Source organism: Salmo trutta, chromosome 23 (genome assembly GCF_901001165.1).
Source record: "Salmo trutta chromosome 23, fSalTru1.1, whole genome shotgun sequence".
Taxonomy (NCBI): Eukaryota; Metazoa; Chordata; class Actinopteri; order Salmoniformes; family Salmonidae; genus Salmo; species Salmo trutta.
This window is the reverse complement of record NC_042979.1, coordinates 13,297,175-13,369,263: the sequence shown is the minus strand read 5'-3', so window position 1 is coordinate 13,369,263 and position 72,089 is coordinate 13,297,175. Positions and strand designations below refer to the sequence as shown.

The 72,089-nt window shown below is 43.0% G+C and overlaps 3 protein-coding genes across 4 annotated transcripts; 2 read left to right on the top strand and 1 right to left on the bottom strand.

The window, feature by feature from the left end:
* The first annotated feature begins 7,011 nt into the window (after positions 1 to 7,011).
* LOC115159386 (cytochrome b-c1 complex subunit 9) lies at positions 7,012 to 9,445 on the top strand. Its single transcript, XM_029709046.1, has 2 exons — positions 7,012 to 7,192; positions 7,986 to 9,445. The coding sequence occupies exons 1-2, from the start codon at positions 7,052 to 7,054 to the stop codon at positions 8,031 to 8,033; spliced, it is 189 nt and encodes a 62-aa protein (XP_029564906.1). The 5' UTR covers positions 7,012 to 7,051; the 3' UTR covers positions 8,034 to 9,445.
* A 2,705-nt stretch (positions 9,446 to 12,150) lies between these two features.
* On the bottom strand, positions 12,151 to 20,964 carry LOC115159385 (scavenger receptor class F member 2). The gene is made up of 11 exons (XM_029709045.1): positions 20,608 to 20,964; positions 20,115 to 20,173; positions 19,870 to 19,971; positions 18,789 to 19,308; positions 18,159 to 18,377; positions 17,912 to 18,040; positions 17,673 to 17,776; positions 17,383 to 17,482; positions 17,163 to 17,266; positions 16,476 to 16,625; positions 12,151 to 15,784 (listed from the first exon to the last, which is right to left on the bottom strand). Exons 1-11 carry the CDS (start codon positions 20,709 to 20,711, stop codon positions 14,682 to 14,684), a joined length of 2,694 nt encoding a protein of 897 aa, XP_029564905.1. The 5' UTR covers positions 20,712 to 20,964; the 3' UTR covers positions 12,151 to 14,681.
* A 4,147-nt stretch (positions 20,965 to 25,111) lies between these two features.
* On the top strand, positions 25,112 to 59,710 carry LOC115159384 (proline dehydrogenase 1, mitochondrial). 2 transcript variants are annotated; one of them, XM_029709042.1, is made up of 15 exons: positions 25,112 to 25,565; positions 29,243 to 29,451; positions 37,424 to 37,458; positions 37,547 to 37,588; positions 38,311 to 38,460; positions 38,671 to 38,735; positions 38,859 to 38,975; positions 39,190 to 39,269; positions 39,391 to 39,472; positions 39,720 to 39,812; positions 40,462 to 40,608; positions 57,919 to 58,094; positions 58,358 to 58,456; positions 58,688 to 58,776; positions 59,204 to 59,710. In XM_029709042.1, exons 1-15 carry the CDS (start codon positions 25,215 to 25,217, stop codon positions 59,392 to 59,394), a joined length of 1,926 nt encoding a protein of 641 aa, XP_029564902.1. In that variant the 5' UTR covers positions 25,112 to 25,214; the 3' UTR covers positions 59,395 to 59,710. The 2 variants fall into 2 exon arrangements, with proteins under 2 accessions (XP_029564902.1, XP_029564903.1); XM_029709043.1 differs by lacking the exon at positions 37,547 to 37,588 and having other exon boundaries at positions 25,113 to 25,565.
* Positions 59,711 to 72,089: the final 12,379 nt, after the last annotated feature.

The following is a 72,089-nucleotide window of genomic DNA, read 5'->3' as shown; positions in this document are numbered from 1 at the left end:
GTTACGTGCACTAAGTTGACTGTGCCTTTAAACAGCTTGGAAATTTCCAGAAAATTATGTCATGGCTTTAGAAGCTTCTGATAGGCTAATTGACATCATTTGAGTCAATTGGAGGTGTACCTGTGGATGTATTTCAAGGCCTACCTTCAAACTCAGTGCCTCTTCGCTTGACATCATGGGAAAATCAAAAGAAGTCAGCCAAGACCTCAGAAAAACAATTGTAGACCTCCACAAGTCTGGTTTCATGATTGGGCTTGCAATAGTATAACATTGAACGTGATAAAGACTCATTAAAGCAGTATGAGAAGAAACCGGAGGGCATTCTTCCCTCACTACAGAACTATCTGGCGTTACAGTATTAGGCATTACATGGAAAGGTTGTGGACATTGTTCTGAAATATGAATTTTCTCATTGTTGTGGCAATTTAAAAGCTCCAGTAGATAGACGGAAGTAGTTGTGGTCCCATGTGTTTGTTTACTAATTCAGTCCTATTTGGAGATAACAGCAATGAATGCATTCACAATAACATGATATGTTGTACTTTGTATGAATTATCAGAAAAACATTATTGCATTAATGTTATGTAAGAAGGTGTATATCAGATTCATTGAGTATGATGGTGAACACCTTGAAATAATGCTTCCATGTAAATTGTCAAAAGAAGATCAAATCTGTAGTGATTAAGTGGTGTAACCTGCAAATGTCGTATGGTTCTCAGATTGTTTGGTGTATTTCATGAGCTGACATCCTGAACGCTGACCATGCATATCATTTGAATCTTCTGTGTAATTGTTGATGATCAATTTCATTGTGATATTTGTTATGAATAAAGTATCAATCAAATGTATTTATAAAGCCCTTCTTACATCAGCTGATGTCACAAAGTGCTGTACAGAAACCCAGCCTGAAACCCCAAACAGCAAGCAATGCAGGTGTAGAAGCACGGTGGCTAGGAAAAACTCCCTAGAAAGGCCAGAACCTAGGAAGAAACCGAGAGAGGAACCAGGCTATGAGGGGTGGCCAGTCCTCTTCTGGCTGTGTCGGGTGAAGATTATAACAGAAAATGGCCAAGATGTTCACATGTTCATAGATGAACAGTAGGGGCAGATAATAATAATCACAGTGGTTGTATAGGGTGCAACAGGTCAGCACCTCAGGAGTAAATGTCAGTTGGCTTTTCATAGCCGATCATTCAGAGTATCTCTACCTCACCTATTGTCTCTAGAAAGTTGAAAACAAGCAGGTCTGGGACAAGGTAGCACGTCCGGTGAACAGGTCAGGGTTCCATAGCCGCAGGCAGAACAGTTGAAACTGAAGCAGCAGCACGACCAGGTGGACTGGGGACAGCAAGGAGTCATCAGGCCAGGTATTCCTGAGGCATGGTCCTAGGCTCAGGTCTCAGAGAGAGAGAGAGAGAAAGAGAAAAAGAGAGAAAGAAAGAAAGAGAGAGAATTAGAGAGAGCATACTTAAATTCACCACAGGACACCGGATAAGACTGGAGAAATACTCCAGATATTACAGACTGACCCTAGCCCCCCCCCCCCCCCCCCCCCCCCCCCCCCCCCCCCGACACATAAACTATTGCAACATAAATACTGGATGCTGAGACAGGATGGGTCGTGAGACATATGCATTTTTGGACCAAATTTACTTGCATCTCTCTTTTTGAATAAACATACAGTATGTTATATATTTTCCAAAGTGCCCACCAGAAGGAAGATTATAAGATATTTGTCTATTACATTATAAGGTATTTTAGTATGACAATGCATCCTATGTGCAATACAAAAAAATACGGTGACTTTTCTTAAACATTACATTTCAAAATTGCATCCTTGAACATAACACCAGTAAATAAACAAGATAATGATAATGATAATAATGATTTTTACCAGTAGGCTGTATATTTTTTACCAGTAGGCTATTATTATGTTCTTGACATTCATTTAATTAAGCTCTAACCATTTCTCAATGTGTTCCACCTTATAATATTCTTTATCTGATATAAAGTTTTAATGCTCTTTAGTTTAGATTTTTTCTCCCATGTAGTTTAAATTCTTTGTATTTTATAATTTTAACATTATGCACTATGCAAAGCTGCAAAAATATTGATTTTGTTTCATACACATAGCGTTTTAGCGAAAACCGGAAGTCAATGTGGATAGGATCCAGCTAGTGTTGCTGCCATGACTCTGAATAGTTTGATTTAGATATCGGGTCGCGTTTGAGCAGATCACTTTTGTCAAGTCATTGACCATTGTTGGTCACCGCCGTTCAAAGTGTGTTGTATTATGATTCTAAAAGGTCGATGCATGAACTTTACAAAAATCATGTGATCAAAAGTAATTACGTTTTTGATGAAGCCACCTTCAAGTCACTGCAATGCAGTTGCTTCTCACCAACTGAACCATCCAGCCAGGGGCGCAACTTTGGTTTTAGAAGTGGGGCAGATATTGTTATTATAAAAATGTACAAACATCCTACCCGACCGCTCGGAGGCGTCTGCATGGTCCTATAGCACACCGTTGTCTTCTTTTGTATCACATTCCAATGATAAAACTGGGGGGGACAAAAATGCAATTTCAGAATGTCCCCCCCATCCCCAGTGAAAGTTGCACCCCTGCATGCAGCCATCACCTGCATTGTGGGGAGGCACTATTTGTCAACTAACCATTAGCGTGTTTTTGTTTGACCCACACAAACACAGCCAAATACAGGACTGAAATAGGAACAACTTTGCATGATTCTAACACTACAGGGGATACAAATGAAAAGTGATATTTAACCAATTAATTGTACACATGTTTTGTTTCTAGTGTATGACATGAGGGTATAGAAAAGTTTATTTAGACATTTTAAACAGACAAACTTGTATATATAATAGCAGCTGCGTTGACACTGCCACATTGATCTGAGCCTTGAGGTTGGAAAACCGCGACAGTGTCCGACTTTTGCCTGTCGCAGATGGACCTCCCCTGACTTCACTAGGTGACTTTCATCTACACTTGGCTTCGTTAGACTTTTGAATACACACATTATCATTTCTTCCTGTAGTATATCACATGATGTTCTTCCTCGGTCTAAATTGGCTGAAAACAGGCGTTTGAGTGGTAAGACTAAAGCAATTGACTGTAGACAAAAGACGAGGAGTGTTGTTGGGTGAGGTGCGTCAGCAACAGCCGAAAGTCAGACACTAATGTGGTTTTCCAACAGCAAGTCTCAGATCAACATGGCAGTGTTGCTGTTGTTTATAAAAAAGGTTTTCTAATGACGAAATAAACATGTCCAACACCCATATCACACACCCACATCATATGTGTGTACATTATAGAATCAATTAGTGAGACTCAAATATTTGTATATATTTATATATATTTGTATATATTTACTCTACCAGAGATGAAGAGGCAAAGCGAGAAGATTCACTTACGCCCAAAATAAGCCCAATCCTCTATGGCTCTATGGGTCTATGGGTCAAACAAAAACACCCAAATGATTTGTTGACAATAGAGACTCCTGCAATTCAGGTGATGGCTACATGATGAAGTTGGTGAAGATCAACTGCTGAATCTTGCAGACGACCAGTGACGACCCGTCATTCAGGGCAGGTGGGGCAATAAAGTCGACAATCTACTGGCAAATCCTTTTTAATCCTTGTCATATGAAGAGAAATAATGAAGAGAAATTATAGGTAAAACGTATCGGTACTCATCGGCCATTGGGCATAAACATTACACAACAAGTCGGAAATCGCAAATTCAACAATGAGTGGTTTGGAAGGAATCAGTGTGGCTAACTGCAAGCATTGGAAAGCAATCATTAGCCTGCTGTTCAGTGGAGTGGCTGTGTGGTCCCATGTCTAAGATTAAGGGTCTCTTTTACTAGTTTAAAACATTCAACATTGGTCATGCTGTCAATGAAGCATGATTTGTGCCGAGCTCCAAACAACAGTTAACTTGGAACTGCAAAATCTGACTTTAGTGAGTTCAAGATAACTGGTAACTCGGGAAAAACGAGCTACGACTGGGAAAATACGTTTTGAACTTTCATCCAACTCGGAATTGTAAATTCGGAACTCGGGCATCTTTCTAGAGCTAAGACCTGAAGATCACTGATGTCATCATGATTCAACCTTTTTTTCAGAGTCCCCAGTTGTCTTGAAAGCACAATAAATCCAGAAAATGCAAGACTTTGATGACAAAGTTTGATGACACAATTTGCCACCTTCCTGTTCAAGTGAGCACAGCACAAGGTAAGTCCAAAAATGTATTGTATGCTGCTGCATAAATGATGTAATATGCCAGGGAGATGTGTATACTGTAGCTAAGAAAGTAATAAAGAAAGTAATAAATGTGCCAAGGAGATGTGTATACTGTAGCTAAGAAAGTAATACTGAGTGTATGTTGCGTTAAGCTGTTAGTAAGCTGTTAGTAGCCCATGTGTCTCACCCTAATAATTTGGACTATTTTCACCTCTTAATTTCACCTACTGTTCTGACTTGGTAGTGCACATGTAGCCTATAACCTGTTTTGAGAAATGTAATCATCAAATATTGTAAGAGCTTTCATTGTCTGCTTATATGCCCGGTTTACTTATTCTACGGTTCTGACTTGGTCTACAGGGAGAACACTGTAAGAACAGCCCATATTCTGAATTCTGTTGCTGTACATTTCAAAAGTGCTGAACAAATAGTTATATTGACTATGTCCATCCTAGCTCGCTCATTAATGTTTTAATTGTATTTACGGATTGCCTCTCATCTGCTTGTCATCCCCTTATGCCATAGTTTGTACATCTCAATTGTCAGTAGAAACCACATTTGTTTAAGCAAGTCAGCCATATCAGCTATGTTTTTTTAAAAGGCAGTAAATGAGGCTGAATAAACTGTTTTGCTGCCAGACAAGGCTCCGCTGATAAGGTGTAGCAGTCGTAAGGTGTTGGGACTGCAGTTGGGAAAGCTTTATGTAGACCCCAACAGTTTGTGGGCACCGTTTGTCACCGTTATAGTGCAATTCATGTATTGTTTAGTTTTGTGTTGTGTAGTGGCTTTGCTGGCATGCATCCCATATTTTTTGGTTTTGCCCCACCAAGATTTACATGCTAAAATCGCCTCTGCAGACGACTACAGTCAAAACTTCATTACCTTTGATCACATGAGTTTTGTAATGTTCATGCAGTCGACAAGTTGGCAAGAATTTTGCCCCAGAATGCAACACACTTTAAAAGGCGGTGACCATGATGGTAAGCGACTTGATAAAAGTGATCCGCTGCAATGCGCCCAATACCTCTGCTGCTCTCCAAAAGCTGTTGACTGCACCTACAGGCCTTTTCCTCAAACCGGAAAACCTAGCTATAGAGAATGATAGAGGCCTCTAGTGGCCAAAAGGCAATTTTAGCATGGGCAGCGCCATTGAGGGCTTCCACCATGCTTCTGCCATTTTAAAATAGTGGGTATTCCTATGGGTTGTAGCCTCAATGGCGCTGCCCATGCTGTCACAGACGCTATAAAGTACCACAACACGAGTCCTAATACCCATAAAACCTAGCAGTCAAACAGGGAAATGGTTCCAGTCATTTTTCGACCATTCATTTTATAATGGATTTTAGAAACACTTCAAATAAGGGCTGTGTTTTGTGTAGGCTTACCCTGGTGTGACATTTTGATAACCGTGTAAAACTCTCGAAGGTTACTTCTGTCAATATATTCACCTGTATTTACCCTCAAAAAATGAAACACTAATTAGCTGCTAATGTGGCTATCATAAAGAACTACAAATACGATGGTGATCTGGACAGACTGCCGAATCGAGTCAAAGGTAACCAACATTTCTTTAAATGTACAATTCTGTGAATTGTCTTGTGCAAGTTTTAAATGGACACAATACCTGTTAGCAAAGGTGTCAGCTAGAGAGAGATTTACATGGTTATCAACACGTCACGCAAGGCAGTGGTGGGAAAAGTACCCAATTGTCATACTTTAGTAAAAGTAAAGATACCTCAATAGAAAATCACTCAAGTAAAAGTCACCCAGTAAAATACTATTTGAGTAAAAGTATTTGGTTTTAGATATACTGAAGTATCAAAAGTAAATGTAATTGCTAAAATATACTTAAGTATCAAAAGTAAAAGTATAAATAATTTCACATTCCTTATATTAAGCAAACCAGACGGCACAATTTTCTTGTTTTTTTTATGTCTAGAATTCCCTATGGGGAAAAATGAATGGTGGAAAAACGTTTGGAATTATTTCCCTGTTTGACCGCTAGGTTTTATGGGTATCATGACACCTCCACCGTGGGGCTCTATAATGGCACAGATATAAAAATGAGTCCTCTTTCTTTCTCTATTGACCTAGACTACATGCAGAGACGCCCAACTCAGTGGAAAATTTGCCTCCCTCCAGCAGGCAGAGTTTTTTTCGCCCACCAAGCAAGTTTTTGTATGGAGGTCAATGACTGTTGAATTTGGTCAACAACAAAAAATGCATCACTTATTTGCTGCATGAGGTTTATTTGAGCTAATAGAAGTTCAGTAATGCTTAAGTTGTTAGGAGTGTACTGATATAAGTAGCACACGTGACATCCTGGCAACTTGAGAAAAAACACTTCATATTGGAGATGGCTCTGCATATTTATAGTATGAGGCTAGTAGCATAGCATCTCTCTCGATTGATGTCACCCTCATCGAATATTTAAAAATAGATTACAATGATGAGATGTATCCACCAATCCAAAGAAAGGATAAGCAACCTGCCGTGCTGCTATGTGGACAACGACTCCCATTGTTAGGCCGGAGATATCTTGTCACTATATCCATAATCTTTGCTACAGGTTGGAGTCCTCTCTAACATGTTTGATATCTTTCCATCTTGAGGTACACCACAGTTTGTTGTACTTATATATGTATTATATCGTCAGTATTTTGTTTTAGAATTTCCTTTGGCGCACAAGGATATGACTCACATGTTTACAACTACATTTCCCATCATACACTTCGGTTTACGTTATTCTGAGTTAATTTCCTCCTTTCTCTAATCACCATCAGCCAACATGTCGCTTGCGAAAGGCGTCTACAATTTGCTATTCAGAAGAACATCTACTTTTGCCATTACCATCATGGTCGGAGCAGTGTTCTTTGAACGAATGTTTGACCAAGGAGGAGATGCCATATTCGAGCAATTTAATCGGGGGGTAAGTCTATTGACAGATCTTCTCGTAACTTCATTTAGCCCGACCTTGCTTAGGACAACTGCCAGTGGTTAACGTAAAGCCCAAATCAAACGAAAAGTGTTTTACGCGCTGGAATGACGCCGCGTTCAAAACAACTGGGAAAAAAACTGGGAAAAAATTGCTCGAATATACTGGGAAAAAACTATTTGAATGGTCTTCCAAGTCGGAGTTTCATAAAGCGTCCCGAGTTCCCGAGCTGGAATTCCAGTCAGCTCCCTTTTTTCCCGAGTACCCAGTAGTTTTGGACTCACAGAAGTCGGAGCTTTCCGAGTTTCCAGTTCCCAGTTGTTTTGAACAGGCACCAGAATGCACTGTAGTGAAAGAGCGCAGACGGGCCGGGGCGTCAAATTAGAAAGTACATTTCTCGTGTCTGAGCGGATACATTGCCAGAAAATACGTTTTGTACATTGTTAGTTCTGGAATTGTGACAAGTAGGGTTAAAAAAGTGTATATTTCGTGTTGATTATAATACTGCCAGTGCCAATAATATTATTATAGATTCTCATGACTATTAAGTTGGCATATGCTAAGCAGTGTATGTGAATTGAAGCGCTCAAAAATCGTGCGCAAATTTTGACGCCGTTGACGGTATCTCTCAGAGTGATTTCGGCTTTAGCTGGCTTGTCAGTAGTTACTGCTTAGCTAGCTATGCCTATGTCCTTTAACTTGGTTGTTCAGCTAAATTCTCCATAGTTAGGATACAGCATAAGTCGTTATACGTGTGATCCAACTTTCAATGTTTTTTTTTTCGTAGAAACTCTGGAAACACATTAAACACCAATACCAAAACGAGGAAGAATAGAGAAGTGGTCATATGTTGCGGCAGAAAGGAAGCCAAAGCTGCACTTCAGTTTCCATTCCTGAGTCGGTCTTCGTGAACCATCACCTTCATTGACCTGTCACTGCGGGCTGATTGCTCTCTATCAGAAACTCCATGGCATGGGAGTTTAAAAAAGACTGGTCAAAACATCATGGAAGTGTTTCAACTTGACCTTTGGATACTGTCATGATCTCCTCTCCCTCACCATTTGTAAATGTACTGATACTTTAAAACTGTTAATAAATACAACGTAAACATGTTTTGATTTGTAGAATCAGATAAGTAGCTAGCTAGCCACCAACTGTACTTGACATTTGTCTCTTGTTAGAAATTGCACACTGTTACCCCACCACATCTACTATTTTAGTATTAGCATTGCGTTGTAGAAGATAACAAGATGTCTAGTTAATCACTTTAGTACAGTGCTGTAGAGTTCCGTCGTGGAGATTGTTTTGCATTGCACATCAATAACCTGGGACTGTGGGGCAGTAATATTTGGCCCATTTTTATTTATTAGGATTCAATAACTGGCAATGAGACCTGATTGTGTTGCCATTAGGTATGTGTATGACAATGGACTTATTGAATAGTGTTATTTATGGATGCTGTGAGAAGCACACAAACTTCATAAATAACACCTATCCACAAGTCAAAGAAAGCTCAAGTCCAATACAGGTCAAAGGTCAACAGCACTGGGTTTATCCTTCAGTCAGTCCTAGAAGAAACACAGGCCTATTCTTAATTAGATGTGCTCAACTTCTGTGTCCTCTCGAGCCTTCTTTTGAACAGGTCAAGGCGAGGCTGTGAGAAGACGGAAAGTGGACACATCCACTTGTATGAAATGACTCCAATTGCGCGTCGTCAGGCAAATGACTGTTACAGGGTGGAATCCCCAAATAAATGTATAAAGTGGTCAAAACAAATGTATCTAGTTGTGCAATACATTTAATAAAGGGTTAAGTAGCACATTGTTTTTAAATGTTTGCATGCTCTTCTCCTTCGGGAAAATAATAGCTGATTCAAAGGGGGTAGGATACACTTGTGTATTCAGGTAGAATATACCTGTGCTTCCTTGCCGGAAGGAGGCTATTGATTAAGGGAGGACCATGGGAGATTCTCGCATGGGATAAAGACCATCCTCTTGCCTCGGTCCTCTGTGACCTGGAAATCGATAAGTTGTCGAGTAATGTGTCATTTCGTTAGTAGGTAAATGAAGAGTGTTCTAACTTTTTTGTTTGGATCACTTTACACATTTTATTTGGGATTCACCCCTGTAAACATAATTTGCCTAATGTGGAGGTTCTCCTGTAAATGTAATTTGCCTGATGCTCTTCTGTCCCTCACCATTTGTAAATGCTGATACTTTAAAGCTGTTAATAAATTCAACATAAACATGTTTTGATTTGTAGAATCACATAAGTAGCTAGATGACCATCAACTGTAGTTGACATTAGTCTCAATTGGAGGAGCCATTTCATACAAGCGGATGTGTCCACTTTCTGTCTTCTCGCCGTCTCGCCTTGATTACCTTTGACCTGTTCAAACGGAGGCTAGAGAGGACACAGGAGTTGAGCAAATCTGTGGAGAAGGACAGTCTCATTTCAAGCAAGTGCATTTCCATCCGCTATCACTCCTCAATTTAACTTTGACCTTTTCAAAAGGAGATGAGAGGAGGCAGGAGGTGAGCTAATTTAATAAAAGGCCCATCTTCTGAATTGAAACACTCAGCCACTTCTGGGTGAGAGAGGACGGAGGACAGACTTTTGCCAAAATGGGAGAACCCCAAAGATTATTTATCAGAAGATGGTTGTCAGTAATCGTTCGCTCACAAGGTACTGCTGTCCTTGGTTTCCCTCACCGGGAGAATTGATCTATGGTCACAGGTGTGACAGCTAGGTCCTGCTCTGTTGGGTAACACACAGACTCAGTCCCCAACAACTGGATGTTCAGTTTTTCAGGGGAAATGGAAAGAGCCTGTGAAGCAACTTTTTGGATGTTGACAAGGTGACACTCAATCTTCACATTTATGGGATTGGTTGAACAATGCAGAAGAGATCCTCCAAACAGTTTTGTTTTCTTCTCGTCAAGACCAGTATGTAATGGGATCTATACTGAAAAGAAAAATACAAACGAAACAGTTTCAATGATTTTCATACGAGGAAATCAGTCAATGTAAATAAATTCATTTGGGCCTAATCTATGGATTTCACATGATTGGGCAGGGGTGCAGCCATGAAATGGCCTGGGAGGGCATAGGCCCACCCACTTGGGAGCCAGGCCCAGCCAATCAGAATGAGTTTTCCCCCACAAAAGGGCTTTATTATAGACAGAAATACTCCTGTTTCATCAGCTATCCTGGTGGCTGGTCTCAGACGATTCCGCAGGTGAAGAAGCCGGATGTGGAGGTTCTTGGCTGGCATGGTTACATGTGGTCTGCGGTTGTAAGGCCGGTTGGACGTACTGCCAAATTCTTTAAAATGACGGAGACGCCTTACGATCGAGAAATGAGCATTCAATTCTCTGGCAACAGCTCTGGTGAACATGGCACATCTGTGGCATTGTGTTGTGTGACCCAACTGCATATTTTAGTGACCTTTTATAGTCCCCAGCACAAGGTGCACCTGTGTAATGATCATGCTGTTTAATCAGCTTCTTGATATGCCACACCTGTCATGTGGATGGATTATCGGGGCAGCAGGTAGCCTAGTGGTTAGAGCGTTGGACCTGTAACCGAAGGTTTGCTGGATCGAATCCCGGACATGGTACAAATCTGTCGTTCTGAACAAGGAAGTCACCCCACTGTTCCCCAGTAAGCTGTCATTGTAAATAAGAATTTGTTTTTAACTGACTTGCCTAGTTAAATTGAAAAATCTTGGCAATGGATGTAAATAAATTTGTGCTCAAAATTTGAGAAGCCTTTGGTGCGTATGCAAGATTTTTGGTATATTTTATTTCAGCTCATGAAACATGGGACCAACATTCTACATGTTGCGCTTTATATTTTTGTTCAGTGTAGTTTCAGGCATTTCTTTCACCCAGCTATAGTAGGTAACTCAAGGAGGACAGTGTCCAGCAGATGGAGCAATTCCCTTTTTTTGTAGAGTCCATTCAGCATCCATCTATTTTTATCCATGTGCTGTTTATGTAATACTTTATATCCCACATCTAAGGTCGGTACAACCCAATGATTTATATATGCAATAGTGCCGCCATCTTGGCACTCCCCCTCCATTGTAAAAAATATTTTGGAAGCTATAGAAATGCATTTATTAATTTCTACATTTATTTTACCAGGCAAGTCAGTTAAGAACAAATTCTTATTTACAATGATGGCCTTACTGGGGAAGAGTGGGTTAACTGCCTTGTTCAGGGGCAGAACAACAGACAACAGACCTTGTCAGCTCAGGGATTTGATCCAGCAACCTTTTGGTTACTGGCCCAACGTGATAACCACTAGGGTACCTGCCGCCCCAGTTAGAAACCTTAATGCATACTTTAAAATTATATTTAGTCAGCTAAACATAAAAATGAAAGTATTATTTATTTTGAGATGACTAATGTTGATGTCACCACTACAATAAAGAAATACTTGTACATGTAATTTTGTCCTTGAAACATTGCATTGAAATACTGTAGAATTCCATTCATTCCAATGGAGGACTGCTTCTACTGGGGAGTGCAAAAATGGCCAACCGGTGGCTTCAAAGCCTCTCAATTGCCAATGCATAGCATCAGCAATCCAGGGTTTATATAAACCATTGGTACAACCCAGATGTTTTGACAGATTTTTCTATAGTATAAACATGTAGTCAGAGCACCTGCATGGACACTAAAATGAATGCTATACAGCCAGATTGCGGATTGTGGTGAAGTATAATCTCTGGGGGTAGAGAGAGATCATGAGCAGTTTTATTGCGGATGTTGTGATTGTGTCCAGAGAATAACAGATGAGTTCAAGAAGACTAGAATGTGGTCCTGACAGACAATGAACTCGTATGTTAGCAGAACAAGTATGTTAGCATGGAAAGATGGAGCCAGTTTTGGTATTGCTTGCAGAGATGAGATAACGTGTGCTTTGGCCTACATGTTGACGATGATAGCAGCTTTTTCCAATTTATTGTGGCCCACATTGATTGACACCCTTATTTGAGTGGCTCCAATATGACCATGTGACTGATTAAAAAGTTATTACACAACATACAAAGGAAATTCCCTCTTTGATGAGTCACATCATAACACTGGTCCTGGCTATGATCCTGTTTGTTCATTCTGGGTCGCCTGCGCTGGTTTCCAATTATGATATTTCATGATGTCTGTACTTTCCATTCCTGTTTCGGAGAACAGAGAAAATGAAAAGATCATGGGGTAGCATTGCCTACACAGAAGGTTCCCACCATCCCATTCATACCACAGCGACTAGACACTCACAATCATGGAGTCATTCCCATAGAAAAGTCCTACCATTTGCTTGTGGTGTGATATACAGTACTTTTGGAGCCATGTATTTGACTTGAGCCAGTTTTTAGTTGCAAAATGAGTCCGTTAGTAATTGCATATTGTGCTTATTAGTAGTAATAATTTGTTATTGGTTAGGATGTTGGAGCCAGAGAGTGTTATTGGTTAGGATGTTGGAGCCGGAGAGTGTTATTGGTTAGGATGTTGGAGCCGGAGAGTGTTATTGGTTAGGATGTTGGAGCCGGAGAGTGTTATTGCAGGGACAAAGGGAAGTACAGAAAGTGTCTATGTCCACATATTTTATTGTTGTATATTCATATTTCTAAGAAAGTAGGTAAAGAGCCACAGCTGACTCTCAGTTCCTGGTAAGGTCAGGTGAGATTCTGTGGAACTGGAACTGGATTCTGTGGAACTGGAGAAAGTTGAAGAGTGAAGAAACCTCTGGGAGAGGGGCTAGAGGGGCCCATCCCAACAATACTCTAACTGTAGTCTTATCACACACACACACATTCACATCCCTGCCCATGAAGGTTCTGGAACACCAATAGGAGGAACATACTTAGTTATTGCCCAGCAACACTGATTGTTTATCCTCGACAGACAAGGAGGTGACTCCTAATCGGAAGGCATAAATATATGCTTGTGTAAATTGTGTGCTATGCAGCTGCAGCATTCAGTTTGGATGGAATAAATCTAGTCTGAGCTTCCTTTGGTGTCCGACTGGATTTGTACCAGAACTTATAATCTAACACATGTATGGCCCATATCCAAAGTAATTTTTTTATACAACATTTCAGAAAATACAATTCTCAAGGAATGATCCTCTACCATCTTGGCATTCCAAAATATATTAAGACAACAAATTCAAACCATATTTAGGTAACAACTTATGTTTTTCTGAGACCAAGGTTTCCAATTAGGTAATACTGATGTTTAGGTGTTATCACTCTAGGTTTTCTGCTTTGCTTAGCACAAAATATTTGTTTTTTTCCCCTCAAGTCGTAAATGCTTTTCCATCGATGTAATGGCTACAAGATGTTAATGCTTTCATAGGGTGTCTCTATGCTAACCACTGTCTCCCAAGAGGATTCTGGGACAGGATTGAGTTGGCGGTTGCTTCTCAAGGCCTGGCATTCAGTTACAGACCAAGCTCCAGGGAGACGTTTAAACAGGCAGTCAAAACGTAATTCTAGTCCCCTTCCCACCACTAGACCGATTCCCTTTTCCACAGTAAAACTTCTAGAATTAAATAATGATGTATAGACGCCTATGCATGCAGCAATGCACACAGTCATGCCTTGAAAGCATGTTTGTTCACTAAACCATTGGAGCCTCTAAATGCGTTCATTATGATCTAACATTCACAACAAGGCAGCTGGTCTGCGAGGACATGTTCCTGTATTATTTCAAGTGATCTGCCAATCTTACTATGTTACTTACTTACAATGTTACTTATTTACATGTAATAACTTATTTTCAGGACCTTGCTGATCTAAATGTGTCTTTGCTTTGTCTGTGACTCCTGATAGCATAGGGAGAGATGTTCCTGTCTAAGCAGGTCACATCATGGATTCAGGATGACCGGTGCCAACAGTCTGGATTCAATTAAACACCATATGATCTTCTGTAGTCTTTACAGCTTAACAAACTGCACACACACACACAACTGTAGCACATGTGTCAGACAGCCACACGGCCCTCTACACAGACCCCAGACTGTTCCACCATCAATACACCACACCTCTTGTTTGTCTGAGGTCCTGTCGTGGCTCCAAAGTTCTGGGCAGTGGGATCAACTTTCCAACTTAAAACATTGATTAGATATGGGAGATGCAAAATACAGATTTTGGGGTGTTTGGTCTATTCGATATGAACAAATTAGAAAATGAATAAAATAACGAGGGTAAATAATTATTCTGATGACTTAGCACTTTTACTAATATATTGATTTTACAATAACTAAAGTGAAGGAATATAAAAAGTTAAAATATAAAGAATACTGCATTGTATAATAACGTTTCTCAAGATCAAAAACATCCACCCAAGGGAAAAGATTCCATTGTCATTCGATTTGGTGCTAAACACAATGAAACATGTGTCCAATAAATTATTTCAAGCATCACAACATGTGCGTCATTGTTTTTCCAGAATTGAGAAACATCCAGACTGGCTGTGCTAATTTGCAGCCTTTGGTGGCATCACTGCAACCTTTGGAGCAGTAGTCTGTATTTTTGACTCTACATTACCTTCCTTGCTCTTTTTCCGAGGAGGCTTTTTCATTGGGGTCTTATTTTTGGTCTCTCCCTTATCTGAGCTGCTTTCAGAGTTGTTAGAGTCTTGTTTCTCTTGGTATTTGGCTTCTTTAGATGGACTATCTGGCAGAGGCTTCTGTGAGCTGTTGGATGTGGGAAGCAAATCCTTTCCAGCTCCAGGCTGGGTGCCCGAGGTCTTTTGGGGCGGGGTGGGCTTCTTTCTCTGGACCTGGAGGTGAGACAGGCTCTCCTCACAGCTGCCGGCCTCGCTCCTGTTCAGACTCTGAGTCTTCTCCTTCAGCTGAGCAGTTAAGAGGGAGGCTACCTCAGAGTGTATGTTCGGTTGGTTAACCTCCCTGTTTAGGGATAAGCTGGGCCTCTTCTCTGGGGACTCTTTCGGGATTGCAGCTTTCCGGTCAACACGGAAATTGCCCATTTTCCTCAGGACACTCTGCACTGCCCCATTGATGTGCTCTATCTGCAACAGACCTGGTCTGCTTTTATTAGGCTTCTTCTCACCTAGGGAGCTGGCCCCATCTGTACCTGCAGACTCTGGGGCGTTGGGAGCTCGCTGCTTGCTGGCTTTCTTTCTGGAACAAATGCTATCCTCAGCCACAGTCTCTTCCTGACTTATCTGATTCTGATTTGGCCCTGGAGATGCATGGATCCAGGAGAGCTTGGGCTTGGTGGAGGGGTCTGGTGGCTGTGGTTTAATCCTCTCAGCAGCTATAGGCTTTCCATTATATTTGACGTTGTTTGACCCTCCATTGTTCTCTGGCTCCTTGCTGGACTGCTGTGGTGGCTGAGGGGCAGACACCCTGAGGCAGAGGGTGCTGGTGGCTGACTCTGTGCCACTGCAGGATCCCTCACTCTCTGATGACTTCTGGAGTGGCAGCTCACTGGTGTTAACTGAAGCCTGCTCAGTCATATCCCTGTCCTCTGGCAATGTGTCTACCTCAGAGACATCATCATCAGCTAGTACTGTAGTCTCTGTTGTGTTGATTCTGTCCCCTTTCGTTTTGTTCTCTTCTCAGAGGGCGAGAGAAAGGGCGAGAGAAAGGGCGAGAGAGGTTCAAACGTCAATTTTTATTAAATGAAATAAAAGATAATCAGAATCCGACTCCCCTTCAGCTCTAAAGATGTTAAGGAAATAAATACAAATACTTTGGGAATGTTTTAAGTACTGGATTACCTACTAGTAACATGTTCCTGTTCATGCTTACTTTAGAAGCAAGGGCTTTAATTGGATGATATGGCAGCAGATTAGGCAGTGTATTTAGGGCAGAGCAGTATAATTATGATCTATCAAGAACTGTAGTTTACACAATCACCCTTTGGATCTTACACCGGATATGACTATGCAGCAGTTGTTTTGACAAAAATCTAGTCATTGCAGAAAATTGGTGAATCATACAAAAACAAAACGTTGTGTGCAGCCAAGGACTCAACATCACCTCATCATGTTCTGTCATTCCAAAATGATCTCTTGCTTTTGGAATGACATTCCCATCATTATTGGAGCTCAATGTGAAAAATGTAACCTTCCTTCACATATTTTGTACAATCATTTGCCTTACCAAATTCCCATCACCTGCAGAAATGAAGGTTCTAGGATAGACAGGTGGGACTGTCACAGACAGAACAGACAGAGGGGTTTTTAATGCAGCACTCACTATCATACAGGAGTGACAGGGAAGATTTACTCTGGGACACTCACCGTCAGGCACAGCATAGACATGTCCATCCTCTGTGGTCTCTACGGAAGAGAAGGACGCTCTGGATGACCCGGAGGCGGTGGGTTGCTCCACTGCAGAGGGGGGCTCAATGAAACTACAGTTGAAAGTATTCTCAGGGTCATGGTGGGACACTGTGGAGAGCAGAAACAGAGCAAACACTTAGCCTCTTAACCGTTAGAACCTACATTCACTAAAGCTTTGAATTTATTTGTTAACAAAAATAATCCTTCACTACATTTTGTCCCTTCAAAGAAATTGTGTTACACATGGGACCTTATATTTCCCCCTGACTTCCTGTGTCATACATCAGTCCACCCAGACCAAACGTTCCCCCTTCTAGCCCCGCTGCCCCTGTTCCAGTAGAGAGAAATTGCAGGTTAGGATAATTTTTGCCACTTCCTGTCGGTGGTCCAGAGGGGCCCTCGATGGAATGTAGAGAAATGGGGAGGGTGAAGAGGGGGGAAGCAGGACGCTGTTGAAGTATGGTTTTAAATAGACGCTGAGTTCACTGTGACAGCCATTCAGAGAGCAGGCAATGCAAAAAAACAAGGAGAAGGGATGCTACTTTGATTTTGGAGCGAACTATCTTTGGGTATTGGACTGGTTTATCATCAATCATGAGAACCCAGTGAAAACAGACATTCATAGTTTGTGCAGGTAGGACCTACCAACAACTTTGGGTAGCTTCTGCCGTCTCAGTGGGATACGAGGAAGTTTAGAGCTGATTCGTGTGAACCCTCCACATAGTCTTCTTTTGGACCTTTTCTCAGGGCTAAATGCAATCAACAGAGAAACCAAAGAAGATGTGAAGTATAAGTTTACCTCCAGCTAATGTGACAATATATTTATGATGTACTGTGCCCCAATACAAACAACAATCATTCTTACTCATTCTGTCTGCAGACACAGCAGCAACCCAGCAAGGAGAGGAGCAGGAGACAGGTGACCAGCACCCCTGCTGCCATCACACCCATCCTCTGGTTAGGCTCTGTTCAAAGAGCAGAGGTCATACATCTGTCCCACTTGCCACAGAATAGACTCCTTTTAAAAATAAATATCTGCCATGTGTGTTTTTATGGTGGATACATATGTTACCAATAAGCTCTCTGGAAAAATAATACATGACACTTTTTTCCCCTCATCACATTAGATACGTCTGTTTTAGGAAAGGCTCTTACGTAGGTTGCATGCTCCAGTCACTATGTTGCAGTTGTTGTCATGGCAGGAACAGGTCTGGGTACAGTTAAGCCCATACTGACCCGCTGAACAGCTCACATTACAGCTGCATAGGAAAGAGTGTGACATTTCATTGATGGCATTTTCAAAATTAGTCTTGACACCATCCATATTACTTTCTCTATTTGTTACATTCAATTAGCTTTTTTCAATATTTGCATGTAAAATGCTTTGCACTCACTAGGCACCAGAGAAGCCAGGATTACAGAGACAATTTCCTGTGGCGAAGTGACACATCCCATTGAAGCAGCTGTTGCAGTCATTGACACAGTTCTCTCCATAGGTTCCATTTGGGCACTTGACCTCACATCTGTGAAGACAAATGGTTGAAGATCACGCACAAACTCAGAGGTGATGTAATTCCCTTTCTTATCTACATTTGATTAGAGATGCCGAATGTGATCGGAAGCTCATAATCGTATTCCTACCGATCACCCATCCATCCAGGGTTGCAGTGGGGGCATTTGCCGTCGATGCGGTTGCAGAAGTGTCCGTCTTTACAGGTAGGACAAACGTCCATGCAGTTTTCACCAAAGAACCCAGGAGTACACGTCTGGTCACACCTTGTGCCATTCCAACCGCTTTCACATGCGATGCAATGTCCCTCTGCCACCATGCAGGGCTGCTGGCCTTTGCAGTGACCACACCTGGAAGAGCAGTAAGACCAAGTCCTGAGTAATATTGTAACAAAACATGAATAGCATGGACTCACTAAATTCATTACAGTAATATTCATGCTGGAATAGTGTTTCCAAATGGTTGGTTCCCTCTTCCAGAGCCTTTCAGCCGAGGCTAGTTCCCTTGTGGTTAGAAACTGGCTTGTGACTAGAGGTCTTATTGCCAACAGCTTCAGGTAGCCAAACTCTTTAGGTGTTTCACAGCTCAAAACAGTTTGTAAACCACATTAGATTTGCCAGCTTCACCACATGGTTACCACAATGGCCACCGTACAGCAGACTGAAAGAGCAAAGACATGCATGTCTTATCCAGCTAAATAACCTCTGGCTACCAGAGTGGTTCCAAGTAAGTCAGCTTTGTCTAACACAGCTGTCACACACCTGTTTCTGCAATTTTGCCCGTAGAATCCAGCTGGACACGTCTCCCTGCAGAACTTCCCTCTGAATCCTGGCTTGCAGGTGCACGATCCATCCGCCGGGTTACAGCGTCCATAGAGACACTGGCACTTGTGCTCGCAGTGAGTACCCCACAGACGCTCTCGACACTTGCAGCGGCCGCTGAGCTGGTCACACGGAGAGGCGTTGCAGGCACACTTGGCACCGCAGTTCCTCCCATACCAGCCAGGATTGCAGTGGCACTGGCCTGTTCCCACATCACACATAGAGTTTACTCTGCAGAAACAGTTGTTAGAGCACTGAGGGCCCCAATAGCCTGTGTAGCACGTACAAGCGCCTGTCTCCTGGTTGCATTGGCCCCTCTGGCAGCCGCAGGCTCGCTCACAGTTTGGCCCCCAGCGATTAGGGTTACAGGTGCAGGCCCCAGTGACATCATCGCACCTCCCGTTGGGATGGCAATCACACTTACCCTTGCAGTCAGGCCCCCAGAACTTGAACGGACATTCTACAGAGAGGATGTAAGGCAAATATGTATAGACAAAGAGATCATTTGTACACTAAGTTCTCTGGACGTAGGCTACTTAGTTCTGAGAAGTAGGCTACCTGGACTGGCTGTATGTGAAAATGACTGCCGTGTTAACAGACTTACACTACCTTTCAACGGAATTTATGCTTTAAATAAATAGCAAAATTACAATCTGCAATTGCTACTTCCATTTTCCTTATGTATAAATGATATGTACCTATTGATTCTTGAAGAATATAACTTACTAATGCCTCATGAGCTTAGTTATTTAACCGTCGTACCCCATCAGAAACCCAAATATGCGCTTGTTTTACTCCAATGTTTGTAAACAAAGTAAATGTTAACAAACATTTTATAGCCTCAAAACATGGTTAAAACTATAATTTTGATATCATGGATGGTCAGTACTTGCATCCATAACTATGTCTATACATTTGAGCTTTTATTGAAACAGGGACAGGGAGAACACTTTGTTATTGTTTCAACTGCTGATTGCTGCTTTAAGGATTGCTGTGAGGAAGGAACAGGGAACTAACTTACTCATATCACAAGTGGCTCCAAAATAACCATGACGACAGCGGCATTCGTGGGGTCGCACACAAACTTCATTCTCTTTGCAGGTGAAGTTACCCTCACAAATTGCTGAAGAAAAACCATTGGGCAAGTTAGTTCACAATAAATAATTATGCTTTTAGAAATGAAGAGGAAAAATGGTTGGGGAGTCTACTCCCAATGATCTGGTTCAGGTTTGTTGAATGGGATAATACAGGCTTTCGAGCACTCACGTATTAAGCACTCATCTCCTTGCCGTGCCCAGCCACTACAGCATTGGAGCCTGTCAGATCTGGGAGGGAGAGAAATAACATTAGTTAATCTGGAAATCATCTGTATTTGATTTATAGAAACTAACGTAATTGAACTCCTTCCATCCAAACTAATGTTATGATCACATTTCAGTCATGACAAATAGACTAAGACATTTAAATACTGAACATTATCCTAATCACATTCAGATGCAAATCTGTCACAGCATTCATAATGCAGGGAATTACTGGCACAAAGACAAAATGTAGCAGTAGACTAAATGAGCAGAGATCTGAGGAAGATTATCTGTGTATAGAAGGGCTTGGGTATTCAGAAAATCTCAAACTTTAACATATCTAAAACAATTGAATGCATGTTTATCTACCTTCACTGACCTGAATCAGGCTAATGTAATAGTTTTGTCCATCAATTTCAAGCATAAAACGTATTTAAAACAGGTACACAATGACTTACCCAGTTTTGCATACATTTCTGCCGCTGGGATTTAGTTCTTGGCTGTAAGTCCAACAACAGAAGACACTTAGAAGCACAATGACTGAGACATATCTTGTTTCCATGTTGTTATGAACAGCATCCCTCCAAGGGCTTTCCAGTGGAAATACGTCTGACTTCTTTCCAAAAAGTACATCAACTCTTTTCTTGTGTTGTCCAAAAAGTTACCCATCCAGAGGGTGGCGGTATACAGTAGTAAATGAAGTATCCTACCGGTAGGCTGTTACCCTAAAGTCGGTACTTGAATGACAATTTGCAAATTTGGTATGAAGAGGTAATGGCAACAAGTTGTAATTCTCTCTGGGACCTCCCCACAGAACCAACATCACCACAGACTGCAAAAAAACTCCCCACCCCCAGTAAAACAGACCCTAAGAAAACATGACCAGTTACAGAGCAGACTTAGCACTTAGCCAATGGCTCCCTCTGTTGTTGACAATAGGAAGCTGCACATCCTCACAGTACACACACACACACCCTACAGATGGACTATCCAAATCAAGGGTTACCGAACAATTTGAGAGAGAGAGAGAACTTGACACAAATGACATGATTCTGTTATGTTGCATATGCTTTATGTATTTTCTGTGTCTAGCAGCGTCCTCAGAGCATGCGCAGACCAGCTGGCTGGTGTGTTTACGGACATATTCAATCAATCCCTATCCCAGTCTGCTGTTCCCACATGCTTCAAGAGGGCCACCATTGTTCCTGTTCCCAAGAAAGCTAAGGTAACTGAGCTAAATGACTATCGCCCCGTAGCACTCACTTCCGTCATCATGAAGTGCTTTGAGAGACTAGTCAAGGATCATATCACCTCCACCCTACCTGACACCCTAGACCCACTCCAATTTGCTTACCGCCCCAATAGGTCCACAGACAACGCAATCGCAATCACACTGCACACTGCCCTAACCCATCTGAACAAGAGGAATACCTATGTAAGAATGCTGTTCATCGACTACAGCTCAGCATTTAACACCATAGTGCCCTCCAAACTTGTCATTAAGCTCGAGACCCTGGGTCTCGACCTCGCCCTGTGCAACTGGGTCCTGGACTTTCTGACGGGCCGCCCCCAGGTGGTGAGGGTAGGAAACAACCTCTCCACCCCGCTGATCCTCAACACTGGGGCCCCACAAGGGTGCGTTCTCAGCCCTCTCCTGTACTCCCTGTTCACCCATGACTGCGTGGCCATGCACGCCTCCAACACAATCATCAAGTTTGCAGGCGACACACCAGTGGTAGGCTTGATTACCAACAACGACGAGACGGCCTACAGGGAGGAGGTGAGGGCCCTCCGAGTGTGGTGTCAGGAAAACAACCTCACACTCAACGTCAACAAAACAAAGGTGATGATCGTGCACTTCAGGAAACAGCAGAGGGAGCACCCACCTATCCACATTGGCGGGACAGTAGTGGAGAAGGTGGAAAGTTTTAAGTTCCTCTGCGTACACATCATGGACAAACTGAAATGGTCCACCCACACAGACAGCGTGGTGAAGAAGGCGCAACAGCGCCTCTTCAACCTCAGGAGGCTGAAGAAATTTGGCTTGTCACCAAAAACACTCACAAACTTTTACAGATGCACAATCGAGAGCATCCTGTTGGGCTGTATCACCGCCTGGTATGGCAACTGCTCCTCCCACAACCGCAATGCTCTCCAGAGGGTAGTGAGGTCTGCACAACGCATCACCGGGGGCAAACTACCTGCCCTCCAAGACACCTACACCACTCGATGTCACAGGAAGGCCAAAAAGATCATCAAGGACAACAACCACCCGAGCCACTGCCTGTTCACCCCACTATCATCCAGAAGGCAAGGTCAGTACAGGTGCATCAAAGCTGGGACCGAGAGACTGAAAAACAGCTTCTATCTCAAGGCCATCAGACTATTAAACAGCCATCACCAACATTGAGTGGCTGCTGCCAACATACTGACTCAAATCTCTAGCCACTTTAATAACAAAAAATTGGATGTAATAAATGTATCACTAGTCACTTTAAACAATGCCACTTTATATAATGTTTACATACCCTACATTACTCATCTCATATTTATATACTGTACTCTATACCATCTACTGCATCCTGCCTATGCCGTTCGGCCATCGCTCATCCATATATTTATATGTACATATTCTTATTCATTCCTTTACACTTGTGTGTGTATAAGGTAGTTGTGAAATTGTTTGATTACTTGTTAGATATTACTGCATGGTCGGAACTAGAAGCACAAGCATGTCGCTACACTCGCATTAACGTCTGCTAACCATGTGTATGTGACCAATAAAATGTTATTTTATTTGACGTATGACAACTGGTTCAACATTGATTCAGGTCATGTATGCATATGTATTGACTTGGGTGAAGTGTTATCTTCTTCAACAGAAGCTGAAAATAAAACCTTTATGACTGCATGGTTGTAAAATTCTGGCTCCCAGACAGTATTAAGGTGTAGGATAAGCTCATCGATTGCTGTATTTTCAGACAGAAGATGCCGTCAGGCAAACACACTAGCACACCTTACCAATAGGCTTAAATTTTCCGCATTGACTGACCTCCATGTCTTAAAGTAATGATGGACTGTTGTTTCGCTTTGTTTATTTGAGCTGTTCTTGCCATAATATGGACTTGGTCTTTCACCAAATAGGGCTATCTTCTGTAAACCAACCCTACCTTGTCACAACACAACTGACTGGTTCAAATGCATTAAGAAGGAAAGCAATTCCACAAATTAACTTTTAACAAGGCACACCTGTTAATTTAAATGTATTCCAGGTGACTACCTCATGAAGCTGGTTGAGAGAATGCCAAGAGTGTTTAAAGCTGTCATCAAGGCAAAGGGTGGCAACTTTGAAGAATCTCAAATATAAAACATATTTTGATATATTTAACACTTTTTTGGTTACTACATGATTCCATATGTGTTATTTTATAGTTTTGATGTCTTCACTATACAATACAATATAGAAACTAGTCTAAATAAAGAAAAATCATTGAATGAGTAGGTGTGTCCAAACTTTTGACTGGTAGTATATATATCCAGACTGGCATTACACTATCGCCTCAGTGGGTTAAAACTTCTTCAGGATCGATGGGTCCCCCACAGGACGGTTGAGCTAATGTAGGCTAATGCGATTAGCATGAGGTTGTAAGTAACAAGAACATTTCCCAGGACATAGACATATCTGATTTTGGCAGAAAGCTTAAATTCTTGTTAATCTAACTGCAATGTCCAATTTACAGTTGCTATTACAGTGAAAGAATACCATGCTATTGTTTGAGGAGAGTGCACAGTTATGAACTTGAACATTTATTAATAAAACAATTAGGAACATTTGGGCAGTCTTGATACATTTTGAACAGAAATGTAATGGTTCATTGGATCAGTCTAAAACTTTGCACATACACTGCTGCCATCTAGTGGCCAAAATCTAAATTGCGCCTCGGCTGGAATAATACATTATGGCCTTTCTCTTGCATTTCAAAGATTTTTATTAAAACGGTTGTTTTTTTCTTTGTATTTTCTTTCAACAGATCTAATGTGTTATATTATCCTACATTCATTTCACATTTCCACAAACTTCAAAGTGTTTCCTTTCAAATGGTATCAAGAATATGCATATCCTTGCTTCACTGCCTGGGCTACAGGCAGTTAGATTTGGGTATGTCATTGTAGGTGATTTTTTTTATTTTTTAAAAGGGTCCGATCCTTAAGAGGGTTTTATTAAAGAACATTTCTTCAAGTGCAGTAACAAAAACCATAAAGCGCTATGATGAAACTGGCTCTCATGAGGACCCCCACAGAAAAGGAAACCCAGAGTTACCTTTGCTGCAGAGGATAAATTCAATAGAGTTAAATGCACGTCAGATTGCAGCCCAAATAAATGCTTCACAGAGTTGAAGTAACAGACACATCTCAACATCAACTGTTCAGAGGAGACTGGGTGAATCAGGCATTCATGGTTGAATTGCTGCAAGAAACCACTACCAAAGGAAAGAAGAACAGACTTGCTTTGGCCAAAAAACACGAGCAATGGAGATTAGACCGGTGGAAATCTGTCCTTTGGTCTGAAGAGTCCAAATTTGAGATTTTTGGTTCCATCCGCCGTGTCTTTGTGACGCAGAGTAGGTGAATGGATGATCTGCGCATGTGTGGTTCCCACCGTGAAGCATGGAGGAGGAGGTGGGATGCTGTGGGGGTGCTTTGCTGGTGACAACTGTCTGTGATTTATTTAGAATTCAAGGCACACTTAACCAACATGGCCACCACAGCATTCTGCAGCTATACGCCATCTCAAGATTTACAATTCAACAACCCAAATGTCACCTTTGATTTTATTGTATTTCTTATGAAGGACATGCTGTCCTCCTATTATTTGCAGAACAGTGGGAAGGGGGAGTTCCTCATAACACCGAGTTCATGCTAAACGCGTCAGAGTAGGCGGTCCTTGGCTTATAAACACTGGGCATGCGCACCAACTGTCAGTCTATCCACGAACTAAAACGGCTATAACCAAGCGCCCTCTAACGCAAGATTTATTTTTTACGACTTTAAATACAGCTAACTAATGTCGTACACTAAAGTAATACCAGGTCTAGTCAGGGCAAATTCTGACAACATCAAGAGAATATGCTTGTCTCAGGGGAGATTTCGGTCCACGGTCACATCCAAGCAACGTAAGGAGGTTGAAGGAGGGAAAAAAGAGCAACAACTTGTTGAGTGCACGGTGGTGAAAGCTGTTCAAGTAGACCTCATCAGCCAAACAAAAAATAACACCGATGCTCAAACACGGAAGATCGCAATCGACTTTGATAATACACATGAAGCGTATAAAAGTAAAGATAACATTGAGCTACTTAGAAGTCTGTTGGTCTTCAAACTTTGCACATTCGACTTCCTCGTTGACAAGAACAAGGAGGTAGGGACATTCTTTTGATGACATTGTTTTTGCTACATTGTGGTTAGTAGTAATTGGTGTGGTTAGTAGAACTATGATACAAGTGATAACATTTCTGACTGTCAAATAGCCATTATTCAAAAACACGAAACAGCATGTTAACAAGGGTCCAGGGATTCTCACAGTGAAAAAGCTCAAATTCACTACTTTCATTCAATTGCTTGCTCTGACCTCATATTTTAGCATGCCTTTACCCCACCCACCGGTGTTTTTTTTTGTCCATTTGAGGTTTGACAGTCACACACTGAATACAAAAACACACGTTTGTGCAAGGCATTGTAAGAAATATTATATAAAGTGGTACCAGCACATGTTATAACACGTTTTGGTTCATGCTCTATTTGAGACAAGCTACTGATATTGTTGCAGTGAACAACAGACTTGTTATGTATGTCATGTACTGGTAAAATTGTGTTGATAAATGTTATGACTTTCTAATTTATATTATTTCATTGAGCATATATATACAGTTACTACCTATCCTGATTTATAATGCTATTTACTTTCCTCATGAGAATGGAGACCATATAGACATACTGACAAGCTGAATGTGCTTTGTACATTGTTATACCAGCTCTAGTAAAGTGATCAGAGACTCAGGTGACTTCTACGTCATCTTTACGAAACAACATAACACAGTCCCCCTGGGGACTGTTTAAGGGCCTCTGGGTGCTCTTGAGGGGCCACTGGATGCTGATGGTATGTCAGGTGCTTCAGAAACGGTGTTCTGTTGATTATTGTTGCCGTGCAATAGCAACAATGAAAGTGTGTCACATTTCTACAACTGAAGCCACACTTTATGATTGTGAACTCTGGAAGAGAGGAATAACAGTAAAGTAACAAGTTATACAATTAAATTAAATGCACTGATGTAACTGAGAAAAATAGGGCAAATCAAAAAATGTGAATGTCAAATATATTCAATAAACAAAGAAAGAAATTGTGCCTCACTGACGCATGACCTTTGATGTGGTTGTTGACCATATATTGTTCAGCCATATATATGCAGAAGGGGTAGTGATGAAGTTGACTGCTGCTGCATTTTTTTATTTTGGGACTCTTGCCCTCCAATAACACACTAACGTGTCTCTATATATCAAAGAAAATAAGCATAGACATAAAAGGCATGATAATTAGAAAGGCATAAAATAAGGAATAGGCATTTCATTTCAGTATTGTATATACTATGTGTAGGCTGTGTAGACTCGCTATGTGTAACTTAGGGAATGGCCGTCAGCATCAACAATACACATTTAGAGCCAGCCAAACACAGCAAGGGTTACATTGAAGAAACACAGAAGATCAAATCGATTACATAACTGTACATGTAAACCTAGGCTTACTGCTCAAGTAGGCAAATTTGCCCTTTAAGATTCCCTCGTAAGCAATTAGCTAGCTCATATGCCAAAGGGTGCTATTGCTAATTAGATCGCTCATGTGCAAATGGATGCTAATTAACGCTATGCTAACATCGGTGCGGTAGTTGGTTATATAGAAATATACCACTGCACTGGTATAACATAAATATTACAAAGTGCATTATGCATAATGACAGTCTCACTTCCATGGTTTATATTTTTATCCATGTAGGTTTGGTTCGAATTAAGATTTCGCTTTCGTTGATGTTGATTCCTCTGACGTGAACCTCAACTTGGGTGACCTTGAAGGAGACTGGAAGGGTTCGGGTTAAACGTGTTTGAATCCGCCCACATTGAGCCCGGCCCCGAATTGCACACTGCAGTCAGGGGCTTCTCAGAGAGGCTGGTGTTAGCAAGACTCAGGGGCGCAACTTTGGTTTTAGAAGTGGGGGGGACACTTTTTTATTTCTTTATTTTTTATTTTTTAAAGACCCCAAACAGCCTACCCGACCACTCTGAGGCGTCAGAATGGTCCTAAAGCACACTGACGCCTCGTTTTGTATCACTTTCCAATGATAAAACTGGGGGGGACTAAAATAAGATTTCAGAATGTTGGGGGGGACGTCCCCCATGTCCCCAGTTAAAGTTGCGGCCCTGGAGACTACTCATATTTAGCCTCACACTGAAGTGTTTTACCATTTTCTTTTAAGGACAACCAGGGCTACAAGTAGAACACAAAACAATTTGACATAAACATTCACGAGTTAACAAATGTCAATATCTAAGTAAGGTTCACCAATCAAAAACCTGATTTAAAAGAAACAAAAACATTTATAAGAATGCTGTAAGTACAGAAATAGTTTGGTCAGTGGGAAATGAAGATCCAACTAGTCAGTGACAACTGTGTGGAGTTTGACAGCAACTATGTGAGCTTATTATAGACACTATGTCCTGGGATTTCCTATGGTCTTCTATGAAGAAGAACCCCTTGTCGTATAATAATTATTGTGTTGCTTGTGATGTCATAATAGTTTTCAGCTCAAATCGTTCGGCTTGTTTTGTGAGGAGAACCATCTTCAGGATTCGCCATTGTCTCAAACACCACTCTAGCTCAGCCCCCAAGTCTGTAGCTCAAGAGACACAATGTTTAAAAGCACTAAATCACGCTGGCGTGTTTCTGGGACCAAGCATTTCCAGGTGTACATGTAGCCTAGGCTTATTATCATACCATTTGCATTGAATCTTATTTTTTAATTTTTTATTTAACTAGGCAAGTCAGTTAAGAACAAATTCTTATTTACAATGACGGCCTAGGAACAGTGGGTTAACTGCCTTGTTCAGGGGCCGAATGACAGATTCTTACCTTGTCAGCTCAGGGATTTGATCTAGCAACCTTTCGGTTACTGGCCCAACGCTCTAACCACTAGGCTACCTGCCGCCTTAGTGAAAGTTAAATGTGCTTTTCTCAGATCAGGTCCTGGGTGGATAAAATTAATAGGCCGGGACGATACCAGTATCGTGATACTTGTAAGTATCGTGGCAAGGAAACAAATCACAAAGCATATTTAACTTATGGGAAACAGCCCTAATGTTGGAAACAAACAATTACAGTTGAAGTCGGAAATTTACATACACATAGGTTGGAGTCATTAAAACTCGTTTTTCAACCACTCACAAATTTCTTGTTAACAAACTCTAGTTTTGGCAAGTCGGTTAGGACATGACACAAGTCATTTATCCAACAATTGTTTACAGACAGATTATTTCACTTATAATTCACTGTATCACAATTCCAGTGGGTCAGAAGTTTACATACACTAAGTTGACTGTGCCTTTAAACAGCTTGGAAAATTCCAGAAAATGATGTCATGGCTTTAGAAGCTTCTGATAGTCTAATTGACATGTGACGAAAGAAATAAAAGCTGAAATAAATCATTCTCTCTATTATTATTTTTATTCTGACATTTCACATTCTTAAAATAAAGTGTTGATCCTAACTGACCTAAGACAGGGTATTTTTACTAGGATTAAATGTTAGTAATTGTGAAAAACTTGTCATCCAGAGTTACATTTAAGTGGTTTCCAAGCTATAGCTCACAATATTTTAACATACAGCGGGTTTTTAAAGGACCAAAGACTTTGATCTGCTTCGTGTTTTAATTTTCTACATGGAAAAAATATTGCAATACTGGTATCGTCACAGCCCTACAAGTTTTAAGGAACACTACTCTAGCTGGGGAGTTGTGGGTCTAACTCAGTTGATTATTTCCTCTGTCTCAGTTGATGGACCTCAGCAAGAAGGTGTTTGGCAAGTGGCTGTTTGAGAGGCTGATGAAGATGACGTTCTACGGGCAGTTTGTGGCTGGGGAGGACCACAACTCCATCAAGCCTCTGATCCATAAGAACCAGGCCTTTGGCGTGGGGTCAGTCCTGGATTACAGTGTGGAGGAGGACCTGACCCAGGAGGAGGCAGAGAAGAAGGAGATGGAGTAAGTAGTCTCTGTCATCCCTAGTCTATCTCTCACAAACCCGGCCTCTAGAACTCTAATAAAGGATATAGGGTTCCACACTTCAAACACAAGCTTAAACATTTTCTAGTTTCATAAGTTATTGATTAGGAATCATTGATTTATTTATAGCTATGTGCTATGGCGTGAGATGCCTATATTGCTACCTCAGTGGCCACTATGTAAACATGTTATGCAATTGACCTACGGCAAAATGCCACTGCCAAAATCACCCTATCTGATCCAATACTATTTGGCAAGGTTACGGCATACATTTCCATATGTTGTACTTTTCTCAGATTTTACTGTAGGTTCTCCCTGCTATGTCTGTCTTTCTCCCTTTCAAACCTACAGCCCTACTCATGTTTCATATTCATAAAAACCGGTGTTTACAACTTCCCACCATAAAATATTTTTCTTGCAACACTTTCAGTATCTGACGTTGCCCAGCAATACTCAGACACTATTGGTCAGTTCAGACATACCCCTCTCGCCAGATTTGTTGAGCTGAAGGAGCACATTTATTCCAGTCCCTTTGAGAATGCAGTCACGTGAGGTGGATTGAGACAAGCCAGCCTTGTTGGGTAACTTGACGCAGCCTTTCAAAGGAAGCCCAGGGAGTGTTATGTAATGTGTTTTGGAAAGCAGCCCTCTCATGTTTGGTCAGGGATTTTCTTACAGACGGGCTATGCACACATTCAAGCTGAACTAACAATCGGAATACTGAAGCGGGCCCGCTGAATGGTTCCAATTAAAGTGTACATTTGAGGAAGGAGCTTGAGTCCAACAGAAATACATAAAATGTTAACAAATGGTATATTTTGTGTTACAGAAAGATTATGTGATGCATACCATTTATGCATACACAGTGTGCATTTCGTTATTAAAAACATGTTGCAGTAAACATGTTGTGAACAGAATCCTGCTGTCTCCAACTCAACCATAAGGAAATGTCCATATATGAAAGTATTGGGGTCTACAAATCATTGCAAGTTATGGAACAGCCTAGAGAACGCTGTGTACTAGGTGGCTCAGTATTTTGGGTTACCCATCAGCCAGCTGCCTCACTCTCCATCGCCCCTGGGTTGTTCTGATGTAAAATAATGATTAGGGAAGGAGTTGTTGCTTAGCAAAGTCTCAGCAACAAGTCAAAGGTGAGCCAGGGGTGGATGGGAATAACAGTGAATGGGTTAGTGATACCATCAAAGACAAACTTGGTAACATTCTGGCCTTACCTCATAATTGCTGTGGAACTCTTCACATGAGGAGACTAATCTGCACCTTTAGAGCCAAACTACATGGATGGAATAACACAAAACATCCTCTCCTCTTGTGTTAATAACTGGACGTGCCAGGGTGAAGGATGACTCCTATTCACTGGAATTGTTCAGACAAGTAAGGCTTTAATTAACACCCCCTTAACGTGATGATGGTCCGTCCGTACAGGATCAACCTTTTGTGAATGAATCATTGTGGGAGTGTACCAGAGTTCCGGTCAACCTTTTTTTTTATTAACGTTGGCAAAGGACATGCTTTGCGTTTCAGAAGTCTATGGCTTCCAAACATCCAGACTCAACTAAAGGATGTTCAAATTTCCATTGAGATTGTAGAGTTCAGCCTGTGCAATTATTTATCCCCAGATAACATTTAGTGATGGTGCAAAAAATAGATGGCTACATATCGCGATATTATTTTGGGACAATATTATATACACTGAGTATACAATTTTTTTTCCCATGACATAGACTAACCAGGTGAATCCAGGTGAAGCTATGATCCTTTATAAATGTCACTTGTTAAATCCACTTCAATCTGTGAAGATGACGGGAAGGAGACAGGTTAAAGAAGGATTTTTAAGCCTTGAGACAATTGAGACATGGATTGTGTATATGTGTCTTTCAGAGGGTGAATGGGCAAGACAAAATATTTAAGTGCAACAGGGTTTGGTAGTAGGTGCCCTGACAAATTGAGGCGGTTCTGAGGGTAAAAGGGGGTGCAACTCAATATTAGGAAGGTGTTGCTAATGGTTGGTATACTCAGTGTACATATTTGACTCCACAAGTATCAATTGTGGAAAAATAAATAATACAAATAACATGTGTTACTGTAGGTAGAGCTTGTCGGATCTACTTGCGCCAAAACTCCAATATTTGTTTTTATCCTATAGCTTGTTCTCCATCTTCTTTTTAAATAGTGAGCCAACATTTTTTCAGCACTGTTATTTCCCTGACTGATCAAAACCTGTTTTCTCATGCTCTCTCTTGTTCCTCTGCAGCAGACTTATAGTGAGCAATATGCTTGGGACAGCAAATCGCAGTATCGAATGGCAATACATATAGAATCGTGAGAATCGCAATACATATTGTATCAGCACCTAAGTATCGCGATCGTATCGTGAGGTCCCTGGCAATTCCCAGCCCTAATAACATTGAGCGATGCAGCCACTGAGACAACCAATAGCTCAAAGAGATCAATTCAGTAATGTGCTAATGAGAGATCAATATCCTTCATTTTATTCAAGCTTGGGTTTTAGAGTGGTGGATCTAGACTGGATTAACCTAGTGTTACGAACCGGCTCAGGGTTCGCAACAAAAGGGAGACAACGTGGAAACAAGGTGTATCAAAAATATATATTTATTAAATAAAGCAACTAAGAAGGTAACAATGGCATGTGTAATCAGTAATCAGTAGTGTAAGTGAGTGTGTTGCATACTTGAATGTAATAATGCAGAGTGTTGAAAGGTGCCAAAGCAAATAACCAACAAAACCACAAAACTACACAACCAAAAACAGCAAGGTGTCTGTGTGGAGAGAGTCTCCTCCATGAATGGGGAAGAGGTCCATTTATCCTGGGAAACACCTGAGCCCAGGTGTTTCCCATTCATCTGACGACCCTTCCAACTCCGCCCACCGGCCTCCTAATAAAGAAACAAGAACAAGAGAGAATACGGCAGACAGAGTGGGAGGGTCGTCACACCCCCCCCCATAAAACCGGGGACCAACAAGGGCCCCGGAACAACACACCAGCCTCTGCGTCCCAAATCTACAAGAGGTTACATGTGCACCTTCCACTTGCCCCAGCCAACCTCCTTCTCCCCAGACCTCAGCAACCTTTGTGTACAGGAAGCAACTTTTAAGAGGAAAGAAGAAAACGAGACCAGGAGGGAACAGACAGGAACGACAGAACACGACAACCCCAAATTGACACAAGCCTCTGCGTCCCAAATTGACACAAGCCTCTGCGTCCCAAATTGACACAAGCCTCTGCGTCCCAAATTGACACAAACCTCTGCGTCTCAAATTTACAAGAGGTTACATGTGCACTTTCCACTTGCCCCAACCAACCTCCTTCTCCCCAGTCCTCAGCAACCTTTATGTACAGGAAGCAACATTTAAGAGGAAAGGAGAACACAAGACCAGGAGGGAACAGACGGGAAAGTTAGAACATGACAACCCAAACAATGATCACTCACATAACACTCAGGAACAGGGCACACAAAAGACCACATCAGCTACAACTCAAACAACATTTCCCAACGATTCATAGTCACGCCAACGATTCATAGTCACTAAACTCATAACGAATACGAGTACAGACTAGAGGGTGTAATACAGGCAAAAATGTCATATGCCCTACTCGTCAGTGGCACCTGCCAATGGCACAATAATAGATCAAATTTGCTCACAAACTTAGCTGCGCCGACTTGATCAACGCCATCCTCCATCTAAGGAAGAGGAAATTAATCCGGCTTAGTAACTCCGTTTACATTACGGTGGTCCGTTCCATCCGTTTTACTGACCAAGATACAGGGAGAAGCCCAACTAGAGAAAGAAGGCTCTGCTATCTTACTCTCCAGCATGTACCTGACCTCAGCATCCAGACAACGCAGTTTCTCTACAGAGACTCTATAGCACCGCTGACGAATGGGGTCAGCATTTCCAGTGTCAATATCATGCTCTATCAAGTTTGTACGTGTATGTGTCACAGAAAACAAACCTGGAATTTTCCGAATCAGAACAACCAGCTCTTTCCGCCCATCAACAGGTAGCTGAGTGAAAGGGCCATCCAAAATATCCAGTGTCTCAGAATTCTTCAATCTACCCTGCAGTATGCAATCATCGGGACCAGGAACATTTTTTTCCTCATGCACAGACCTAGCATTAACAGAACCAAGGGAAGCAACGTTATCAGCCAAACGAACAGGTTTACCGTCCCCTATAGACACCAACTTTCTCATCAGAACATCCTCTTGGGGAAAATAACCATGTGCGACATCTCCCAACTGTTCCACAGGCACAACTTGGTCACGCAACTCTTCTAATGTATGGTCCATCCGCGGCGCATTGTTTAGATCGGAGATGAGTACAGACAACGGAATAACAGGGAAAACAGCGAGAGACTTCTTTGTGGTATTCACATTTACCGGAGCAGGGACCAGGTCACCATGGCTCATAGACCGCGTCACTGTACCCGCAGAGAACACCGCTGGGAACCTCTGCTCACTCTCATCAGGAATCCCTACAAGTGACGATTTAGTGGAAACCACTAGAGATGGAAACACAACAGGCCACACACACTCGCCAGCCAAGTTATTCCCAAGGATAACGTCGATACCCTCAATAGGCAACGAAGGACGCACCCCCACAACAACCTCACCTTTCACCAGTCCACAATTCAACATTAGTCTATGCAATGGAACTGACAGATTATTCAAACCTATTCCCCTAATTAGAACACTATTCCCAGAATCAGTCTCAGCAGAGAAGGGTAACACAGATTCCAACACAAACGATTCCGAGGCACCTGTGTCTCGTAGGATCTTCACTGGCACTAGGTTCTTACTTCCTAACATAGACACCAAAACCCTCCGTAACGAAAGGTAAATAGCCTGGGTCAATATGAACTTTCACATGGCCCTGGGCCTGAGACAATGTTTCAGGAGTAAACTGATGTGGAACAGACGCAGCTAACGCCGTAGGCCTAGATTTAACGTTAGCACACGTACTGATTTTACCCCTAGACCTGAGAACCGGACATTCGTTTTTCCAATGACCTGAGCCTTGACAGTAGTGACACTCTTGACCAAAGTCAGTTTTACCACGGGAATCAGGCTCAACCCTAGTTGAATAAAACTCTGCCCGTGAACCAGAGTATCTCTGTGAGCGTGGTTCAAATCTCTCCGAACGCCCCCACTCACTCCAAGTACGGGGTTCTACAAAAACACTTTTGTGAGTCAAAACATATTCGTCTGCCAAAACCGCAGCTTCAGCGACAGTCTTTACTTTGCGTTCGTTAATATACGTCGCTATATAATCAGGGATTGTGTCCTTAAATTGCTCTAGCATAATCAGATCACACAGCCCTTGAAAAGTCATAACCGCAGAGGCGGAACACCAGCGATTAAACTGTGAAGATAATTTTCGCGCAAACTCAACATGAGTCTGCTTATCATCCCTTTCTAAAGTTCTAAATCGTTGGCGGTAAGCCTCAGGAACCAATTCGTAAATCTGTAACACCGCCGTTTTAACCTTATCATAACTGACACTGTCGGCTACACTAAGAGCTGCATATGCTTCCTGAGCTTTACCAGTCAGCACACACTGCAACATCAAAGTGCGATCAGAATCAGGCCAACTCCTAGCGTTAGCAACACGCTCAAACAACAAAAAGAATGTCTCAGGATCCCTTTCATTAAACTGAGGCAACAACCGTAAATTCCCAACAATGTCAAATGTGTCCGGGGCATGACCAACAGAGGAACGATTCCTAAGTAATTCTGGGTCACCTTCCCAGAACAAACTCTCTCCTGAGAGCTTTCCTTCCCTAACCAACTCTAGTCGCTCTTGTTGCAGCTTGATTTTAGCACGCTCGATATCCTGTTTAAATTCCAATTCCTTTTCATATTTTAACTGATCAGCAGCCAATTCCTTTTCATATTTTAACTGATTAGCAGCAAATTCCTTTTCATATTTTACACGATCTGCACGCTCCCTATCCTGTTTAAATTCAAATTCCTTTTCATATTTTAACTGATCAGCAGCCAATTCCTTTTCATATTTTATACGATCGTACTCTAGCTTCTCACGATCGTGCTCTTGCTGTAACAGAAGCAGCTCTTTCTGCTGTTCAAAAAGAAGATTACTAGGACTAACCGATGGAGCGGTAATTGTGACATATCGGGGAGACGGCGAGTCCTCAGCAGAGGCTGCCCCAGTGGTAACGTCAAGAATACCACTCTCCATCAGATTGGCCTTCAATATTAACCTAATGGAATTTTTTAGACGTTTATCACTAATTTCAATTTTGTAGTGTTCAGCAACCTTCAACAGCTGTTCTTTAGTACATAAGTCTAACAGTTCCTCTGATGGAAAGCGAATGAACTCGTCTACATTAGACGCCATAGTCAGAGAGAGAGAAAAAAAAAATCTCACTCAACCCCTCTGAGCACACCAGACCACAACAAGAGAAATAACAATCACACTGGTACCACAGAAAAGAGATGAGATATGGAGCTTCCCCAAAACCTACAATAACTCAACCCTAGTCTTCATGCAGATTTGCGGTGGGTAATTATGCACTGTAGCCCGCTGGCGAGGAAGTAACCCCCCAGCACGCTGGTAGATTCCACCAAGCCACGGATGTGCTCCCGAGACAACTGCTCAGTCCACAGACACCACACAAAAATAACAAACATTAACAATGCCCAACATATTCCAAAATGAAACACGTCGCTAAGCCTATCAGGGGAAAAAGGCTATAGCTCCGGTAGTAAGTTTCACTACCCTAACCAAATCTCCCACCGAGGTACACAGCTGATTGTACTCACCTCAGACCAATGTTCCAACAGCGAGTACAACAAGTGTTTCCAGGCTGGGCAGAAGCCTGGAAACTAACCAATGTACTCTCTCCAACGCAGCACACAAACAAAACAACCAAAGGCAACCAGTACTGAGCACCAAACTCAAACTAACAAACAAAGCACCTCAAGTTAACATACCTCCACGTTTTCTCCCAAACACAAGTTCAAGATCCCGGATGAGCCCCCACTTGTTACGAACCGGCTCAGGGTTCGCAACAAAAGGGAGACAACGTGGAAACAAGGTGTATCAAAAATATATATTTATTAAATAAAGCAACTAAGAAGGTAACAATGGCATGTGTAATCAGTAATCAGTAGTGTAAGTGAGTGTGTTGCATACTTGAATGTAATAATGCAGAGTGTTGAAAGGTGCCAAAGCAAATAACCAACAAAACCACAAAACTACACAACCAAAAACAGCAAGGTGTCTGTGTGGAGAGAGTCTCCTCCATGAATGGGGAAGAGGTCCATTTATCCTGGGAAACACCTGAGCCCAGGTGTTTCCCATTCATCTGACGACCCTTCCAACTCCGCCCACCGGCCTCCTAATAAAGAAACAAGAACAAGAGAGAATACGGCAGACAGAGTGGGAGGGTCGTCACACTAGGCCATGTGTGATGCACTGAGGTTTTGAAACAGCCCCCCCCTGTGACTCACAGTCAGCACTCTGTTATCAAAAGTTCACAAGAGATCAAATAACAGGACATTTGTACTTCTACCTAACGTTAGGCCCCCTGTGCTGCCATGCGTACCGTTTATAGCACAGTCAACATATTGGCACACACACTGGATAGGTTGTAAAACGCTATGCTCAAACTGATATTAACAGCTCCTGCATGGGGAGCCTGTCACAAGACGTGATCATCTTTAGCGCATGACCTTGAGTTATGAAATTCTAACTCATCATGCATTTGAAGACCTCATCTTACACCTTATCTACTTACTTCAACATGATGTCCAACATCTTATATGGTACTAAACACCAGAACACTTCTACAATTATTATTTGCTGTTATAGTAGCGGTGGCTGACCGGCATTGATATTAGACCAAGTAGTGTTATTTCATGTTAATTTGATGTTTCATCTGTTTCAGCTCCTGTGTGTCTGAAGCTGAGAAAGAAAGTCCAGGTGTGTATTTGCTGGTGGAATGTCAAAAGTTTTCATTTACAGTACTTTATGATTGACTTGTTTTTAATGTGCACGTAATTTGTTTCAGTGCCAACTGGAGAACACTTTGTAACGCAGGAACATGACTACAGTAAATGTTACTACTTGACAGAATTTCTTTTATTTCTGGTTGCTTCAAGCCATCTGGTTGGTGGATGTGGGGGGAGTGAAAGCAGCGGGGGTCACATTGCCAAAACGTCTGTTACTTCAGCCGTGTGTCTGAATGCTAACCTCCTGGGTCTATGTCAGTGGTCATTTAAGGGTTGATATAGGACTCTTATAGCAGGTGACATGAGAGTTTGCATGGTTCAGGCAAGTGGTTTCATCTGGATTTACTCTGGAGGCTAGGAGAGGGGTTAAAGAGGGCAGATATGCATGTTAAGTTAGAGAGAAGCTGAAACCCTGGTTCATGTCATGTGTTGCATGTTTTGGGGCCCTGGACTTAAATGTATGTAACTCTCCCCCCATGTATTTTTTCTGAGTAGCACTAGATATCTAAACATCTATTTTCTTTTACTTCCTTTGACAAATTTTCCACATTTCCAAAAATGGTATGGTATGCATATGAGTCAGTGTTTTATATTAAAGAAGCACAGTCCTGCTCATGCATGTGTTTATGCTAAAGAAAAAGATCTTCAGGTATCTGTGCCAAATTAGACCCGCGGTAGATGATTTAGGCGACGGTGGTAAGGGTAATTCCTATTGACACTAGGCTACTCCTGTCCTTTCCTCCCAGTGGTTGGTGTGGCTACTCTAGTCTAGAGGAAAGTCTGGTCGCCTAGATAGACGTCTTATGTTGTCTTCTGACTGTAGGCGTTGACCGCCGTGAGAAGAAGTACAAGGCCCACCGTCAGTTTGGGGACCGTCGTGGGGGCGTGGTCAGTGCCAGGACCTACTTCTATGCTGACGAGGCCAAGTGTGACGCCCAGATGGAGACCTTCCTGAACTGCATCAAAGCCTCAGGCGAGCACACAATAAAAATGCAGTGAATGCATCAATTCATGCCATTTTTCTAAACGTCCTTCAAAGGTCAAACTAACAATCCTTGAAAGGTCAAACTCATTGCAGACTCTTTGCAGATGTTCTTCTATCATGCGTAATATGATTCTTATGATTTGTTTATCAATGGTGTTGTTGCTGCACTAAATATTGAATCTTCATTATTCCTCTCAGGGGGGGCCTCTGTAGATGGATTTTCTGCCGTTAAGATGACTGCTCTGGGCCGCCCACAGTTTCTGGTGTGTAAGACACATCCTGTTAGACGCTGTCTTTTAGCCCTTGATTTAACATTGGCAGTGATCGTGACAGAGTCCAGATTTATTAGTAAAAAATGATGACCTTTCTGCTTCTCCCCTCTCCAGCTCCAGTTCTCAGAGGTGCTGGTGAAATGGAGGAGGTTCTTCAACCTCCTAGCAGCACAGCAGGGGAAGTCTGGCATGGATGCACTGGAGCAGAAACTGGAACTGGAACAGCTGAAGGTGCGTATCGCCTGGAGCAACACTCAAAGTAGAAATGTGACTGAGGTCAAGCAGATTCCCAGCTTAAAAAGCCGATTCCCAGCTACTGAAAAGACTCCCTAGCGCTAACAGACTTGATTTCTGTGACAAATGCTAGTGATTCCTTCTATCTTTAATGTTTCATCAGTAATAGGCTAGTTATTAATATTATTAAAAAAAAATGTGTTTCCCGTAGGAGAGTTTGGCTAAGCTGGGTGTTGGAAATAAAGACGACATTGAGAACTGGTTTACTGGAGAGAAACTGGGCTCATCAGGGTAAGAGGTTAAACTCACCTGGAATGCATCATGAGCACAAAGCCTATCTACTATACAATGGAAAGGATGTGTGTACAGGACTGGATTTGACTGAGTCTGCCATTTTCATCATGTTCCCCAGAACAATAGACCTCCTGGACTGGAATAGCTTGATCAACGACAGAACAAAGATCTCAAACCTGCTTGTCATTCCCAACGTTGAGGTGAGCTATCCACATATTACACATTTACACACATTTACATACATTTACATACATATCCTTACAATATTTAACATGCAGCCATGCTATCCACCTGAATGTGTTTGTACACAGAAACTCGAAGTACAAGCACAAGTCCATCCATCCATGCAGAGTGTACATACATTATATGCATGCATACATTAATGCATTTTGTAGTTCAAGTCAAAGTTTACTCTTAATGAAATGTGCGTTTCCGCCGGTCTTCTAGACTGGTCAGCTGGAGCCTCTGTTGAGGAAGTTCACTGTTGAAGAGGAGAAACAGATGAAGAGGATGCTGCAGAGAGTGGATGTTCTGGCCAAGGTAAGGCAATTCTAGAGTTCAATATAGGGCACTGCTGCCAAACATGGTTTTACAATTCAACAGTTGGTTAACGACAGTATATTGACCCAGATGTTCACATATGAATTGGATCATGGGATGCAGTACATCTCACATTTTACGAGAAACCTCAGTGAGCAGGCCGTACAATAGTTTATTGGAAAGAAACCCTTTGGCAATAGTTTTGTTTGTCAGATTTACTAACTTCAAAAAAGAATAACGCAACTTCAGCAATGTCGTCATTGTTGGGAAAGGTTTCAGCCCCCTCTGTTTGAATTATAATTGCCCTCCTACAATAGGAGCAAGAGTCTACTTCTATGACGTGTTGTATCCAGAGTCTGTTTGCTCTGAAGTGAGTCTCTATAGATAAAAGTAAAAGCTTGGTCCCTAGATATTACGTTATCATGGCTGTACTAAAGGCAACAGTAGATGGCAGAGGCCAAGTGCCTCCAAATGCTCAGCAACAGAAAAGAAGGCATAGCATGACCACTGAAATGTTTCAAGTGATCCAGACAAATGGCTTCACTTTTGTGTTGAATAAAGCACCATTTGTATCCCAGGAGGTACCTAGGGTTAAAGCTGACTATCAGCAGAGGTTAACACAAGGCTGTTGATGCTTCTCATATCCCAGCATGCAGTGGACAATGGGGTGAGGCTGATGGTGGACGCTGAGCAGACATACTTTCAGCCGGCCATCAGCAGACTGACCCTGGAGATGCAGAGGATCTTCAACAGAGAGAAGCCCATCATCTTTAATACCTACCAGTGCTACCTCAAGGTGAGTCCTCGACACCGTCCTCACCCCCCCCCCCCCCCATCTCTGGTTGTTGTTCATCTTCATATGGAAAAATGTTCCTTGCATTTTTGTCAAGTTCGGGACTGTTGGGACTACATGTACAATCTCGTAGATTATGTATGTAGGGAGGCCATCTGTCTGTGTATGGACTTGTCATGCCCCTAGGAATAGAGGAAAACAGATTTCATAACCCCTTTCATAGTTAAACATAACATAATGTCCTAGGAGTGTCATCTGATGAAGATCGTCAAAGGTTAGTGCTTCATTTAGCTGTGTTTTGGGTTTTATTGACAATGTCCTTGCTTGGAAAATGGCTGTGTGATTATTTTTGTCTATGTACTCTCCTAACATAATCTAATGTTTTGCTTTCGCTGTAAAGCCTTTTTGAAATCGGACAATGTGGTTACATCAAGGAGAAGTGTATCTTTAAAATGGTGTAAAATAGTTGTTTGTTTGAGAAAGTTGAATTATGACATTTTGTTGTTTTTGAATTTGCCGCCCTGATATTTCACTGGCTGTGTCCCGCAGGTGGTAGCCCATAGAAGTTAATGCAACCGCTGTGTCAGATTTCAAAAAAGCTTTACGGCGAAAGCACACTTTGCAATAATCTGAGTACAGTGCTGTCGTGACGTTGTATTAGTTAATGTGACGACTGCTGCTCATCGAATGATTAACGGTTTATAATTGCGTGACTAAATGAATTAAGCAATGAATCAAGCAATTATTAACTCATTAACCTGGGGCACCATGGGAACATTGTTTTGATTGAGTTTCTATTTCCCAAATTAACTCAAAGGATATCAGAATATCGATTACAACAGTCGCTAAATTAATCAATTTCCTCTACAGTCTCATAATCTGAACGTCGTACAATCCGGGAATCTGCACGGACCCGGGCTTTACCACTGAATTTACCACACCAATCTTAGTTGATTATTTATTTACTAGCAAGCTAAAATGATGATAAAAATACACATACACAAAACACAGTCTAGCTATTGATTAGGACTTAGTATAACGGGCCAACACACTATGGCGCTTGTTACCCAAAATGGGGATTTTAAAGAGAGAGAAACAAAGGAAGTACACGAGAGAAATATACATTTGGGTTCATTTGTCAGCCATGCTTATTTAACTAGCCTTGCCCCGAACTGCCGCTCTTATGGGTCAGAATATAATGATGTAATTACGTGTTGGAGGTCTCAGGTGGGAAGCTCCGCGTGGGTCGTTTAGGCTTCTAAATGACGCACTTCTCCGGCGCAACTCTCTGGTTGTCCTCACGATGTCAGTGTCCTTCTTGGCTAAATGGTCTGATCCCTCACCCTTGATCTGAAAGGGGTCTTCTGAGGACAGACAGCTCTGTAGCTCAGAGCTCACAGCTTCGGCCCGAACAGGGTCGATACCACGATTCAATGGAGAGTGGAGGCTGGGTGGTTCGGCTTGAATTCACCCGCTTAGACACAGCTACTCGTCCGTAGCTCGTGTAGAAAAATATTTCTTTGTCTTCAACCTTGTGTTTCGTTTTGGGGTTCGTCGACTTTGTTAGACCTTAGCTGCAGCTTGGGGTCAATAGTCTCCTATGTTAATTCTTCACTCTCCTGTCTTATACCCTCGGGTCAGAAGTGGGTGTAACCGCCTTTAGGGCAATTCTCTGGGCGGACCAAGTAAAGGGGGCAAGGCTTTGGCTCTAGAAAATATCCAATTTTAGACACTAACTTCACATTTCATCTTTACCAAAACATTCTGTTTGATTTGGATATTTTCCAAACAGCGTACAATGTATAAACATCAGGCATATACTGGGAAAACTCTTAAAGGTACAATGTTTTCATAATAACGTCATCTCTTAACCTTTAAAAACAAATACAAAAGTTACATACATTTTAATATTCCACTTTTCGTCATAACCACCATTGTGGCTGACGGAAACCATTGTTCCAAAGTCCCTTTATTGCATGTTTAATGTTCTGAGGCCAGTTCTCCATTGTTGGGACAAAGGAATTTCTCTGTGGCCTAAGTTTTATTATGGGCGTGAGGTGTCATAAAACCCCCACATCTTCAGACCCCTAGATCTCTCCTCCTCTGTTGGGGGTTTGGGAGATAATCTGTAGGGTGGTGGTCTCCTGTACCCTGACCTGATCAGGACAGTCATGACAGTCCCCCTCTGGTAGGTTCAACTTGGAATGATTCTGCATGTTGCAACCCACCATAAGAATGACCATCGGATGTCCTGGTCTGTGGATCATCAGAGCAGCCCCCCCCTTTAGTGGTTCCCCCTGGTAGGCTTTCTGCAAGCTGTGGATCACCACCAGAATGGATCAAGGAGGTCTGGCAGTGGCTCTGTGTTCCGGCCCGTCGTCCGGTTATCCCGGTTAGTGGACCTAGGCAGTAACTTGGCAGACGTTAATAACGCACAACACTCAGGCAATACATCATTACATTTCCTCCCCAAACGAGCGGTGTCTTGGCTCTAAGGCTTCCTAAGTGTCAAAGGTAATGAAACGAAAAATTGGAATAAAAACATAAAAGTATACAAAATATGTCTACCACACCTTAATCATCTAATATGGACTATGTTCTATATATGTCCAAGGCCTTGGCTAAATAGCTCTATTATGGCATTGTCTCTAATGTCATGTCTAGGTTGATCCTACTTGCAGGTGGGTAGTTAAGGCACTTGGAAAAACTTGGCCCCTGAAGGCCCAAGCTTACATTAGGGACATTACTGGGCTGACCTAGCGAGTTCGGGAGAGGAGGCTGGGACTGGGCCCTGTAAGAGGGTTTCCGGATCCATTGCCACCTTTCCAAAAATCGGGATCGCTTCCGTCCCACGGGTGATCCTAGTATAAGACCTCATTAGGTCTTCCATTGCACGTGTGAGCCTGTGTACGTAGTAGGTGCACACGCCAAGGGAAATGAGACCAAGGATCATGGTAACAGTCAGGATACTGTCCGGCACCGTCCAAGAGCGGGCGACAGACCAATCTTTTGGTCTGTAGTCAGTCGGGTCGACTAACAGTGCCTCATCCAGTACGCTAAGATCAACAGTCAAGGGTCCCTCGTACTGGATTTGGTATTGAATAGCTTGTGGTAACTCAAGGGAACGTTTAGCAAAAGCGTCCGGCATTTCAATCTCTGTGTCTATCCGGTCGTCGGGAAGGTGGTATAGAGCGAGGTCGTCTACGTGAATAATCGCCCCCTCTGGTACCGTAACAAAAACAGTCTGGTTGGGGAGGTTCAATTGGGTGATGGAGTCATGGCGTTCGTAAGTCATAGTGGCGGACGCGAACGGTGTGTTGACCAACCATCGGTTCCCTACCACCTCCACTTGTGTGGTGGTGGCCCCATCCCTGGCTGTTAGTTTGGCTCTACAGCGTTCTTCGCTGGTGATAGCTTTAATACCACAAAGACGCTCAGTGTTATCCCTGACAAATGGTTTGCTAGGACAAAGGTAGTGGACATCTTTGGTTAGAGTACACATTAGCAGGTTAGGGGTGAGATAGAAATCTGGGTTGTTTTCCTGGTAAGCTACAACTGGGGGCGTGGCAATCTTTACGTGGGTACTGTCGCGCCAAAATCCTACATTGAGAACCGTTTTCAATCTATAGATATTCTCCAGTTCAACAACCGGCAGCGTCAGTAGAAAACCCACTTCATTACGATCAACATCAACGTGTATTGGGATGGCCGACCCCAGACTATAGGCCAAATGTGATTGTAACGGCCTTAGTGTGGTTGAAGTAGCTGAGGTCAATATGTCGTGCACCATTGAGAGGGGCACTAGATATGAGGGGATTCTATTCATGGCCAAGTGGTCCATAGAAGAGCTAACTTCACGGAGAAAATCCTCCAGTAACAATCGAACCAATTGGACATGGGCATAGTCATGGTTCATGACCTCTGCTAGCTTTCCTACAGACAGGATAGTTTTGTTCAGGAGAGTAGCGTGTGTGTTGACCACCAGAATAGTGTCCTGGAGAGACTTTCCCACATGTTGCAACCTAAGGGCCTGTGCCTTCATCTGCTGCTGGATAAGTGGCATCTCTTCAGTAATCTCCCTAACATTCCTCTTGACTGTGGCTAGACTGACTGCGTTGACGGCAGTGGTACCTAGGGCAAATAGTGACCCTACGGCTGCCCCTATCGATAGTAGCGCCCCGACGAATCGTTTTTCTCGCCTGGGCTCAGCTAGTTCTGACTGGGTTACTGTGAACTTTTGGAGTTGGGCCAACATATGGGCAGTGTCTAGCTGGGCGTGCTTAATTGCCTGGCTGGTCCAGTCAGCCCCGGCCCAACTCAAATGCGCCGCAGGTGGAATGTGTTGGCGGTACACATTCTCTGCATCTAGGCGGACATATACCCTCTGCGTGTGTACTCTGCAGTTAGTTATGAGGAGTTCTGGATCGTCACGGGGGAACGATTCCCGTAGGGGGTCCGTTCGTGATTACGTCTGCTGGGTTGGTTTTGACCAGGGCGCAGAGTGTCAGGATCATCCAAAGGAACTCCATCCTACAGAAACGCATAATCAGAGATTGTTGGATTATTTCAGTTATTTGTATTCGTAAACAAAAATTGTTTTGACAACTATTTTTCTGTTTTTCTTATTTTTAATCAGTACAGCGCAGGACGATATCACTAGTGACAACAGATGTATATCTGGTAGCTGGGAAGAGAATAAAAGATATTAGGTGCAACGTACTGGTCTCCTGGAAGGGATCAGCTGAGGGTACTTAAGAATTTTCTTAGTACCTCTGGGTTTTTGCTAGGGTTTTTATCTATTCGGTGCTGGCTAGCACCCCTTCTATTCCCATGGGGGGAGTGTACAACTTGATTTGGTTCCGGTGGACCCACTTTAATGTGGCGTTTTGTCGACCTTTGCTGATTTTGATCTGGTAAGCTACAGGTGATAGCTTCACCACAATCTCGTGTGGCCCCGTCCAGTGGGGCAGGAACTTTGTTGCGACGCCCGCGGGTTTGGTGTATATGTAGTACCACACCTTATCTCCGACCTCGAACACCTGGTGTGAGGCTTTTTTGTCGTAATAGGTCTTGTCACCTTCTGCACTTCTTACCAATTGTCCTTGAGCGTACGCAAAGGTAGTCTGGAGATGGTTCCGCAAGTCGGTCACGTATTGATGAGCCGTGTAGGCGGTGGCTGCGGCGACATCTCCCGGTTGGTACAGGAGATGCAGTGGAAGGGTCATTTGCCGGCCCGTCATCATCTCAAAGGGTGTCATTCCCGTAGACCGGTTGCGTGTGGCTCTGATTGCCATCAGTACCAATGGGAGTTTGAGGTCCCAATCTTTGTGGTTGGCTGCCACATATTTCCTCAAGATTCTGACAATTGATTGGTTGCTCCTTTCTACCCCCCCCGAGCTCCTAGGGTGGTACGCGATGTGGAGTTTAGCTTTGACTCCCAGGAGCTTCCACAGTTCGGTCATTACAGCTGCCGAAAAGTGGGTTCCTCTGTCGCTGTCCACGGTTTCTCCTGGCAGGCCGAAACGACTGAAAACGTGGTTTAGCAAAAGAACGGCAGTGGTTTCCGCTGTGTCATTGGTCGCCGGCAGGCACTCCACCCACTTTGTGAATGAGCAAGTCACTGTGAGGAGGTACTTGTTGCCTCTGGCAGACCTGGCAACTGGGCCGACCCAGTCGATCTGGATCGACCTCCAGGGGTAAGACACACCCTTGCGTTGCAGGGGTGCTCTGTGAAGTGGCTTGGTGGGTTGAAACTGGCAGCAAACTAGACACCCCCTCACGTATCGTGCCACGTCTTGTTCCATGTGAGGCCAGTGGGCAATGTTTCACATGTAGCCTTGACCCCCCTATGGCCTCCACATGGCTCGTCGTGGGCATGAGCTATCATTATCCCCCTCTGTGTTTTAGGAACCACCCACCTTCGAGCGGTGTCGGTTTCTGAAACATACACCAATAGGTCATCTACAAGTGTGAGGTGCTGTTTAGTTGCGTACAGCGAACGCAAGTCGTGTGAACCTGCCAAAGCCAGTTCGGACACTGGGTGGTTGACAGGATCCGACAGGAATGCCATCAAAGTGGCGAGGGACTCATCTTGGTGTTGCATTGCTACCAGGTCGCCATTCATGAATGAATGCGTTAGCAACACATTATGTTTGTGCGACGACGTTTTCCGTGGTGCTACATGGCTACGCGTTACCGCAGACACCATAGCTTCCTCAGTGGGTTTTTCGTCTCGAGCAGCAAACACCCAAGGGGTGCCGTGAATTGCACCAGATTTCGCCATGCTGTCAGCATGGTCGTTGCCAAGTTTGTCACGACCAGGTGATTTGGAGTGTCCCTTGACTTTCTTCCAATACACCTGTATGTCGTGTTTGGTGATGAGATCATCACAAGCTAGAATGAGCTCTTTGTTTTTCACCTCTTTACCACTTGAAGTAGTCATGTGCTTTTGTTTCCAAAACGGCAAGTGGCATAAGAAGGTGAGTCTCGCGTAGTTAGAGTCGGTGCAGATCGCCAGTTCTGCCAATCTGTGTTTCACCGCTGTTTGCAGGGTGATCAGCACGCCAGCCACTTCTGCAAACTGGCTGGTCTTGTTGCCAAGCTGAAATTGAAGTGGTTTGCACGGAATGTCGTTGTGCCATACCAATTCCACCCCAGCTTGCAAGTGGTCTAGATGGCGGTAAGAACAGCCATCTACAAATGCCATCGGCATGTCGAGACACACGTTCTCTTCGAAATAGTGATGGTTCGAAGGCAATGGCGGAGCGATGTCACGCGGGGGTGGTCCGGAGTCGGTTTCATCGTCACCACAGTGTTGACACACCGCCAAAGCACTGCCCAAAGGCAGGTTCTTTGCTTTTGCGTAGTTGATTACTACATCATGGCTCTGCAGCGTCATGAGCCAAGCCGCTATCCTGCTGTTGTGTACAGCACCCTCACGGATTCGTTGGCTTTTCAGAAAAGTCACAGGCTGGTGACATGTTTCTATGATCACCTTTTGTCCGCCGACATAACTGGTGAAGTGTTTGATCGCCCAGACTGTCGACAGCAGCGCTTTTTTGCAGTCTGAGTATTTGTGTTCGGCGGGGTTGAGTGTTTTGCTCGCGTAAGCAACCACACGTTTGTCTTGGTCGTATTTTTGGTACAACCCAGCGCTAAGGCAGTGCTCTGAGAAACCGACTTCCAAAAAGAATGTCTTGTCTTTGTTGGGGTATACCAGGCAGGGTGCCTCGCAAAGCAGGTTTTTCAAGGAAGCCACCGCTTCGTTGTGAGTGACATCCCAAACGAATGGGGTGTCTTTCTGAAGAAGGTGAGTCAACGGTTTTGACAAGTCGGCGTAGTTTTCGATGAATTGACGGGAGTAATTACATACTCCCAAGAAGCTGCGCACCTCGTGAAGGTTTGTAGGTGTTTTGATGTTGCGGACTGCTTGGATTCGGTTAGACTGTGGCAGGATGCCCTCGGCACCCACCAGAAGCCCAACGTAGTTTACCTTGTTCCTGCACCATTGCCCTTTCATGATGGCCAACTTAGCCCCTGCAGTCCCGAGTTGGGTGAGAACGTGGTCCATTTCATTGAGGTGATGTGACCAAGTCTCACTTCTCATGAGAACGTCGTCCACGTAAATTATCGTCCCCCTAGAGGCTGCGTCTGGCATCGCCTTGTGCAGGAAGATGTTGAACTCTGAGGGGGAGTTCGCATACCCGAATGGGCAACGATTGAACGTGAAGAGCTTGTTCAAGAAAGAGAAAGCCAACTTGTGTTGGTCACGCGGGTCGACTGTCATGGTCCAGAAACCATTTGCCACGTCGACTGTGGAGAAGTACTTGGCGTTTGCCACCTTTGGCAACTCTTGGTCGAGCTGTGTCATTGGCCAACGAGACAACGGAACCAGTTTGTTGAGTTGTCTATAGTCAATGGTAAGACGCCATTTACCCGTTGGTTTCAGAACGGGCCACACGGGAGCGCTGTACGTACTGTTACATTCCCTGATTATCCGTTTAGCTAATAAGGAATCGATAATCTCTTGTACTGCTGCGTATGCTGCGAGCGGGATTTTGTATTGTCTAACGAACGTAGGAGTTGCTCCGGGTGGCGTAGGAATACGCACCACATGGATACCCGTAACCCCGCAATCCAGCGAGCCTGTCGACCAGATCTCACTGTGTTTGTTAAACAATTCTCTCAACTGATGGCGTTCAGTGTCATTGACAAGAGCATCAGCCTCCGACAGTAGTTGTATTACCTGTGCATGGAAACCAGGATATGGTTCGGCGACATTGTACAGGTCTTCATCGGGTGGTGACGGCATGTCACCTTTGGAAGAGTCATCGGTTGTTTTCTCACAAGAGTGTACTTCGCATGCAGGAGGAGACGCAATATCATCCTCCGTGACGATGGAGTATATTAACAGGTTGCTGTCAGGATCGACATCCAGCCGGAATGCCGATGTGTCGTCCAGTGGCAATACGGGAGTTAGTGCTATTGCTTTTGACTGACAAGTAAACAGCGTACCTCCCTCGCCATCTAGGTCTAGGGAGGACGGAAGAGGCCCAATCACAGGAACAACTAGTTCAAAATCATGGAAGGCGTAATCGATCAATGTTCCTAGCTGAGTGTGCCGAGGAATGGAAATATCCGCTTGAGTCAGATTTTGTACCAGGAGGTAAGTGGATCTAGCGGTTAGTTCCAACAGTGGGTTGCCATTGATAGTTAGCCCCAAGTCGAATAGTTTTGGGGAGGGTTGGAAGAACGCAGTGGTGCCTTCCATCCGGTATCCGGGCGCCAGGTTCAGTCTTACAGAAACCTCTGTGGTTCTTGCCGGTATCAACATGGCGGACTCAGTTATCGTCTTGCAAGCTTCAGGAATAGTCTGCCCGGAAGCCATTCGCACCGGGTCGAAAGACAAGGCATGTTGGTTTGGCTGCGCCAAAGACCAAAGAACTTGGTGTATGGTATCAAGTTTAACACCCAATCTTACCAAAATGTCCGCTCCCACATAGACTGTATGTGGGAGGTCCGCGACAACCAGTAGGTAGTGGGATAATTCCTTGGTTCCAATGCGGATCGATAGCGCACACACCCCTATTGCGGTGAGTGTTGTCTGGGGAGTCGTTCCCAGTGGAAATCTAAACGTTTTCGGCACAAGGGGATGGCAGTTCGCCGTTTTCGAAATTTCGTTGAACATTTCCAAACTGATTGCGGATTTTTCTGACCAGGTGGCCAGCCTGGTATCCTCAGCCATAGTGCCGTTTAGGCACACGCCCCCTATCAGAGGAGGGCGGTAAGTGTCGGCTGGTGAATCAACCAAGCCGCACAGGAAAACCACATGTTCGGTTAAGTTCCGAGTCGAACTCACATTGTCCTTTGCCACAAATGGCGGGCTCATGGCCAAGTTCACAGGGTTTGCGTCAGATGCTGACGTCTGACCCACGTCGTTGCACAATGTATGGCAGGTAGCCTTGGAAGAATGCGGCGAAGTCAACGGAGTTGGCATAGGTATTTGTGACCAGATTTGATTGGTTTTCCAATCCATTAGTGGTACCAAACGGTCAATTAAATCACTCCCAATCAGCATTCGTTCGATTTCGATGCTAGTCACATACACGGGGTGTATCAGTGACACGCTTTCGAAGTTGAGTTTAAGTAGGAGACGTTTGGTTAGGGGCGAGGTAGCTTGAGTGAAACCTCGAAGATTCGTATCGCAATGTTCCGTTTTCAACCAACGTTTTGTTGGGTCCACTGCCCTTTTTAGTTCATCCAGCAAGGTTTCGGATATAAGGGAAATTGTTGAACCCGAATCTATCAGAGCGTGACAGGTCACACAGTCCTCCAGGACTGTTCTAAGGTATGGCCTGTTCGAGTTGGTTTTTCTCGTCATATCCCCAACAAAATGGAGTGGGTTGGGAGAACGGAGCGGTTTGTAATCTGCGTCGATTTCCAAGACAGATAAGTCACCTACGTGACCCAGTGGGTCCTCTATCGGAATGGTAGAGGAATCATCTGTTGCAAAGCTGCTTATCTCGTGCATCTCCACCTCCGTGTCCAAGTCTGTAGACAAAACCTGCGGGCTTGTGTCTAGAACGGGCGGTACCTGGACAGGGATTTGAGTGGGGGCGGGGGTAATGGAAATGTTTGCGTCCTCTTGAATTGCATGAATTTCGGCGGACTCGGTTTCCAACGATTTTACGCCTAGTCATGAGGATTTATCCTTGTCCTCTTTCTCAAATTTCTTACGATGCAGTACATCTTTTATCAGAGCTTCTATATAATTTCGGTTAGCGTTTAAATCATTGTTGAACAATTTGTTGCCCTTGTTACGCTTGTTACCCTTGTGTCCTGACCCTTTGTGAGAGTTAGGCGGAGGGGCATGTCGGCTAGGTTGATCTCTACAGGACCTGTTAGATTGGGGACGTTCATCGTAGCTATTGTTACGGCGGTGGTTGTCGGGGTGGTGGTTACTTGGTAGCCACCCCCTTTGATCGTCCTCTTTTACAGCATATGTCCCTGATGCAGCCCGTTCTAATTCGAGTGATGGTTCCCGCCTAAGCTCGAAAGTCGAGGTGTCCGGGCTCTTAGCCCGGCTTGCTTTTGATGCTTCAAAAGCGGTGCTTGCCAGCTCTCGGAGCGTCGAGTTTGGCAACCCGACGTGGGCAGTAGGGCCCAAGTAGTTAATGAAGTTGGGAGACATGTTTGACAGAAAAAGTTGTTTGAACGGTAATAGGTCTTCCATTCCTGTTTCAGTGAGCATGCCAAAGTAAGCTGAACGAAGCCGGTGATAGTAGGCTTGTGGGTGTTCATTTCGAGCTTGTCTGATATTGTTAGCCAACGAACTATCGTGTTTGCGAGTCGCAGAACCACTGAATTCTATTTTCAAAACCGTGGCAAGTTTAGCATAGTCGTTTTGCACGTGTTGCTCTTGTAGACGGATGAACCTTGTCACGTCTCTGTTGGACGTTCGCTTCAAAAGATAGAGCCTGTCTGCATTCGTAGCGTTTGGGTAGCCATCCAAGGCGTCGTCTATGTCTGCTAAGAATGTCTGTGTCGTTTGGCTTTCCCGGAACGGGGTCGAAGAGGCGGAAGTTTGACGATTTTGTCAAGGCGATCCCCGCCAAGTGCGCGGGGAGCATCTGCACTCTCCCGTGGAGAATTGTGGGCCGAGAGGCCAAGAGGAAAAGTCAAGCTGTGGTTGTGTTGGCGAGGAGGCCCCAATTCACTGTGGGCCGAATGGCCAAGAGAAAGAGGCTGAAATCTCCTGTCATCTACATTCCCTCGTTCTCTTAGCTCCGGATGTGAGCTAGGTTGCTTGGTTTGGTTGTCCCACGATAGCGCGTGACTGTTCTGGATTTCCTCCAGATGATACCTAAGGGTGGTGTTATGCTGCATCGCAGAGTCCACCTGGGAGTTGAGGGTGTTTATTTTCGACACGTAGGTGTCGCCCTTTTTTCGCTCGGCCTCATACTTATCTGTCATGGTTTGCAGGGAGAGGTCGCGAGTGTGGAGTGAGAGATCCAGTGATGCGATGTCCTCCTTTTGTTTAGAGGTCACATTTTCCAACTTTCTCACCTGGTCTTTCTCATCCTTCATTAAATCAGCGACTTCAATGAGTTCTGCTGTTTTGTCCTCCAACTTGGTCATTGTGTTCATTAACTGATCGTCTTTGGTCTGCAGCTTTTGGAATAGAGCATTATTGCTTTGAGTGGTTTCATTCACAACCGTTTGTAGGGCATCAATTTGCTCGCCCCGTTTTCTAACTAGCTCGTCCGATTCATCTAGTTTCGCGTGGACTTCATCGTATTTAGTTTTGGCTAAACCGAGTTGTTCTTTTAGAATACGGACTTGGTCAAGAGTTTGTTCGCGTTCTTTGTTATAAGTGTTAGACAGATCTTCCAATTTATCTGTTCTCACACACAGTTCCTCAGCTAGCAGTAGCTTATCTTTTTCGGCTTTCGATGCCAGCTCCCTGGTTCTCTCCACCTGTACCTTGAACTCCCCAGCTTCCTGCTCGTGCCTCTGCTGGGCACTGAGGTACTGGTGCACTGTCCATCTCTGCTGGTGGGCATAGTTGAGGGCTAAACTGGAGAGAACCTTCACAAGGCCTCCGCCTGATGGTCTATATTGAAGAGCGTCTGTCGCAATGTCTGCATTTTTCTCGCTTATGGCATTGAAATCTAACATTTTCAGCCCCTCGGCATAGTTAGGATTTGCATCGTTGCTGAGGTCCGCGATCAATCTTTCCGTGGGTGAAGGTCCACTGATTAGAGGGGAAATGGGTGGAAACCCATCTGATGGATTGCTCATTATTATGATTGTCAGTTATTTCAATTTACGTAATGTTTGGGGTTTTTAGTTGGAGGCTGCAAACACGATTTAACTCAGTTTGTAAACGTCAGTGAATCATCAAGACTGGGTCAGTCATGTGAGTTGGTTATTACTGAACTTGCCAAAACAGGTTTAATTGATTAAATCGATTTTAATGATAAATCTAACCTGTATCGGCTATTTGGGAATTTTAATTTTAATTCACCTGAAAGAGTTGCTATCTCTAAGTTAACGTTGAAAAGTTTAACTATGTCTCATTGGTTAGTACACATTAGTTTGCGTATTATTCCAATAACCAACCTGGACGGTAGTGTAGCAATTTAATGTATATTAAATTGAACGAGACAATGATATCCAATCAGTTGAGACTGGTTAGATATCGTACAGCATAACCTGAATTATTTAAAAATAATTACTGGTGATTCTTCACCACCGGAGGTCACTGTTAACACAAGCTAAAATCGACAGGGTACCAGTGAAAATAGAATTTTACAAAACTGTTAAAAAGTCTACCTAAACACCATTAAGCTGGTAAAACAGCTTTAATCTATTAATCAATTTGAATGATTAGTCAACCCCGTATAGGCTAAAGGAATTAGCTTTAATTAACCTGAAATAGTTGCTATATCTAAGTTAACGTGGAACAGTTTAACCATGTCTCATTGGTTATGGCACATTCGTGTGTGTATTATTCCCATAACCAACCATAGTGTACCAACCATAACCAGGTAGTGTAGCAATTTAATGTATATTAAATTGAACGAGACAATGATATCCAATCTGTTGAGACTGGTTAGATATCGTACAGCGTAACCTGACTTATTTCACGAAAAATGACTGGCGTTTCTTCGCCAGAGGTTACGGATAGCCCAAGCTGAGATCTCACAGGATTCCCGTCTAACGCGGGAATTCACTATGAACAAAGAGGAAAACAAAAATGGCTGCTCCCCTTTGTTAGCTTAGCATCTGGCGCAATGCTTAGCTTTCCTTGTGCGGGTTTTCCCCCTCGCCGCACAAGGGATGTTCCCTCCAACAAGGGACAGGTTTACTTGGTGACGTCTCACGTTCAACCCTTAACCTCTCCCCGTTACCCAACGCGAGAGGTAGAGAGATAATAACTTCGCTTCGGTCAAACGAATATATCTACTCTAATTTCCGTAATGGCTGGCTCATATGTCCTCTGCTCTAGGAATTACTTATGACCGAGTCAGATCACTCCTGAAAGCGATCGACAGAAATAACACTACGTTAGGCCCAACTAGTATTATTTCTCAGAATGCCTGCATCGGCTGGTACATATGCCCTAGCTCGTAGCATTCGGTAGACCCCCCCTTCACACTGGCTTTGGTCAGATATACAACAGGGGTCGTTCTCTCCCGACCAGTATCTGGGTGAAATGGAACGACACACACACTTCTCTCCCGCACTAGTCCTGCCTATAGCTATTAATGGAATGTATATATATTGCTACACAATTGATATGGAATAACACAACAGTGCGGCCTAGTCCTATCTTAGACGCCTCACACGGGGCGCCATATGTCGTGACGTTGTATTAGTTAATGTGACGACTGCTGCTCATCGAATGATTAACGGTTTATAATTGCGTGATTAAATGAATTAAGCAATGAATCAAGCAATTATTAACTCATTAACCTGGGGCACCATGGGAACATTGTTTTGATTGAGTTTCTATTTCCCAAATTAACTCAAAGGATATCAAAATATCGATTACAACAGTCGCTAAATTAATCAATTTCCTCTACAGTCTCATAATCTGAACGTCGTACAATCCGGGAATCTGCACGGACCCGGGCTTTACCACTGAATTTACCACACCAATCTTAGTTGATTATTTATTTACTAGCAAGCTAAAATGATGATAAAAATACACATACACAAAACACAGTCTAGCTATTGATTAGGACTTAGTATAACGGGCCAACACACTATGGCGCTTGTTACCCAAAATGGGGATTTTAAAGAGAGAGAAACAAAGGAAGTACACGAGAGAAATATACATTTAGGTTCATTTGTCAGCCATGCTTATTTAACTAGCCTTGCCCCGAACTGCCGCTCTTATGGGTCAGAATATAATGATGTAATTACGTGTTGGAGGTCTCAGGTGGGAAGCTCCGCGTGGGTCGTTTAGGCTTCTAAATTACGCACTTCTCCGGCGCAACTCTCTGGTTGTCCTCACGATGTCAGTGTCCTTCTTGGCTAAATGGTCTGATCCCTCACCCTTGATCTGAAAGGGGTCTTCTGAGGACAGACAGCTCTGTAGCTCAGAGCTCACAGCTTCGGCCCGAACAGGGTCGATACCACGATTCAATGGAGAGTGGAGGCTGGGTGGTTCGGCTTGAATTCACCCGCTTAGACACAGCTACTCGTCCGTAGCTCGTGTAGAAAAATATTTCTTTGTCTTCAACCTTGTGTTTCGTTTTGGGGTTCGTCGACTTTGTTAGACCTTAGCTGCAGCTTGGGGTCAATAGTCTCCTATGTTAATTCTTCACTCTCCTGTCTTATACCCTCGGGTCAGAAGTGGGTGTAACCGCCTTTAGGGCAATTCTCTGGGCGGACCAAGTAAAGGGGGCAAGGCTTTGGCTCTAGAAAATATCCAATTTTAGACACTAACTTCACATTTCATCTTTACCAAAACATTCTGTTTGATTTGGATATTTTCCAAACAGCGTACAATGTATAAACATCAGGCATATACTGGGAAAACTCTTAAAGGTACAATGTTTTCATAATAACGTCATCTCTTAACCTTTAAAAACAAATACAAAAGTTACATACATTTTAATATTTCACTTTTCGTCATAACCACCATTGTGGCTGACGGAAACCATTGTTCCAAAGTCCCTTTATTGCATGTTTAATGTTCTGAGGCCAGTTCTCCATTGTTAGGACAAAGGAATTTCTCTGTGGCCTAAGTTTTATTATGGGCGTGAGGTGTCATAAAACCCCCACATCTTCAGACCCCTAGATCTCTCCTCCTCTGTTGGGGGTTTGGGAGATAATCTGTAGGGTGGTGGTCTCCTGTACCCTGACCTGATCAGGACAGTCATGACAGTGCTCAGTCACCAAAACAAGCCATACAGATACCCGCCATGTTGTGGAGTCAACAAAAGTCAGAAATAGCATTATAAATATTCACTTACCTTTGATCTTCATCGGAATGCACTCCCAGGAATCCCAGTTCCACAATAAATGTTAGTTTTGTTTCGATAAAGTCCATATTTATGTCCAAATACCTCCTTTTTGTTTGTGCGTTCAGTTCACTATTCCAAATGCAGAAGGCGCATGCACAAGGCCAGACGAAAAGTCAAAAAAGTTAATAATATTTCAACCGGACAATTCCTGTCTTCAGAAATGAAAAGGAACTCAGCTCGCTCTCACGGCCGCGCGCATGACTGAGCTCATGCCAATTTTTCCAGACACCTGATTCCAATAGCTCTATTCTCTCCCCATTCACAGTAGAAGCCTGAAACAACGTTCTAAAGACTGTTGACATCTAGTGGATGCCTTAGGAAGTGCAATATGCCCCCACAGAGACTGTGGATAGGCATTGGATAGGCAATCACTTGAAAAACTACAAACCTCAGATTTCCCACTTCCTGGTTGGATTTTTCTCAGGTTTTCGCCTGCCATATGAGTTCTGTTATACTCACAGACATCATTCAAACAGCTTTAGAAACTTCAGAGTGTTTTCTATCCAAATCTACTAATAATATGCATATCTGTTGAGATTTCTAGCTCACTGAGGAAAAAAAATATATATAAATAGATAAAAGAGAATTAAATGGGGAACGAGTGATTTCTTTAAGTTTCTTAGATGCTCAGATATGTTACGTTATGTGCGCATGCGCAGCTTCACTAGAGACTTAAATGACAGCACCTGGTAATCACTTCACCGTAGACAATCATCAGGAGCACACAGCCCGTTGGTATGTAACTGCGAACTACTCAGTCTAGCATTGATGTTTAAGTCACTTATATGTTTGTGCACTGAACGTTTACCTCACTGTGTCGGTGTTAGTTGGCCGGGAGTAACTTGTAGCTCGCTGGGTGCGGTAGCTCAGCGAACCAGATGCTATATAGCATTAGGCTATTATTATCAGCCATTTGCATTGTGCTGATTTGTTCGGAGCACTCTGCTGGTTTCTGGTGGCGATGGTGATAGCGGTGGTTTGGTTCGGTGATCCATGGTGGAGTGCCGCATTATGTTGCGTTTGTGTGTAAATCCTTTGGATGAGGCATGTGGTGGCATGGGTTCTGTGTCCTGTGACAGCGTCCATAGCAACCTGTGACGGCAGAGTCACTGTGCGCATGCTCCTCTGGCGCTGGGCATTCTGGGTGATGTAGTCGGTGCTGTTTTAAGCCAGATTCGCCACATCTTTGATGGTGTTGCAGGCTTATTTGATTTATTATTTACATTATTATTATATTACTTGAATAATATATCTGAATAATATATTGTCATTACTTGTTTGTTGTATTTCAGGTTTATGACCTGTGGTCATTTGATTTAAAATAAAATTAAGGACAAAACACGAGTCATGACATTGTGTGCTTCCTGGTGAGCCTTTTCGGAGGGCTAAATAACGAAAATCCGAACAATATCCTAGCTTCTGGGCCTGAGTAGCAGGCAGTTTACTCTGGGCACGCTTTTCATCCGGACGTAAAAATACTGCCCCCTACCCCAAACAAGTTAACCCATAAAAGCCTTCCATATTTAACCTATAAAAGACCAACCTACTATATAAACCTTTTAAACCTGCTATATCCATGTTTATGCTGCATCTTTGTAGTTTTATGATAAGGTGTGTACACATGAACCTGATATGAACATATTAAATGAAAATAGCATGACTGTGTTACTCATTTACCCTTTATAAGAGATGTAATGGACACTCAGGTGATTTGAATGGCAAGATTTCTGTTAACCATAGCGTTCTATAATTCTGTGACCTATTATGACTTATACAGGAAGCGTATGACAATGTGTCTGTGGACGTGGAGCTGTCCCGGCGTGAGGGCTGGTACTTTGGGGCCAAGCTGGTTCGCGGCGCCTACATGTACCAGGAGAGGAGCAGAGCGAAGGAAATCGGTTATGAGGACCCAATCAACCCAGATTACGAGGCCACCAATAGAATGTACCACAAGTAAGGCCCCTAATGTGCTCCGGTGTGAAGTTGCCCCTAGGTACAGATCTAGGATCAGCTTCCCACCCCCAATCTTAACCTTTAGTGTGGAAAATGCTAAACTGACCTAAGATCAACTTCACCCTACTCCCAGTGGCGTTCTGTGTGACTTCAGTGACTTGGTATTTACTTGTTTGAGTAGGGATATGCATTATGTGATGAAGTCATTATATCAGATCACTGGATTAGCTGAAGTTCATTGTCTCTTCCCTGATCCTCTGAAGGTGTTTAGAGTTTGTGTTGGAGGAGATCGACCACAACAGAAAGGCTAATGTCATGGTGGCGTCACACAACGAGGACACTGTCAAATTCACCCTGGAAAAGTAAGGCCAGCCTCTGGGCTTTTTTCAATCAAGAGGCAGTTAGACTTGTTTAGGGTACGGCATGCATCAGCTAGTAAATTCGTACATACATTTTGTTACACAAAACACCAAACCAATAGTGACACAACTTCATAGAAAGCAAATGTATTATATAAATGCTTACATCAGTGAGGTGATGTTTATTATTGAGCAGTGTTATGTTTTTGCAACCCATCTGTGTTGTTTTGGCAGGATGAACGAGATGGGTCTGTCCCCCACTGAGAAAAAGGTTTATTTTGGACAGCTGCTCGGCATGTGTGACCAGATAAGCTTCCCTCTAGGTACAATAATATCAACACGGTACTGTAGATTGTTGCTACATAGTCAATGGGTTTCTTGGAGATCAAGATTTATTGATTGGCATTTTGGTTAGGAATCTTCTGAGAAAAATCTTCAGAGAGCTCTTGAAGGCAAGCCGCCTCCTTCAGGCCTCCATACCACAGACTCAACTATAGATGACTGCGAAACAAACAACTTCAGGGTCTCACTCAGTCACCTTATACCATACCATAGCTCTCCTTACACATTTGGTTGTTATATATAATATTGCTTTCTATTGTTTTGCAAAATTAGTTTAGAAACTAAAACGTTTAGACAAAAATAACTAATGTTTTTTGTGCTTGTGTGAAACATATTGCCTGTTGTTGTAGCTTCTTCAGTCATGTAACATGTTTCACACTCCCTCTCCGTCTCTGTCTCTGAGAATAGGCCAGGCTGGATTCCCAGTGTACAAGTACGTCCCCTACGGCCCAGTCAATGAGGTCATCCCCTACCTGTCACGCCGTGCCCTGGAAAACAGGGGCTTCATGAAGGGATCCCAGAGGGAGCGCAGCCTGCTGTGGAAGGAGCTCAAACGCAGGCTGCTCAATGGACAGATCCTCTACAAGCCTGTGTACTGACTGTCTGGCACACCAGCACTCTGCCCCTTTAAAACATTCCAGTGTCTTAACTGAACCTGCCCCAGTCACAATGGAGGAACCCTAACTGCCACTTAAATGGAATTTTCACATAGTCATGCACTAATGTCAATGGGAGACTAAAGTGAAAATTTGACTTGCAGTAAATGGAAGTTAGGGTTTACCCCTGTGGCTTTAGAATGTACTGTAAGTAGGTGTGTCTAGTACTGAGATATGATCTTAATGCCAAGTGACCCTCTACCTACCTTTTGCTCTATTTATTGCTGTTGAAAGTGTCCTTATTATATACGATGATCCTTATCCACTGCTTTTGTCATGGTCCAGTGGCTTGCGAAAGTATTCACCCCCTTGGCATTTTTCCTATTTTGTTGCCTTATAACCTGGAATTAAAATAGATTTTTTTTTTTGGGGGGGGGGAGGGTTGTATCATTTGATTTACACAACATGCCTACCACTTTGAAGATTCAAAAAAATATAAATATTGTGAAACAAGAAATATTACAAAAAAACTGAAAACTTGAGCGTGCATAACTATTCACCCCCCCAAAGTCAATACTTTGTAGAGCCACATTTTGCAGCAATTACAGCTGCAAGTCTCAAGGGGTATGTCTCTATAAGCTTGGCACATCTAGCCACTGGGATTTTTGCCCATTCTTCAAGGCCAAACTGCTCCAGCTCCTTCAAGTTGGATGAGTTCCACTGGTGTACAGCAATCTTTAAGTCATACTACAGATTCTCAATTGGATTGAGGTCTGGGCTTTGACTAGGCCATTCCAAGACATTTCAATGTTTCCCTTTAAACCACTTGAGTGTTGCTTTATCAGTATGCGTAGGGTCATTGTCCTGCTGGTAGGTGAATCTATGTCCCAGTCTCAAATCTCTTGAAGACTGAAACAGGTTTCCCTCAATAATTTCCCTGTATTTAGCGCCATCCATCATTCCTTCAATTCTGACCAGTTTCCCAGTCCCTGCCGATGAAAAACACCCCCACAGCATGAAGCTGCCACCACCATGCTTCACTGTGGGGATGTTCTTCTTGGGGCAATGAGAGGTGTTTTGCGCCAGACATAGCGTTTTCCTTGATGGCCAAAAAGCTCAATTTTAGTCTGATCTAACCAGAGTACCTCCTTCTATTTGTTTGGGGAGTCTCCCACGTGCCTTTTGGCGAACACCAAATATGTTTGCATATTTTTTTCTTTAAGCAATGTTTTTTTTCTGGCCACTCTTCTGTAAAGCCCAGCTCTGTGGCGTGTACGGCTTAAAGTGGTCCTATGGACAGACACTCCAATCTCCGCTGTGGAGCTTTGCAGCTTCTTCAGTGTTATCTTTGGTCTCTTTGTTGCCTCTCTGATTAATGCCCTCCTTGCCTGGTCTGTGAGTTTTGGTGGGCAGACCTCTCTTGGCAGGTTTGTTGTGGTGCCATATTCTTTCCATTTTTTTAATAATGGATTTAATGGTGCTCCGTGGGATGTTCAAAGTTATTTTTATAACCCAACCCTGATCTGTACTTGACAACTTTGTCCCTGACCTGTTTGGAGAGCTCCTTGGTCTTCATAGTGCTGCTTAGTGGTGTTGCAGACTCTGGGGCCTTTCAGAACAGGTGTAAATATACTGAGATCATGTGACAAATCATGTGACACTTAGATTGCACACAGGTGGACTTTATTTAACTAATGTTACTTCTGAAGGTAATTGGTTGCACCAGATTTTATTTAGGGGCTTCATAGCAAAGGGGTGAATACATATGCACACCCCACTTTTCCGTTTTAGATTTTTTGTATTCATTTCACACTATTTTTCTGTATGTCCATTACATGAAATCCAAATAAAAATCAAGTTAGATTACAGGTTGTAATGCAACAAAATAGGAAAAAATGCCAAGGGGGGTGAATACTTTTGCAAGGCACTGTATTCGGTGGTATTTTTTTATGTAAATAACTTATTGAGTGGTCATATCAGTTTAACTGTAAATTGATTAAACTATATTTGACTAGATTTTTTTCTGGATTTATTTAGGCTCTTTAATGTGTCCATTGTCTTTGTGTGTTTCATGTCATGTTTAGAAACAGTTTGCTTTGTCAAAGTAGAGTTGTCTGTTTAGAGATTCTCTGGTACTTACAGTATGTACATGGTCCTGTGTGGCTCAGTTGGTAGAGCATGCCGCTTGCAACGCCAGGGTTGTGGGTTTGATTCCCATGGAGGACAAGTATGACAAATGTATCCACTCACAACTGTAAGTTGCTCTGGATAAGAGTGTCTGCCAAATTACGTATGTATTATTTTTAGCCAGTAGTTCTGAAAGTAGTGCACACGAGTTAATAGTGGCCCCTGAAAATTGTATACTGCGTCAGATGCAGTGCATTCGGAAAGTACTCAGACCCCTTCCCCTTTTCCACATTTTGTTATGTTACAGCTTTATTCTAATTCCAAAAAGTTTTGGGACACTAAAGTCCATGGAGAATAAGGCCACCTCCTCCCAGCTGCCCACTGCACTGAGGATAGGAAACACTCACCACGGATTAAATCCACAATAATTGAGAATTTCAATAAGCATTTCTCTACGGCTGGCAATGCATTCCACCTGGCTACCCCAACCCCGGCAAACAGCTCTTCACCCCCCGCAGCAACTGGCCCATATCCAGACAGCTGATGTTCTGATAGAGATGCAAAATCTGGATCCCTACAAATCAGCTGGGCTAGACAATCTGGACCCTCTCTTCCTAAAATTAACCGCCACCATTGTTGCAACCCCTATTACTAGTTTGTTCAACCTCTTTCGTATCGTCTGAGATTCCTAAAGATTGGAAAGCTGCCGCGGTCATCCCCCTCTTCAAAGGGGGAGACACTCTAGACCCAAACTCTCACAGAACTATACCAATCCTATCCTACCCTACTTCTTAAGTTTTCGAAAGCCAAGTGAACAAACAGATAACCGACACTTTCGAATCCCACCGTACCTTTTCCGCTGTGCAATCCGGTTTCCGAGCTGGTCATGGGTGCACCTCAGCCACGCTCAAGGTCCTAAACGATATCATAACCGCCATCAATAAAAGACAGTACTGTGCAGCCGTCTTTATCGGCCTGGCCAAGGCTTTCGACTCTGTCAATCACCGTATTCTTATCGGCAGACTCAACAGCCTTGGTTTCTCTAATGACTGCCTCGCCTGGTTCACTAACTACTTCTCAGATAGAGTTCAGATAGAGTTCAGTGTGTCAAATCGAAGGGCCTGTTGTCCGGACCTCTGGCAGTCTCTATGGGGGTGCCACAGGGTTCAATTACTCGGGCTGACTCTTTTCTCTGTATATTTCAATGATGTCGCTCTTGCTGCGGGTGATTATTTGATCCACCTCTACGCAGATGACACCATTCTGTATACATCTGGCCCTTCTTTGGACACTGTTAACAAACCTCCAAACGAGCTTCAATGCCATACAACACTCCTTCCGTGACCTCCAACTGCTCTTAAATGCTAGTAAAACGAAATGCATGCTCTTCAACCGATCGCTGCCCGCACCCGCCCGCCCGACTAGCATCACTACTCTGAACGGTTCTGACATAGAATATGTGGACAACTATAAATACCTAGGTGTCTGGCAAGACTGTAAACTCTCCTTCCAGAGTCACATCAAGCATCTCCAATCCAATTAAATCTAGAATCGGCTTCCTATTTCGCAACAAAGCCTCCTTCACTCATGCTGCCAAACATACCCTCGTAAAACTGACTATCCTACCGATCCTTGACTTCGGCGATGTCATTTACAAAATAGCCGACAAAACACTAATCAGCAAATTGGCTGCAGTCTATCACAGTGCCATCTGTTTTGTCACCATTTTGCCACCACTGCAACCTATATGATCTCATTGGCTGGTCCTCGCTACATATTCGTTGCCAAACCCATTGGCTCCAGGTCATCTATAAGTCTTTGCTAGGTAAAGCTCCGCCTTATCTCACTGTTCACCATAGCAACACCCACCCGTAGCACGCGCTCCAGCAGTTATATTTCATTGGTCATCCCCAAAGCCAACACCTCCTTTGGCCGCCTTTTCTTCCAGTTCTCTGTTGCCAATGACTGGAACAAATTGCAAAAATCACTGAAGTTGGAGACTTATATCTCCCTCTCTAACTTTAAGCATCAGCTGTCAGAGCAGCTTACCGATCACTGCAGCTGTACACATCCCATCTGTAAATAGCCTATCCAACCAACTACCTACCTTATCCCGTATTTGTTTTGGTTTTTCTGTTCTTTTGCACACCAGTATTTCTACTTGCACATCCTCATCTGCAGATCTATCACTCCAGTGTTAATTGCTAAATTGTAATTACTTCGCCACTGTGGCCTATTTATTGCCTTACCTCCTTACTTCATTTGCACACACTGTATACAGATTGTTCTATTGTGTTATTGACTGTATGATTGTTTATCCCATGTGTAACTCTGTGTTGTTGTTTTGTCACACTGCTTTGCTTTATCTTGGCCAGGTCGCAGTAGTAAATGAGAACCTGTTCTCAACTGGCCTACCTGGTTAAATAAAGTACAAAATAAATAATAATAATTCTAAAACTGATTACATTTTTCACATCAATCTACACACAGTACTCCATAATGACAAAGCAAAAACAGTTTTTTAATAATTTTTGCCAATTTATACAAAATACACAAATACCTTATTTACATAAATATTCAGACCCTTTGCTATGAGACTCGAAATTGAGCTCAGGTGCATCCTGTTTCCATTGATCATCCTTGAGATGTTTGTACAACTTGATTGGATTCCATGTGTGGTAAATTCAATTGATTCGACATGATTTGGAAAGACACACCTGTCTATATAAGGTCCCACAGTTGACAGTGCATGTCAGAGCATAAACCAAGCCATGAGGTTGAAGGGATTGTCCGTAAAGCTCAGAGACAGGATTGTGTCGAGGCACAGTGGCCTCCATCATAATTAAATGGAACAAGTTTGGAACCATCAACCACCAGCTGGCTGCCCAGCCAAACTGAACAATTGGGGGAGAAGGGCCTTGGTCAGGGAGGTGACCAAGAACTCCATGGTCACTCTGACAGAGCTCCAGAGTTCCTCTGTGGAGATGGGAGAACCTTCCAGAAGGACAACCATCTCTGCAGCACTCCACCAGTCCCCCTTTTATGGTAGAGTGGCCAGACGGAAGCCACTCCTTAGTAAAAGGCACATGACAGCCCGCTTGGACTTTGCCAAAAGGCACCTAAAGGACTTTCAGACCATGAGAAACAAGATTCTCTGGTCATGTGATTTGTTCACATGTGTTCATGTGTCTGAAAACCATATGTTTTTTTTTTGTAGGGGCACTGAAGGTAGTATGATATAATGACCGAGTATTATTTAGATGTTCTCCAATTTGTTTAAGGAATAAATCATGCCAATGAGAAAAGTCCTATGCATGTTATTCTCAAGTTTTGCAATGTTTGTCGCTGATATTAGTTTGAGAGAAGGTCTATCAACATGTTATCTTAACGCAAATAGCCTTTTTTAGAAAGGGAAATATCTAATCTTTTAGGGTATTGATGAGAAGATGGAGCTCATGTATTGTCAAATGATAAGCAGTGCTTTGTTGAGTTATAATTTCAGTTCTGTCACGTCCTGACCAGTAAAGGGGCTGTTTGTTATTGTAGTTTGGTCAGAGCGTGGCAGGGGGTGTTTGTTTAGGGTGTTTCGGGGTTGTTTGGGTTATGTTCTATGTTAGTGTATTTCTATGTTATTTCTAGTTGGTCTATTTCTATGTGGTGTTTATTGGGTTGACCTTCAATTGGAGGCAGCTGCTTCTCGTTGCCTCTGATTGAAGGTCCTATTTATAGGGGTGTTTGTTCTATGGCGGTTTGTGGGTAGTTATTTCCTGGTTTAGTGTTTGTTGCACCTGACGGGACTGTTTGGAGTCGTTTGTTTTTGTATACGTGTTTATTTTGTTTTTCCTTCTTCAAATAAAAAAAGAAGATGAGTATACATTTTCCCGCTGCGTTTTGGTCCACTCCTTACGACAATCGTGACAAGTTCAGTTGTTGTTGCCTCAACTGTCATATCTGTGTGTATTGGAAATCAGATGTTAATGTAGATTGTTTATCAAATAATATGCCGTTCAGATACTGTATCACCAAACTAGTTAATGAAAAGGTGAACAATAAATGAACAATGAACAAATGAAGGTCTGTATGTAGTTGTTTTCACATTGATGTGTAAAGCATGCAATGTGTTTTTTTGTTGTTGTTGCAGGATTCATGTTACCTGTCCCGTGAATGAACAAAACACTCTGTAATACATTAACAATAACAGCACTGAAGCATTACAGAGAGGTGTCCAACCTCAGTGTCCAACTTGAGGTTTCCAACTTGATCATCTGGAGTTGGCATAATGAATGAGGTAACAATGAGTTACACATACACAGATGTTTCTAGTCTTTCCCTCCCGTTGTCTTTTGTTGATACATGTGTGTGCCAGGTGACTAGCCACTTAGTAGAGATTGTTATGTAAGTTTGGAAGTTAAAATAAGCCTGCTTATGCAAATGGTTAATGGAACCAATTAGTTGGTGAATAGAGTAAATCTCCCATAACACATGATTTTCTGACCCTACATTTTAGCTCATTCCACAAAAATGTCCAGTCTGTTAGGAACATCAAACTTTCTTTTGCATGTATTTAGGATGCTCCGGCTAGCCAATAACTATGACAATTAAAAGCAGTCTATAGACTGTGCAAACCTTGTGACTGCAAATTAGAATTCGCCCAACCATTCATGCAAAAGTGACAATGGTAGGATGCACGTGACATTGTCATCTGTGGCGTATGATGCCCCCTTGAGGTCAAAAATAACACAGGATGTCTCACACGGAAACTTACATAACCTAAGACATTTATGCAATTTGGAAAGGACATGATATGATGCCTCCACTTCTAAAAAGGAATATAAGCAGTCATTGCCAATGTTTTGGGAAGTTGTGTTGAAGGAGAAAAAGATACAAAGTTCAGATATTTTCCTATGATTTGAATAGTATCTGATGTTTTATTTTTGTTTGTTGCTCTCTAGAGTCTAGAGACCTTGGTATCTCTCCATTCCAGAAGTGATTCTAGCCTTCAGACATCGCTGTGATAACAAACAGGGCAGACACAATCTGTCTCTGGCAAACAAACACAGACTGCAGCAGATGGTAGAGACAGTATACAGAGCCATTGTTCCACTGCTGTGCAACATTACTCAATGTTCCATGGCATTCAAATCATTGTATAATAAACATTGTACTCCAACCAGCGCACCACACATGCACCTACAAAGCTTTATTATAATAGCTTCAGTGGGGTGCATGGGGACATAAACATGTAAATCAGGTTCAGTTCGATATCATCATAGAGCGACATTTAATGTGTAAGTTCACCCACAGAGAATTTAATGTGTAAGTTCACCCACAGAGAATTTAATGTGTAAGTTCACCCACAGAGAATTTAATGTGTAAGTTCACCCACAGAGAATTTAATGTGTAAGTTCACCCACAGAGAATTTAATGTATAAGTTCACCCACAGAGAATTTAATGTATAAGTTCACCCACAGAGAATTTATTGCATGCACCTGTGGTTCAAATAATTTCTCTATACTGAATCTATATTTGGTGAAGATTGGGAGTTGGTGGGTTTCAGGGGATGGACATTAAGACAGAATAAGGATGACACACAGGGCCGACAGAGTGATGTATGAGGGGTGAAATGGGTTTCCCTCCATGATTTGCAGATGTGCTAGTATTTCTTACACAACATTGTAGTGTACAGTGCATCATGTATCACAGCTGTGGAACGTGTTCTCTAGCTTTGCAGTTGGTACACACACACACATACTTCTATGGTAGATTACAAAGAACAGCACAGATGACAGTGAGAAAAAAGTGTTATGCAGATAGCGGAGTGTTGGAACACTTTTATTCTTTATTATACAACGGGTGAATAGTGACACAGAACAAATATACTGAACGGCTGGGTCGCGTCCATAGATACAGAACAAAAATATACTGAATGACTTGGTCGCGTCCATAGATACAGAACAAAAATATACTGAATGACTGGGTCGCGTCCATAGATACAGAACAAAAATATACTGAATGACTTGGTCGCGTCCATAGATACAGAACAAAAAGACTGAACGACTAGGTCGTGTCTCCAACAACCCTAGATTTGTGTCGGGACTATATTTTGTGGAAGGAAGAAAAAGTATGAATAAATTAATCAAAATAACGTTTTTAATTAAAATATGTCAATATTATTTGAATATGTTGGTAACCTTTTGTATAAAAGTGATAATGCTCTCGAAGCCGGTGTTTGGAAGATATATTGGCACGGTTTGCCGGGCCTCGACGTCATCTCGGGCCTAACAACACATGTCCCACTATATCCTCCAAACACCCGCTTCGAGGTGATTATCACTTAATTATCTCTGGTAACCTTTCTCTGGTTACAGTAGATTACTGTCAGACAGGAAGGAGGAACTGATGTATTTATCTGACAGCTTATTGAGCAGAATGAAGGTGAAGATGAAGGCCTGGCGTTCCCTCTGTGTCTCCTGCACAATATTCACATGAGCATATTCTTCATTGAGGTCCAACTAGATGTGAATTGTGATGATATAAATCATTATGCCAAGTCGTGACTGTTTGAGAGCAATGCCACTAGTACGTTAAATGTGAAGCATCCGCTTGGTGTTTCCAATCCCTACCAAATATGGTAGTGAGAGGAAGCCCAGCGGCCGGCAGTGGGAGAAGATGAAACGAGATGGATTTTGGCCGACATTCTGCAAATGTTCTAATCCATGAAACACTTGATCTCAATACAGTTTTCTGTTCCCAAAACTGTAATCTGTTACGAACAGAGTGGAGTGAAGTTTGTAGACTTTACCCTTTGCCAAAGTCAAAGGAGTGCAAAGGCTAATTGAGTTATTGCACACACACACACACACCACAGAGTAGGCGGTCCCTAAGGGAAATATGCAAATATATGCTTGAACGCACCAATAGGATCTCACTAGCTCGTGCTTGGCTCTGCCCACCTCCTTGCTTGTTCTGCCCACTATGACTCATTTGTTCCCATTTGAAAGGACGGGACAATCTTGGTTTAGATATAAGAACTTTTGGTACAGTGTTATACATTACAACCACACGATGGCAGTCAAGTCAAACCCAGCAGCTACTGGATTCAGTAGTAAACAAAAGTCACAGGATTTACCATGTTGTGTCTTGAGAGCTGAAGGGAGCGAGAGAACATTGTAATGTGAGCAAATCTGATGGAAGTATCCTGAACAGCAACAGTCAATCAGTCAAAACAGTGCATAATAGAAGGTTTCCTCTCTACTTCTGCCCTTACTTACTCAAACCAAGTGACTATTGGTGTGGCTAGCGAGTGACTGGGGCGAAGCCCACAGCCTACACATCTCAAGCAAAAATTATATATTATATTGACAAGATAGTGCAATGACTGCTCTATCAATGGAAATTCATTTCCTTAAATATGTAAGGCAGGCGGGAGGAGGCAAGAGCAGGTGGGACCATTCTAGCCAATGAGAGGGCAAATATTAAGTAGTTTTTTCAAAGTTGCCGAAATGCCACATGCTTCCACTTCAGTGAATTCGTAACAGCCTAACCATTAAACAACGTCTATTAGATCAAATAAGCCAAACGTAGCAAATTATCAATTACATTTTTTGTTGACCAAATTCGAAACTCTCCTTGACCTCCATTCAAAAATTCCTCATTTGGTGGTCTTATTTTCTTGGACAGATTTTGGGTAGAGTAAATGTAACTGGTGTGAAATGGCTAGCTACTTAGTGGGGTGCGCACTAATAGCGTTTCAATCACTGACGTCACTCGCTCTGAGCCCTTGAAGTATTTGTTCTCCTTGCTCTGCAAGGGTCGTGGCTTTTGTGGCGCGATGGGTAACGATGCTTTGAGGGTGGCTGTTGTTGATGTGTGCAGAGGGGCGAGGAGAGGGATGGAAGCGAAACTATTACATAAACCCTCTTGCTTCGTCTCTTCCTCTTTCATTTTGTGTTTTTATTTAACTAGACAAGTCAGTTAAGAAAAAAAATCTTATTTACGATGACGGCCTAACAAAAGGCAAAAGGCCTTATGCAGGGATGGGGGCTGGGATTAAAAATAAAAATAAAATATAGGACAAAACACACATCACAACGAGCGAAACCACAACACTACATAAAACGAGATCTAGAAAACACCACAGCACGGTAGCAACACATGACAACAACATGGTAGCAACATATGGCAGCAGCACAACATAGTAGCAACACAAAACATGGTACAAACATTATTGGGCACAGACAACAGCACAAAGGGCAAGAAGGTAGAAGCAACAATGCATCACGTGAAGCAGCCACAACTGTCAGTAAGAGTGTCCATGACTGAGTCTTTAAACGTTGAGATGGAGATAAAACTGTCCAGTTTTAGTGTTTTTTGCAGCTCGTTCCAGTCGCTAGCTGCAGCGAACTGAAAAGAGGAGCGACCCAGGGATGTGTGTGCTTTGGGGACCTTTAACAGAATGTGAATGGCAGAACAGGTGTTGTATGTGGAGGATGAGGGCTGCAGTAGGTATCTCAGATAAGGGGAGTGAGGCCTAAGAGGGTTTTATAAATAAGCATCAACCAGTGGGTCTTGCGACATGTAGATACTGATAACCAGTTTATAGAGGTGAATAGAGTGCAGTGATGTGTCCTATAAGGAGCATTGGTGGAAAATCTGATGACCGAATGGTAAAGAACATCTAGTCGCTCGAGAGCACCCTTACCTGCCGATATATAAATTACTTCTCTATATTCTAGCATGGGTAGGATGGTCATCTGAATCATAGTTAGTTTGTCAGCTGTGGTGAAAAAGGAGCGATTACGATAGAGGAAACCAGGTCTTGATTTAACCTTAGCCTGCAGTTGGGTTATGTGCTGAGAGAAGGACAGTGTACCATCTAGCCATACTCCCAAGCACTTGTATGAAGTCACTACCTCAAGCTCTAAACCCTCAGAGGTAGTAATCACACCTGTGGGGAGAGGGGCATTCTTCTTACCAAACCACATTACCTTTGTTTTGGAGGGGTTCAGAACAAGGTTAAGGGCAGAGAAAGCTTATTGGACACTAGGAAAACTTTGTTGTAGAGCGTTTACCACAAAATCCAGGGAGGGGCCAGCTGAGTATAAGACTATCATCTGCATATAAATGGATGAGAGAGGTTCCTGCTGCCTGAGCTATGTTGTTGAGAAGAGCGTAGGGCCTAGGATCGAGCCTTGGGGTACTCCCTTAGTGACAGGCAGTGACAGAGACAGCAGATGTTCTGATTTTATACACTGCACTCTTTGAGAGAGTTAGTTAGCAAACCAGGCTAAAGAACCCTCAGCCACACCAATACTCCTTAGCCGGCCCACAATAATGGAATGGTCTACTGTATCAAAAGCTTTGGCCAAGTCAATAAAAATAGCAGCACAACATTGCTTAGAATCAATGGCAATGTTGACATCATTTAGGACCTTTATGATTGCAGTGACACATCCATAACCTGAGCGGAAACCAGATTGCATACCAGAGAGAATACTATAGACATCAAGAAAGCCAGTCAGATGATTATTGACAATTTTTTCCAAAACTTTTGATAAACAGGTCAAAATATAAATTGGCCTATCACAGTTAGGATCAGCTTGATCACCCCCTTTAAATAAAGGATGCACCGTGGCTGCCTTCCAAGCAATGGGAACCTCCCCAGAAAGGAGAGCCCGGTTAAAAAGGTCAGAGATAGTCTTGGCGATGATATAGGCAGCAACCTTAAAGAAGAAAGGGTCTAAACCATCTGACCCAGATGTTTTTTTGGAGTCAAGTTTAAGGAGCTCCTTTAGCACCTCAGACTCAGTGACCGCCTGCAGGGAGAAACTTTATAGCGGGGCAGGGGGAAAAGGAGGGAGTAGAAACGGAGCTAGTCGCATTAGAAGAGGTGGGAGATGAGGAAATGTTGGACGGGCAAGGAGGCATGGCTGAGTCAAATAGGAATCCTGATTTAATGAAGTGGTGATTAAAGAGCTCAGCCATGTGCTCCTTATCAGAAAACAACCATATCATCAACATTAAGTGACATGGGCAGCTGTGAGGAGGAGGGTTTATTCTCCAGGTCTTTAACCGTTTTCCAGAACCTCTTGGGGTTAGACCCATATAGAGAGAACTGCTCCTTAAAGTAACTAGCTTTGGCCTTCCGGATAGCCTGAATGCACTTATTTCTCATTTGCCTGAACGAGAGCCAAAGGGAATTTTTGAGGTGGAGTAACTCTGCCAGATAACAGTCGAACCAGGGGCTGAACCTGTTTTTAATTCTAATTTTCTTTATGGGGGCGTTTGTTAACCTCTTATGGCTAGGGGGCAGTATTTTCACGGCTGGATAAAAAACGTACCCGATTTAATCTGATTATTAGTCCTGCCCAGAAACTAGAATATGCATATAATTATTAGCTTTGGAGAGAAAACACTCCACAGTTTCTGAAACTGTTTGAATGGTGTCTGTGAGTATAACAGAACTCCTATGGCAGGCAAAAACCTGAGATGCTTCTGTTCAGGAAGTACCCTGTCAGACCTTTTATTTTCTTTGTTTGACATCTCTTCCAAAAACTCAGGATCTCTGCTG

Excerpts from the sequence above, each read along its gene's own strand:
- LOC115159386 (XM_029709046.1), top strand. The coding sequence starts at position 7,052 with ATGTCGCTTGCGAAAGGCGTCTACAATTTGCTATTCAGAAGAACATCT. Across the intron at positions 7,193-7,985 it reads TCGAGCAATTTAATCGGGGG|AAACTCTGGAAACACATTAA; the intron begins GTAAGTCTATTG and ends TTTTTTTCGTAG.
- LOC115159385 (XM_029709045.1), bottom strand. The coding sequence starts at position 20,711 with ATGGAAACAAGATATGTCTCAGTCATTGTGCTTCTAAGTGTCTTCTGT. Across the intron at positions 19,309-19,869 it reads TGGAGCCACTTGTGATATGA|AATGTCCGTTCAAGTTCTGG; the intron begins GTAAGTTAGTTC and ends TCCTCTCTGTAG. Across the intron at positions 18,041-18,158 it reads CCTGGATGGATGGGTGATCG|ATGTGAGGTCAAGTGCCCAA; the intron begins GTAGGAATACGA and ends TTGTCTTCACAG.
- LOC115159384 (XM_029709042.1), top strand. The coding sequence starts at position 25,215 with ATGTCGTACACTAAAGTAATACCAGGTCTAGTCAGGGCAAATTCTGAC. Across the intron at positions 39,270-39,390 it reads GAGAAACTGGGCTCATCAGG|AACAATAGACCTCCTGGACT; the intron begins GTAAGAGGTTAA and ends CATGTTCCCCAG. Across the intron at positions 58,457-58,687 it reads GTCAAATTCACCCTGGAAAA|GATGAACGAGATGGGTCTGT; the intron begins GTAAGGCCAGCC and ends TTGTTTTGGCAG.